Genomic DNA, 72,089 nt, shown 5'->3' on the forward strand with positions numbered 1-72,089 from the left:
GATCAGCTCGGTGCTTTTTGACCACCTAGAGGGTTGGATAGGGAGGGTGGGAGGGAGATGCAAGAGGGACGGGATATGGGGATATATGTATACATATAGCTGATTCACTTTGTTATACAGCAGAAACTAACACACCATTGTAAAGCAATTATACTCCAATAAAGATGTTAAATAAAGGCTACAGCAAGGCACTCAGTGAACCAGCCAACAGCAAGAAAGAGGATTATAATCATGGGGTGGGTTCTTTCTGGACAGATCCTTTTTCTGTCTTTCTGCATGCTTTGGTAAACTGAGCATTTAACTTCCCTTGTTTTGTGTTATGTAATCCCTTGGGAAATTTTAACTCTACCAAAGCAAACTCTCAGCTACCCTGCAATTTACCCTAAGGGAAAAACAGAGTTTTCTAAGCTTCTTTAGGAAAGGTTAGCTGTGGGTCACTGAAAATGGCAGAGTAACACTCTGCCAGTGAATGACATGTCACAAGTGATTATGGAAGAGCTAAAAAAGGAAACTAACTGATGTTCCAATCAGAGTGTATCAAAAAACTATCTGTTTCTAACGCACTCTCTCTCTCTCTCTCTCTCTCTCTCTCTCTCTATATATATATATATATATATATATGTATATATATATATATATATTTCTAACTCAAATTATATTGCAAAGAGCAAGATAGGCACTGAAGCATGTTTGCACCAAAAAAAGGACTATTTTGGGGCTTATACTGTAAAAATGTGTTAATTAATGGAAACTATAGGGATTTACACATTGGGAAATTGCATGAACATTTCTACTTTAGTGTGAGTGACACTGATAAATATTTGTAAAGTGTTAGTAATAACACTGTTTTACAGCTAAGGTTGCAGAACCTGCAAAATAGGAATGCCTGTTTAATACACTGCAAACCCTGTTGCTTAAGCTGCAGGAGAAGAAACCCCATGTCCTTATCCTCCGTAATTGCTATTCATGATTGAATTATGTATATATAGGAAACTCCTTACCTTAAGATGGTTTTGGAGAGACAAATAAACCAGGTATTACAATGAGGAAGTTTTACTATTATTATTTACAACAGAGTTTAATGGAGTGAAAGGTTAGAACTCAGTAAATTTGTTAACAGTCTTAGCCTTACAAGAGAAACATTGGTCAGGCATTGACTCAGGTCAGCAAGCAGCCTAATGTGTTCACCTGCTGTGTCTTTGGGTAGCCTTTAATTTATGCTTTCTTAAATGCAATCTGAGTTGCTTCTTTGAAGGATCCTGACATGTCTTGCAATTGGAAAATATTAGCCAAATGTACACATAAAGCTCTTGTGAGGTTTGTGTATTCTATCCCCCATTAATATAAGGTCATTAAATTGTGATTTTTTTGTGGTTTAGGTGTGACTCTGTATATAGCTTACTATATATTAGTTTGCTGAAGCAAACTACATACTCTACCATGTTACAGTTATTATTAATGTTCCTTATTTGCATAGCACGGATCTTAATTTAATATCTATGTCTAGAAGTAGACTAGACTCTGGATTCTGTTCAGTGAGGAATCTTATATCCTTTTCCATGATTGTATTTATAGCACCTTACTAGTGTTGAGCACATGTAGGCACTCAAAAAATTTTGCTGAGTGAAGGAATAAACCAAGATCCACAAGTTCTACAATTTTGGCTTTTATTCCAATGCTAATCTAATAAACATCTTAGATATAAATATGCTAATCTAGTAAACATCTTGTCAGATATGAGTGTAATACCCTTCTTTTACTGTGACTTTGCTACATCTTTCCAAATAAAGACATCGTAGGGTCAGATTCCTGTGTTTGAATCAGGAGCTCGACCAGCTGAATGATCTGAAAAAGCTTATTTGCTCACCCTTCGTCTCAAATTATGATACTAATAAAACATGTTAAGACTATTGTGAGGATTAAATGCATTCACACATACAAATCCTTGAGCACAGTGGCACAAAGTAAATGACAAATATGAGCCCTTACTAGTGTTACTATTGCTATTATATTTGTATCAGAATTAGTTTTAGGATTAATATTATTTTCATGGAATAAATTTTTGCTCCTCATATCAGTCTTTTCCAAAGTGGGGTCTGAGGACTCCATATTCTTAGAAATCTGCTAAAATGATTTTCCTTTAATAAATACTCACGACTTAGTCAAGATTAAGACTTTAGTAAAAGGTGCAGCAGCTTTTACAATGAGTTAGTTTTTGGTAAACTTATCCCACCTTCCTTGGTTAGACAGAGCTACCTGCTATATAGCAAGATGAAAGCAGTTTTGGTTAGCAGGGCCATGTTTAAATTGTTATGGAAGAAATTGACTTTTTATTATGGAAATTGGAAGTAATATCTGAGTACATGTACTGGCAAAGCCTTTTATTCCTCTGTTATTTTATTTTTTATAACTGGTTCACTCTTCTATTTGAGTATAAACATTATCACAACAGTCCATTTAAGAAGGGGTACAAGGGGTACTTTATAACTTTCAAAATATACTTTGACAGTAATTTCCCCAGCTGTGCAAATAAGAATACACTTATTTCCTCGGGTGATAGAAATAATTTAGGAGAGAGGAATAAGTGAATCATAGGCTGTTAGAGCTGGAAACAACGTTACACATTATCTTGGGCAGAGATGGCAGCTACAGGGCACCATTGCTACATGTAGCACAAACCCTACTCATGACATTCATCCATAGTGAATCTTGAGAATCTGTTCTTGAGCCCAGTTGCATTTGTTCTCAGAATCTTTCTCAGACCAGTGCCTCAGACATCCACAATCAATTAATTAAAGTTGCCACAAAAAATGAAACCTATTTTTCATCCCTGAGTCCCAGTCGATCTCTTTCTGTTTACAAAACGTGACATTGAAAACCTGAGATTCTTATTTGACTCTTTCCATGTCACAAAATTATTTCTAGTAATTTATTATGTATAAATTATTATTTATAGTCTACAGGATTTCTGACTCTGAATTCGTATTCTTTCTATTCCAATACCTGGAAAAATTAATCATGTGTGAACAAAAATGGGATACTAGCAATAGGCAAAAAATGTCCTTAATATACTGTGATTCTTCTAAATTCATTTCCAGGAAACTCAAAGTACTTTACAATAGGCAGATAGGTATATTGGGGTGGGAATGCATTTAGCAGGAGAAAATGATGGAGTAACCACAAGCGTATGAGGAAGCCATTGGTAAATATGGGAAGGGACTATGTCCAATTAATGATCCAAATGGAAAACTGACAGGTCTTATTATTTTTGAAATCTATTTGAAAAACTGCCCCTAGTATCGGGTTTTACTACCAATCCCACATGTAAGGGAGGTTATAAAAAGTTTCACAAATGTTTGGAAAGCATTCGTCAAACTTGGTCCAAACTTAGTTAAGCGTTTCATCAATGTAGGTTTATTTTCATAGTTTAATATGAAACTAGTAGTTTTCAATTATGATTCAAAATGTGCATAGAACAAGTCCAAGTCAACTAAGTTTTGCCTTTAGAGAGTGTTACCACTGTTAAGCTCCAAATATTTGCAAATTTCTGAAACGTTTAATTTCTTTGAAATTATATTTTCCTTATATGCCAAGTAAACATGTTGCACAAAATAGGTTTTTTTCACACACACACACACACACACACACAGAGACATGCAATTTGAGACATGCTTACTGATTTTCCTAGCCAGAGATGTATGAGACATCAGAAAGGCTTGCCCCATCCTCTTGTCAGTCCTGACTTCCTGAATTTAATTCTTCTTGAGAGGGGGAGTCACTATATCAGTTAACGTGTGGAGATCAGTCAGCCTGTGTGTAGCAAGCAAACCAAGTGCTGAAGTGTAGGAGAAATTTTAAGAAAAAAGGAAACCAGATAGCTAGTAGCTAGTGATGTGCATGGTGAAATACCAGAAATTACACTTGAGACCACAAAATAAGAGGGGGTTGGAGTGGTTAAATGTCTGATAATACTGAAATATATAAACATTCCAGGCTTTTGCCAGATTTCAACAAATAATCTGTAAGGTCCATGACATTTTTTAACTTCAGAGGTAAATCCAGGCATCTCTTTTAGTGAACCCAGACGTAAAACATAACTACAGAATGATGTAATAGTCAAAAATATGTAGGTTGCCATTTGTAGATAAGATTGTGAGGATGTGTGTTTAAAATGACTGGGTAGTTGTTCCAGTCAATGCAAATTCTATCTTTCATTGGATTTCAAAACCTATTATAAGCTTTGCCTGTTTTTATTTCTGGATTTTTTTTCTCTTGTCATACCACGTGGAATCCTTTTCTAAGGTACACCTTTTCATGCAATTCTGAACATACTTACTTAGAGATATACTAGATATCTTCTCAGTCATGACATTTGTCAATTTGTATCTTGGAAACAACAAATAAAAATCCATATAATTGCTTCACTGCATATCAACACTATTGTAAAGTTTTCTAAGGCTTCTTTTGAGAAAGTCCAGAAACAATGCAAAGCAGACTTTCAGTAGAACATTCCTCCTGATTTACTTATGGAAAATACACAGTAGATTTAATATATATTGTTTCTTATGTTGCTTATGACATTCTTTCTTGAAAGTCCACATTTTATCATGTATATGTACATTATACACACACACACATGGTCTAAGATACATTAGGATGTATATAAAACACATTATGTAACATATATAAACATATATATGTCTTTCAGCTAATGATGGTTATTGAGATTATTCAGTAATTTTATAAGGTAGACAAATGTAAAATTTTCTTTTTGTCAATTTAAAACAGTTTGGATCCACACTAGAAGCTTTGAATCTACTAGTATTCTAGTTATCTCCTGTGCTATATAATTTCATACTTAATTCTACTTAACTGACTGAATGTCATTTCACTTGTGGAGTTATGTTAAAGGAATTTCAGATCATTGTCATTTGTTCGCTCTTTTTTTTGTTTGCTCAAATTTATTATCCTTTAAAAATATTGCTTTAAATTTTGTAGTTCCAGAAGGTAGCCAAACTTCTTGTAATAATATTTTAGCAGTGTGGAATCAGGTATTCTATTTAGTATGGACTGATCTTAGAGACCACACTTCCATTTTAATAAAACTAGCTGTGAGGAATTCTGAAATCGTATTGACTGTGAACATCTATATATTCTTTAGGGAAACATTTTTCCCCTTGGGGAAACTACCTTGACCTAAACTCTAAATTCTTTGAAGGCAGGGATTCAGCTTTATTGACATATAATTTACATATAACATTGTCATAACATTGTCATAAGTTTAAGGTGTGCAGTGAGTTGACTTGATACGTTTATATATTGCAAAATTATCACCACCATAGCATCTGCAAACACCTCTATCGTGACACATAATTACCATTACTTTTATGTGGCCATAATATTTAAGATCCACTTTCAAGCATATAATACAGTATTATTAGCCATGATCTCTGGAATTTGTTAATCTAACAGCTGGGATTTTTGTACTTTTTGACCATTATCTACCCATTTTCCCCACTCCCCAGCCCCTGGTAAACACCTGTCTACACTGTTTCTCTGAGTTCACTTTTTTAGTTTCCACATGTAAGTGATATCATACAATATTTGTGTTTCTCTGTATGACTTATTTCACTTAGCATATGCTCTCAGGTTTCATCCAAGTTATTGCAAATAGCAGGATGTCCTTCTTTCTCATGGCTGAATAATATTCCACTATATATATATATATATATATATATATATATATATATATATATATATATATATACACATACACATATCACGTCTTTATTCATTTAGCCATGATGAACACCTAGGTTGTTTCAAATCTTGGCTATTGTGAATAATGCTGCAATGAATGTGGGAGTGCCAATATGCCTATAAGATCCTGATTTCAATTTCCTTGGATTTATAGCCAGAAGCGGGATTCCTGTATCATATGGTAGTTCTGTTTTTCTTGTTTTGGGAGGGCAACCTTTATACTGTTGCCTGTAGTGACTATACCAACTTACATTCCCATCAATAGTGTACAAGTGTTCCCTTTTCTTCACACCGTTGCCAACATTTGTTATCTCTTGTCTTTTTGATGATAGCCATTCCAACAAGTGTGAGATGATATCTCATTGTGGTTTTGATTTGCATTCTCTGATGATTAATGATGTTGAGCCCCTTTTCATGTACCTGTTGGCCATTTGTGTGTGTCTTCTTTGGAAGATTGTCTATTTATTTCTTTTGCCTATTTTTGCAAGTCATTTATTCACTTATTTTGCTGTTGAGTTGTATGCATTCTTTATATGTTTTGGACACTAACCCCTTATTAAATATATGGTTTGTAAATATTTTCTCCCATCCTGAAGGGTGCCATTTTATTTTGCTGATTGTTTCTTTTGCTATGCAGAAGCTTTTTAGTCTGATGTAGTCTGACTTATTCATTTTTGCTTTTTTTGTTTGTGCTTTTGGTGTCATATCCAGGAAATCATACAAAGGCTAGTTTCAAAGAGCTTTCTCCTTTGTTCTTCTAGTTTTATGGTTTCAGGTTTTTAGGTCTTTAATACATTTCAAGTTCATTTTTGTGAGTGGTGTAAGAGTTTCCCAATTTCATTCTATGTCATGTGGTTATCCAGTTTTCCCAGCACCATTTTTTGAAGAGACTATCCTCTCCTCATTGAGTAGTTTTGGCTCCCTTGTCAAATATTACTTGAAAATATAAGCAGGGTTTATTTCTGGGCTCTTCAGTCTGTTACATTAGTCTATGTGTCTATTTTTACACCATTACCATACTGTTTTGAATATTATAGCTTTGTAATATAGCTTGAAATCAGGAAGTATGATACTTTTGACTTTATTATTCTTTTTCAGGGTTGCTTTGGCTATTCAGGGTCTTTTGTAGCTCCATATGAACTTTAGGATTGTTTTTGCCAACTCTGAAAAATGCCATTGGAATCTTGATAGGGATTGTATCTATAGATGGCTGTAGGTAATATGGACATTTTAACAATATCAACTTGTCCAAACCATGAACACAAAATATTTTTCCATTTGTTTGTATCTTCTTAAATGTCTTTTATAAAAGTCTTGTAGTACAGCTCTTTCATCTCCTTGGATAAATGTATTCTTAAGTATTTTATTATTTTTGATACTACTGTGAATGGTATAGTTTTCTTTATTTCTAGTTGAGATATTTTTTTGTTAGTATATAGAAACCTAACTGTGTTCTATATGTTTATTTTGTATCCTGAAACTACTAAATTTGTCTATTAGTGCTAGCAGTTTCTCGGTGGAGTCTTTATTATTTTTTTCTATATAAGATCATATCACCTGTAAACAAAGGCCATTTTACTTCTTCCTTTCCTGTTTGGGCCTCTTTATTTCTTTTTCTTTCCTATTCTCTGGCTAGGACATCCAACACAGTGTTTAATTGGAGTGGTGAGAGTCAGCACTCTTGTCTTGTTTCTGATCTTAACACTTTCAGCCTTTCACCATTGCGTATCATGTTGACTGTGGGTTTGTCACATGTGACCTTTATTGTTTTAAGATATGTGCTTTGTATACTCAATTTGTTGAATGTTTTTATCATGAAAGGATATGGTATTTTATCAATTTTTTTTCTGCCTCTATTGAGATGAACATGTGATTCTTTTATCTTTAATTCCATTAATGTTTTGTATTGCTTTTATTGATCTGCTAATATAGAAACATCCTTGAACCCCAGGAACAGATCCCACTTGATGGTGGTGAGTGATCCTTGTAATGTACTGTTGAATTTGGCTTGCTAATATTTTGCTGAGAATTTTTGCATCTATATTTATCAGGGATATTGTTCTATAATTTTCTTTTCTTATAGTATCCTTATCTGGCTTTGATATCAGGGTAATGATAGCCTTGTAAAATGAATTTGGGAGTATCCCCTCCTCTTCAATATTTTAGAAGAGTTTGAAAAAGATTGGCATTAATTCTTCTTTAAAATGTCTGATAGAATTCACCAGTGAACTCATCTGGTCCTGGACCTTTTTGTGTTAGGAGGTTTTTTTTATTACTGATTCAGTCTCCTTACTCATAATTGATCTATTCAGATTTTCTGTTTCTTCATGATTCAGTCTTGGTAGGTGTATGTTTCTAGGACTGTATCCATTTCTTCTAGGTCATCCAGTTTATTGGCATATAATTGTTCATGGTAGTCTCTCGTTATCCTTTGTATCTGTGTGGTATCAGTGGTAATGTCTCCTCTTTCATTTCTGATTTTATTTGAGTCTTCCCTATTTTTCTTAGTCTAGTGAAGTGTTTGTCCATTTTGTTTACCTTTAAAAAAAACAGCTTAGTTTCATTTTTCTTTTCTTTGGATTTCCACTCTGACCTTTTTTATTTCCTTACATCTGCTAAATTTGGGCTTAGTTCATTCTTTTCTAGTTCCTTGAGGTACAATGTGAGGTTGTTTGAGTTCTCTCTTGTTTCTTAATATAGGTGTTTATCACTAAAATCATCCCTCTTAGAACTGCTTTGAAATGTCGTATAGGCTTTGATATATTGTGCTTCCATTTTCATTTGTTTCAAGATATTTCTTGATTTCCCTTTCAATTTCTTCTGTGATCCATTAGTTCTTCAGGATATTGTTTAATCTCCACTATTTGTAAATCTTCCAGCTTTTATTCTGTTCTTGATTTCTACTTTCATACCATTGTGGTCAGAAAAGATATTTGGTATGAATTGAATCTTCTTATATTTGCTAAGACCTATTTTGTAACCTATCTTGTGATCTATCCTGGAGAATTTTTCATGTGCAGTTGAGATGAATGTGTATTCTGCTGCTGTTGGATGGAATTTTTTGATTATGTATGTTACTTACATTTGGTCTAAAATGTGGTTCACATCCATTGTTTCCTTCTTTATTTTATGTCTGGATGATCTATCCAAGTTGAAAGTAGAATACAGGAATTCCCTACAATTATTGTATCATTTTCTATATCCCCTTTCAGATATGTTAGATGTGGGGTGAATATATATTTGATTGTTACATCTTGATAAATTGACCTGCTTATTATATAATGACAATTTTTTCCTCTTGTCACTGTTTTTGGCTTAAAGTCTATTTTATCTGCTGTAAGTATAACTACCTCTGCTCTCTTTTGGTTTCAACTTGTATGGCATGAAATATGTTTTGTCATCCCTTCACTTTGAGCCTATGTCTATAACTTAAAGCAGAAGTGTTTCTCTTGTATGCAGCATACAATTGGGTCTTTTCTTTTTTTAATCGATCCAGTCACTCTATACCTTTTGACTGGAGAAGTCAATCCATTAACATTTAGAGTAATTTTTAATAGGTAAGGATTTACTAATGCCATCTATCAGTTGTCTTCTGGCTCTTTTGTAGTTCCATTTTCTTTCCTTTCTTGCTGCCTTCCTTTGTCAATTGATTTTTTTTTATAGTGGTAGGCTTCATTTCCTTTATCTTTTGTGTGTCTTTTGTAAATTTTTGCATTGTGGTTCCAGTGAGGTTTACATAAAACATATGTATAAAACAGTTTATTTTATGCTGATAACAATTTAACATCTACCACATACACAGCGATACCAAAAAAATCTATCCTTTTACCCCTCCCAGTTTATATTTCTGATGTCACCATTTACATCTTTTTTTTTACATCTTTATTGGAGTACAATTGCTTTACAATGGTGTGTTAGTTTCTGCTTCATAACAAAGTGAATCAGTTATACATATACATATGTTCCCATATCTCTTCTCTCTTGCGTCTCCCTCCCTATCCCACCCCTCCAGGTGGTCACAAACCACCAAGCTGATCTGATCTCCCTGTGCTATGTGGCTGCTTCCCACTAGCTATCTATTTTACGTTTGGTAGTGTATATATGTCCATGCCACTCTCTCACTTTGTCACAGCTTGCCCTTCCTGCTCCCCATATCCTCAAGTCCATTCTCTAGTAGGTCTGTGTCCTTATTCCTGTCTTTCCTCTAGGTTCTTCATGACATGTTTTTTTCTTAAATTCCATATATATGTGTTAGCATATGGTATTTGTCTTTCTCTGTGGCACATATATACAATGGAATATTACTCAGCCTTAAAAAGAAATGAAATTGAGCTATTTGTAATAAGGTGGATGGTAGAGTCTGTCATTTAAATCATTTTTATGTTTTGTATCCTTTAACAAATTGTTGAAGCTACAGCTACTTTTAACACTTTTGTTCTTTAACCTTTATACTAGAGTTAAGCAGTAAATGCATCACCATATTACAGTATTTGGGTATTCACACTGGTAAATTCTGAATTTACCAGTGTGTTGTATATTTTCATATTACTAAATTACATCCTTTTGGTTCAGCTTGAAGACCTCCTTTTAGCATTTCATATAAGGCAGGATTAGTGGTGATGAATTTCCTCAGCTTTTGTTTATTAGGGAACATCGTTATTTGACCTTAAATTCTGAAGGACAACTTTGCTGTGTAAAGTATTCTTGGTTGGCAGTTTCTTTCTTTTAGCATTTTATCTTATCCCATTCTCTCTTGGGCTACATAGTCTCTGCTGAGAAATCCTGATAGCTGATAGCTTTATGGATATTCCCTTGTATGAAAGATTATTCTTCTTGCTGCTTTTAAAATTCTTTCTTTGTCTTTGTTTTTATTCAGTTTATTATTATGTACTTTGGAGATCATTTTGGATTGAAATTTTGAGGTAATCTATTAGCTCCATGAACTCGCATGTCCAAATCTCTTCCCAAATTTGGGAAGTTCTTAGCCATTGTTTCTTTAAATAAGCCTTATGTCCCTTTTTCCCTTTCTTCTCCTCTGGGACTCCAATTATAGGTAAATGATATTTTTTGATGGGCTCCCCTAAGTCCTATAGGCTTTCTTCAGTCCTTTCAATTCTTTTTGCTCCTTTAACTGGATCAGGAGCCAGTTGCAGACACACTCACAGTCATGAGGACTAGGGCAGGTGGCAAGGGCAGGGGCCAACTATGGGGTCATTGGCACCTGCAGAGGCCCTGGCTGTCAGTGTGCTCTCCTGTGGCTGTATACTCTCCACCCACTGTGCACACTGCAGTGATTCGGGCTGGGGACATACAGGTGCACAGCTGGAGGTGTTCACTACAGATTGCTGTAATGATGCTGGCTGTTAACAGAAGGTGGGGTCTGCTCTGACCTGCAAGCAGTTGTGGGGACCCTAGCTATTAACGTGCTCACCCACTGCTTCACTCTCTCCCCTTGCATGTGCGTGCTGCAGTGGATGCCGATGCCAGGCATCAGGCCAGTGGTATGCAGTGGCAGAGCTGGAGGCGTTAGCCACAAATATGAGCACAGTGGTGGGAGTCAGCTGGGATGGCCCAGGCTGGTGTCTTGCACTTGCACGAATGCAGAAGCCTGAGCTGGTGGCAAATGGGGCTCCCTGGCTTTGGAGGGTGGGGGTGGGGAGAGACTCAGGCAGCTGGTGCCAGTGATAGCAAATACCTGTGGGGGGAAAGCTGGCGAGATGTGCAGGGGGTCCATTGGCAGCTGTGCTGGCTGTTGGCTTCAACAGTGGCAAAATCTGCTAAGTTTGTTACAGAGCCAGTCTCTGTGAACTGTGATCACTCCTGCTGCCTGTCTGCTAAGAATAGCCTCTGCTTTTCTTCCCTGTCCCAAGCTGACTCAATACGTCTTGGCTTTCCCAGTCTGTGTGAGGTGAAACCAAAATGGGACCTTGGGCAGTGCCCCACTAGGGTGGAGAAGCTGGTCATTCACCCCATTCTTCCTTTCCTGGCGAGAGGAGCTCCTAGCTGGGAAGTTCCTAAAGGCAAAACGAAGTTGTCTTCCTTCTCTTCTTGTGCAATTATTCTCAGGTTTTTTTTTTTTGTTTGTTTCACAGTGTTGCTAAATCTTTCTAAGTGGGCTCTAGAGGAATTTTGGAGCTGTTTTTGTTATGGATATTGGTCCAGTTTTTGACCTTTGCGGGTGCACATGGAAGCTGGGTTTTCCAATGTTGCTTTTTTTCCACCCTCCAAACTAATCCAAGAGATTAAGTTTTGAAATTCTTTTACGAATCCTTTGAAATGTTATATCTCTTAAATTTCTTATAACCACTCAAGGTTTTAAGTAAAGACTTTAATAAAATGATAATTAAAGCAAAATAAAACAGTTTCGTTAAGTATGCATTCCTTTAGATTTTATTTTGGGGAGAAGTTGATTCATGATCACTGTTAGGGAAATGTGTACTGGATAAAATGGAAGTAAAGAAGCTGAGCTGTGCCTCTGTGGTTCAAATACCCCTGACTTGAACTGTCTGCCTCATGGAACTGATGGGTTTCTTCAGATACTTACTAATAGCACTTATCCTTCAAATTTTTACTTTGTAAACTACTTAAAGCAAAATTGCCATATTTGCCTCTCCAAATATAATGTAAATTTCCTGTAGATTAAAGAACAAGAAAAAAAATAGACCAAAACCTATCTATCTCTGTGCCATGGTGATTAAAATAGTGCCTTGTACTTACTCTCAATATCACTTTCTTTGACAGTGATTAATTTATTTAAATCATTTGACTGAGAACTAGAAAATCAGGTTTAATTAATACCATTCTGGGTCTGATGGAGCCCTGGTTATTATTTAGTATCCTTCATTGACATCAAGATAGTTTAGATTAATTTATCCCATAATTTTTTATTGATTATCTACTATGTGCCAGATGCTCTTCTAGGCAATGTGGAATCAACACAACAACAAACAAGCAAATAAAAATAAAATAAAATACAATAAAAACCCATATATTTCTGCCCTTGTAGATTTTAAGGTAAGTCACATAGCGGGTTAGTGGGCTCCTGTGAAGGTAATTAAACTCTCCTGTGCTTCTATCTTTAAATTTGCCTTTTGAATTTTTCTCACATTCATTCCATTCATTCCTTTTCTACTATTACTAACTTATTTCAGACCTTCATTTTAGTTGTTACCAAAATTATAAAATATTTTAATAGCAATTATTTTGTTTATATGTTCAAATGTTACCACTGTTTTCCAGAATAGTCTTCCTAAATCATGAATTTAATCATGTTTTCCACTTACTCAAATAATCCTTCCCTATCTTTTTAATATTTAATTATCTGAATATGATGAGAGAAGAAGAGAACAGTCCAAAGTGCAAAAGCATGTGCTGTGGTGCCACAGAAGCAAACAGGGAAGGCTTTGCATCTGAGCGAAAGAGCAAGTCACTAGGCAACTCGGCATCTGTCATATCTGAAGGGAGAGGTGACATTCAAAAAGAGTAGGAAAGGACACAACAAGTATTCTTGCCTACTTCACTCTTTCATTCAGGCAGAATAAATAGACATTCAATTACCAATATGTGTTAATGCTTTCTGTAGTTTTTCACTAGATGATTTAACTCTATAACAGCAAGGATGTCAGTCTGCTTTTTGTGAGCCCAGTGGCTCTTCAGTAAACATTTATATGGTGGTAATTACATAAAAATAATATATTTTTTAATCAAGGTGCTTATCTTTTGGTGATTAGATTAGGTTTGGTGATAAAACTCAGCAGTTACCTATTCCACTTGAACAAATTAGATTCTAAAGTTCCTTGTGAGAACTTACTGTCAACTTTAAATGCTAGAGAATTTACATTTTCCAGCATTTAAAACCTCATTTTAATTCACTGTAACGCAGCACACACACACACGCACCGCAACACACTCTTTAGCTTTTCATTAAAAATTCAGTACAAATTCTACCCATATTAAAGTCAGGAAACAGGCCAGATGAAAAGTTTTTAAAAAGTATTTAAAATTTTTAAATTATGAATAATTTTTAGGAATGAACATTTTCCTATCACACCAAAACCTTTGGGATACTGAATCCTAACACACATGTTCCTTTCTTTGAGACACCGATTCAACTTTTCCCCATCAGTGAATGATGATTGGGAAAGAGATAGAAATTACACATACATATTGAACGTACAGGACAGGAGGGAAGGAGAAATGGTGTCCAATAAGAGAAGGAGTTGGCCAAGTGAGAGCCAGGGAGCCCCCGCTGGTATCAGCCAACTTTATAAATGGTGTCATTCTCACATACGTCTGTTCCAGGATTCCTCCAAGGGCCTGATCAGGGTGAAGGCAAACTCTTATGAGCCTCATTTGTTGAAAATGTAATGTTTCCAACCAGCCACCATAGTCTCCAAACATGAGGTTCTGTTATAAATATGACAGACCATAATGATACATTTCTTTCTCCCACTTTCCTGGCTTAAACAATTAAGCAGAAAACCAGCAGTATTTGTATACATGGAAGGACCTCCACATATTTTTGCATATGCCACATCCTTCCTGAGGTGGGCACACTAATATTCCAAAATCTCTCTTGGGTACCAGCCATCAGCATCACATCTCGTTCTGGCAGTTATCTTTATGAGCATATAAATTATCTCAAAAGGCGCTTTTTGCTTTGTTTTGTTTAAGTCAGTGAAAGCTTATTAAAATAAAGCTCTCTATTTTTTAATCTCAAGTATTGATTATTAAGTTGGATCATTTGGACATTTCCTTCACAGTCTGAGGTTTTTCTTCACACGTTTTACATATATAGTCATTACTTTTCTGTCATTTCTCCACCTTCTGTCACTACTGTGGGTTTTCATTCCTTTTCACGTCCTCATCCAACTGTAAATAAAGAGATTTGTTGCTAATCAACAGAATAGATTCTCATTGTTTCTTCTTTTTTGCCTCTGCCCTCTCAAATATTTTTTTAAAGGTTAAATGTTGCATTCTAGAAACATCTTGAGCATATAGAAATATCCATGATGTGTAGTCATTCAGATCTGGTATTGGAACATTAACATTGAGAAATTAAGCATGCGAGAGTCAGGAAATTCCAAAGTTAAAATTCCCATAGCAACATTAATTTATCTACATTAGAAAGATAGAATTAAAAGTCTTCCATAGGTACCTTAACAGAGAACTGTTTATAAGGTATATGTACATTTTTACAATTAAAGATATATTGTGTGACACTCAGCATTTTACACAGTTTACAATTTCACAGTAATTATGCTTTATAAAATAAGGAGTGGAAACATTGAGACATATTTCACTCACTGTCATACACTGACTTGATACTTACATATCATGTACCTGATTTAGAAAAGCTTTTCTACTTTCATTCCAATATTAACCTCTCTTAACTCATCTAATCATTATGTAAAAATTCCTCCACACATAGCGTTTAACTTAGACTGAGATTTGGCTAGTTTTTCAAGCCATCTGCTCGTATTTATTTCAGTAGCATATTTCATAGAGGAACTTGCTATACCTATTTTTCCTTTGAAAAGTTTTCAGACATTCAAAAATGGCCTAATAATTATTTAAACTAAGAATACTCTTCAAAATGCTTTCATTTTAATATTTTATCTTTGAAAATTTGTGCAATAAGATGTTTACTGTTGCTTTATTCTTCCTGAATGGTTTATTAATATAATATATAATATAACATATGCAAGTATTTATGCCTATTTATACATATTTTTAGGTATAAAATTTATTATATATATTATTATACATTATATTTATATATTATATATAATATGTTTATACCTATAAATACATAATATATATACTCCCAAGCCTGTGGTATAGCTAACATATTCTTTTTTTTTTTATAAGGAAGTTCAAAAATATGCACTGAATGGTCTTCAATCAATTATTATCGTTTTACTTGGCTTCATAAAAGAGAAATTTTGTTCAGCAAGGTAAGAAATACTACAATTTCTTTTATTTGTTTGGTCATTTGAGTTTTTAACTTTTAAAAATTCATCACATCCTTATAAGTCTTTATAGTTTAACATGTACGTTTTCCTCCCTCACATCACTATCAGAATTTTCTAATGGAATTTATTAATTTGACTCATCACAATTTATTTATACTTTTTTATTTCAAAATTTACTCATGACTTGGTAAAAAATTATCAAAAAATTGGGTTTGTTTATAAACTCACACCTTTTCATCATTCATTTTATTGCCCTATTGACATGGTATGATTTGGTTTTAAATATTTAAAGTAGATCATGATAACAGGTAGGTCAGTTCATCACTCTTCTCTCCTTTGCTCCAACTTAACAAGTTTATTCATGTTCAGAATATAATTTAATATTCTTGCCTGCTTACATCCTCTTATAAAATTTAGTATTATTTTATGTAATTCCTTTAAAATTCTGTTGGGATTTTAATTTGAAATATGTTAAATTTATGTTATCTTGGTGAGAACACATAATTCTATAATGCATATTTCTAGCTAAGATCAGAGTATGTCTATTCCTTTACTAACAATTTATTTAAATTTTTTCTATTAGAATTTGTAAATTTCTTCATTTGCTCTAACCCAGTTCTTATGAAGTTTATATCTAAATAGAAGACAAATGCTTGCTGATGCTAATGAAAACTTTTTTCAATATTTTCAATCGCTAGTATATAAGGATGATATTTAGCTTCATTTATTAGTCAAATATCCATGCTCCTTTTAAAGCTACTTCATTAATTCATTTAGTTTTTTGTTTAGCTCATCAATCTTCTTGTTATAGAGGCTGTTTCTGAAGGAATTATTATCAGAATACCATGGTATTAATATGGTATTTTTAAAATGAAGCTGTAGAACAGAGGAAATCATTCCATGTGGTTGCTAAAACTCAACACTTAGAGTGAGTCAAAGTGAGCAAATAGCAGAGTGGTATAAGTATTAGGGTGTTGTTATTAATATACTTTCCATTATTAATATGTATCGAATGTTATTTTGTGGTATAGAAAGGAAATTAGAAAATAGTAGATTTCATGCTTTTTTGCATTCCTTTGAACATATTGTACACATTTGTGGAAGTTACAGCAAACCATCTTTAGGGCTGTAGATGGTTTTGGAGTCTATTATAATGGCGCAACATAAATAACACCTAAAATTGAATCTTTGTGAAAAGCATGCAGAGTAGAAAAATTAGAATGCAAGAGCCTATGTTGCTTTCCCTAGAGACTATACATATAGAATATACATGCAGTTATCTTAAAATTGTGGTGGGCATTTTCTCTAAAAGTTAAACTCTCTCAAGTCTTTTTGTTTTGGTTGGTTGAGTTGGGGTTTTTTTGTTTGTTTTTGTTTTGGTAATGATTTATACCTATTTTAATAGTACCTATTATTTAACCTATTACACTGACCAGTTTTTGGTAAATTTTTGTCATAGTTACAAAGTTAAGTTGCTGAGCGACTGATTGGTCTATGGATCTACTTAAGTTGTTTGCTTTTTCTCTTGATTATGATTCACACTTTTTTGCTATTTGACATGTGTATTAAATTTTATTTCATCTACTGGGCATTGTAGATGATACTTTATAGAGACTCTGGAATTTGTTACCTTTCTCCAAATAGTGTTTAGTTTTGCCCAAGTAGGGAATGAAATTACTGGATTACCATGATCTTGTGGAGGTTAGGTTTTCAACTTTTGGGGGGTACGTGTGTCCTTAATCCTAGATCATATCCCTTAGCTAAAAAATATGTGTCTAGTTCCTAAGTCATAGCTATTCTAGAGTTTCAGTGGAAAATGTGTGTTTCCTAAGCCACTCTAACTCAGCAGGACTCCAAATTATGCATTCCCAACACTTCATGGTTGTTTAATTTTCTATTCAAGTGAGTTAACCTTCCAAATATTGCTTTCTGTGAAATTTTTTGGATTTTTGTCTTGTGCACAAGCATTTTGGAAATCACCCAAGGATTTGAGTGATATTTCCATGGGGGTTTGGAGGCTCTTCTCAACAGTGGCTCCCTCTAGCCTTCCAGGCAGTTCAGAAGTCTGACTTCTAAAGCCTTAACTCTGTAAGGCTGCCATTTCTCTGCTTGGGACTTGACCCCTGTGTTCCCTGTAAACTGGGTAATGCCCTTTGTGAGAAATCTGGTTAGATGTTGAGCTCACCTACTGGGCAGTACTTTTTTGAGTTGCTGTATTCCCTTTAATGCCTGTTTGACTTTGGTGACTGTCTAGAGACTTCAGTCATTTTTATCTTTTTGTTTATTTATTTTTCCCTCTCTTCACCACCACTCTAAGTTTATAATGATTATTGGTAAGTAATCTTTTTTCTTTAAAATAGCATTCTACTTTTGTTTGATTGAAAATCTTCTCAGATCTTTTGAAGATTAATAATTAGACTCTTCCATGTTCTCTTTTTTCCTCAATTATTTCTCGTCCAGTCAGCACTGGGTTTAAAATTATTGTCTTGATATTTTTCTTTCATGTTATTGTCAGCAGTAAATGTGATTTGCACCCTATCCAGTCACTCTTCACCAGGCTAATTTTACCATTCTCTAGTTGATGATTATGTTGGCCACTAACAGTTCACAGCTTACAGTTGCCTTCTCTTTGGGAGAATTGTCCTAGCCACCTTACCTGGGAAATCATATTTCTTCTCTGGGCAGACTGCAGATAATGGCTGACTGACGCAAGGGTAACAAAAGGCCCCTTTCATTAATGTGTGGACAATTCTGCAATGTAATTTATTCTCCATAGCCCTCGTGTTATGCTCCCAAAGCTGAACTTTCCTGAGAAAACATATTTACTTAGCTCTTTACCCCTCCTTATCCTATTTTCCTCATTCATTTAGAGGGTTTCTTATCACTCCCTAAAAACCACTTGTGCAAAATCTCTATATCAGGTTTTGTTTCTAGGGAAGCCAAGACACAAGACATTGACTTTCCGTAAATATTTATAATCCTTGTACATTAATTCTTCTTTAAGAGAAAGTCATTGAAGAATGGACTGGGAATTCTGTGCACTTGAAATGGGCTTGTCAGCTAGCAGGATTTAGCTGTAGATATTTCATACCCCAATGTAGAATCTGGAGTGATTACTAAAAGGTGAGAAGGCTTTAGTCATTTGAAAGTTGTTCCACTGTATATAAAGATGTAATGATTTTTTTTTCTGAGTATCTACATTGTGCCTTAGCATGTTTCTTTTTTTTTCTTTTCTTTTTAAAAATTTATTCTATTTGGTGGTCATTGAATATCTTGAATCTGTAAATTTATGTCTTTCTCCAAATTTGAGAAGTTTTTAGTCCTTAATCATTCAATATTTTTTTTCTGTTTCAATCTCTCTCCTCTCTTTCTGAGGCTCCAATACCCAATCAATGAGACTCTGTTCATGTATTTTTTAATAGAAACAGTTGTGCTTGAGGTATCAGTGCCCAGTAGAGATGCTGTATGGAGCCTTTGCCTGACAACTGTATGTCAAATATAGCAAAGCTAATGCCATCCTCTGTAGATACTATTCTCCTTTTGAGAAAAAATAATTTAAAACAAAATATAAAAACAAACAAACAAGCCCACAAACTTCTCTTACTACTGAAATTTAGTAGAAACTAAACACTTAAACATGGGCCACCAAGTGCCTGTGAGGTCTGAGAGACTCATCATGAAATGCATGTGGTTTGACCCACAGAGCCATACAGCTGGGTGTGCCAGTGGGTGACGTATGAGATTGGGTTTGAGCAGAACCTGAAGCCATTATGTCCTGTGAGCAAGTATGTTCCCTACTTTGTTCCCACCATTTCTCCTTCTGCTTTACAGGCTCCTGTCTTTCAATGCAGAACTATAGCTTAATGGCAAGTTTCCCTATGACTAATTGACTGAAAAAGAAAAAATTCAGTTGTGGTTTAGTGGTAGTTCTGCATGATTATGCTGGCTCCACCCTAAATTGGATAAATCTAGCACTATTGCTTCAAGAATGGTCTTGGACGAAGTAGTAAAAGAAATTTCTTAGAATGGCAGAACTTTGCGAAATGCATCTGTTGTTTATTTTATGTGTAATGAGAGAAGGCCAGAGATACAAATTTTCAGTGATTTATTGTCAGTAGATAATGATTTGGCTGGATGTTTAGAGACAAAAAAAAGAGCACAGTTTTGAAAACTGGTGACAAGGTAGTCTGAGAAAGATGACTATCGATGATCTTCTTCAAACAAAAAGTGTAAAAGTATTTTATTCCATTGAACAAAATACTCATCGGAGAGCAAATTCAGCTGAAAAGAGTCTTAGTAATCAGGTGGTTAAAATGACCTGTTCCATGGATGTCAGTCTGCCTCTTTCCTCAGCCTCCCTTATTCTTGCCTAATAAATAGTCTTATTAAGCAAGCTTATTACTTGAGCTTATCACATGGACTCAGGAACATGGATTTTTACCCAAGGCCAAAAAACCCCTGGGCATTATGAGTGCCCATTTGCCCAAGAGAGTCCAACAATGACTCTATGATATAACAGGTTGATGACATTGGGACACCTCAATGATAAAAGAGACAGTGGTTTGTTCTCACTTAAATAGACAATTACTATGAATATGGATATACCCTTCCTTCTAATAGTACTTCTAACAAAATTATCAATTACTTATAAAATGTCTTGTGTATCATCATGGTAATCCACAGAGCATTGCTTCTGACCAGGGAAATTATTTAAAAGCAAATGAATTTTAGAAATGGGCTCATGCTCCTGTAATTCGTTGGTTTATGCTCCTCATTGCTTGAAGCATCTGGACTGATAGAATTGTTTAATGGCTTTTTGAAGACTCATGTATGGCTTCAGGTGAAAAGCAATACTTTGGTTGGGATAATGTCCTTTAAAATGTGGCATATCCTCTGAATGAGTAACCAATATGTGGCACTTTTTTTTCATAACCAGGATTTATGGCTTCAGGGATCATGGTATAGCAAAGGGAGCTCTTCTCTCACAGTTACCCGTAAAGATTCTATAACAAAAATTTTGCTTCCTGGGTCTGTACCCTGGGGCTCCACTAGTTCCTAGGTCTTAGTTTTCAAGGGAGGACTGCATTCACAGGGACAAAGCAATGGTTCCACTCAATTAGACGTTGAAACTGCCACACAGCTAGCTACTTTGGGTTAATTATGCCACTGAACCAATAGACAAAAAAGGAAGTTAGTTTATGGAAGAGGCGGTCCTGACTATCAAGGTTAAAATGAGTTGTTAATGTGCCCAGCTTAATTCTGGTGACAGAGAGGAGTGTATCTGAAATGCAAGGGGTCTTCTAGGGAACCTCCTAGTGCATTCATATCATGTGATAAATTTCAATAGGAAAATAAAACAACTAGATACAGACAAGACTGTTGCTGGCACAGACTCTTCAGGAATGATGGTTTGGATGGATGCACCAAGCAATGAACCATGAATAGATTAGGGGCTTGCTAAGGGTAAAGGGAAGAAGAATGTTTTAAATAGCAGTTATGACCACCTGACTAGCTGTAGTAAAAAATGCTTTATAGTTATATTTTCCTTCACTTTGATATGAATTTGTATGCGTGTATTACCCAGTTCTTTTTTTTTTATTACTCCTCCACTATCTACATAAGATGTGTTAAGAACAATTAACCTTCATCACAATATTTGAGTTATAGAATATGAAAGGAGGAGTGTAACTCAACTAGAAGAAGATGGATAAAGTGAGACTCTATGTAGTCTCTTTTGCCTAAGTGTTAGCATACCTTGTTTGTAAGATGGAGAATTGCATAAATTTAAGTGGAAGCATAATTTTGATGATATCTTTTTTGGATGATTATATGTGCTTAAAAGATGATTATAAGGATACCAAGTTGGCATGGCTAGGTTGTGTGGTATGGATTAGAGTTAGCATGCCTGAAGTTTGGAAGGTAGAAGTAAAGCAGTGGCCATTATTCTCAGCAGGTTGTATGGTCAGATAAGTATCAGACAGACTTCTGTGGGTCCCAGTTTGTCTCTGTTCATTGTCCAATTTGTTTTCCCAAACACTGGCCCTTCTAACACTGACCAAGACCCACCACCAAATGACTGACTGTGGATTCAGAGACAGGAGTTTCCATAAGCTGCTCCGATCTCCCATTTGTGTCTCCAGTCTAGTGCCTGGATATGCTTAGTGTGTTGGGTTTACCTGCAAACTCCTGCCTTACCACCTGTGCTAGCACTTCAGGCAGTTTGATCAGTAATTCTTTCTTTCATTATACGTCAACTTCTCTAGACTTTCACTTTCCTAGGACCTCAATATTTGTATAAGATATACTTCCTATAATAAATCTCTATTCACCATTGTTCATAGTTGCTCTACTTTCCTGATTAGACCTTAACTAATATATTCAGTGACATCACTTTAATCTCTAGTTAATTTTGCTTCATTCATAGAAATAAATCTGATCTCCTTAAAAATTTATCTTATTCCTTCATAATTTGATTTTTAATGTCATTTTTAACCTCATATATTTTACTGTGTATCTGAAATCCTATTATCTAAAGTCATCAGTATGCATGCAATTGCCTTCTAATAGGTTACGTCAAAGGACAGCATTGTACGCCACGCTAACTAAGAAAGTCAGTCTTCAAGGCACCAAGATATATTCCCCATCCCCAGGTCTTTCTGCAGGTGATAGCTCATTGTACTTGCAGGGAATTAGACATGGGCTCTTTGAGAGGTTGCTTTGAATTGTCTTAAATAAAGTTTTAAGCTGGAATTTACTAGAAAATTCTTGGAGTAGATTGAGTTGTCATTGATTTTAAGCTTAATTCTCATTGCTATACAGCAAGGTATGGTGTTTAACAAAAATCTGGTAGCAGTTATTAAAAAAATAAAATTCATTCATATACATGCCATACTTTGTTGAACTCCTTAAACATGGAAAGCTAAACTTAAGAAGTCAAGCTTAAGTCTCATCCTTTTCATCTCAATGGCCTCTACATTAGTTCTCTTTCCTCATATTTTCACAAAACACCAGAAATGATCTTCTCCTTCCAGTGTTCCATCTTTCTACAGAGGCAAATGTGATTTTTCCTGTCCCCTTTAAATGTCTTCCTGCTGTCAGAGAATAACATACAAATCATTAGTATGATTTGTCCCGCACCACCTTAAAATTTATCTCTTGTCATACCATCCTCTCCCATACACACTGAATTAAAAAGCCATAAGAAATTACCTAACTTACTGTGTCAGGCTTTTCCCACCTGTCTGTTTGTGAACCTGCTTTTCTGTTTTGGGCTTCCTAGAAAATCCTACTCATTTTTGGCTAAAACATCACTTCCAAGGGGCTTTTCTTAATCTCCCATATTATAATTTATAAATATCTTGTGACAAGAATTATGATAATTTATATATATTTATAATAAATAATAAAATGTTGCAATTATTTGTGTATAAATCTGTCTCCCCCACTGGAGTGTCTCCCTCACTGGCTTTAAACTCCTTGAGGAGAGGAGCCAGGTCATTGAAACTTATATCTCCAATGGCTGACATGGATGTCTCATGCTTAAGTGCTCCATAAATATTCAGTCAGCAGCACGTGTGCTACAGTTTGGTGATGAATTATTGAAATACTCTGACTATAAAATCTTTACAAATACGTCTGTCCATTAATTATATGGACATTAGTTATATAGTTTAGTAGTGGTACTTAAAGAAATGTTAAAATTGGCCTAGATACTTTATGGAGTTCAGAATCACAATAGGCATGGGATAGAAATTAATCTAGTAAAATTACCTGTATGATAGTTATATACTCTCTTGAGCTTTTTCTTAATTCTTTATTTTTTTCCCAATAATAAAATTGAATATGCACATCAGGATATAAAGGAGCTATAACTAAAGACCTGCATTTGCAAGAAGATGATACATTTTAGTAATTACTAAAGTTAACGGCAATATGAAAGCAGGGCTGCTTTTTCCAGAGAAAAATATTTTACTAATGGTACAAGCATAACAGCTTCTAAAGTTAAAAATGAGCTTGAAACTTTTGAACTCATTATCTTAAAATCTCCTTTTGCTCTGGAATAATATAACTTTCTAAAAGCCATTTCTAGGATAAATTTAGAAGCAGAGCAAGAGATTCAAATAAATATTTTTGTACGTTTGCACAGATCAAGCTTCCACTTCAGTGGAAGAGACATTCTAAAATGACCTCTCCATCTATCATTTATCAGCTATTTAACAACTTGGTGGTTTGTATTTTTAAAACTCCAAATTCCAATAATTTGATAAATTTGGAATCCACATGTTTCTGTCAACAATGAAACATTCTGTTTGAGAACACTCTCCTCACAAAGTAAAGTATAAATTTCCTTAATAGTTGTTTGGGTGCATATTAGTAATCCTGCAAATTCTGCCTAAAGTTTATCCAAACGTGGAGTCATAGAGTTTTTATAACTGAATAGACCTCCCCAAATCATCTTTAAACGAAACTGCAAAAAATATTTTGGCTTCATCTTTAATTAGAGTCAAGGCTTTTCCCCACAGGACAAGCACCTCATTAAAACACATTTCCAAACCACGTATATGATTCTTTGACAATCTGGATCTCCCAGGTGCTTTTCAGCTTGCTGGGGAATCTGCTGATTGGCGATCACTTTGAAGACAGTTCAGATGTAGATTTATTTAGAGGCCTGGAAAAAAACCCTCCCAAATGAAGAGAATTCCTATAGGACTTTATTTAGAGTTTTTGAAGTGCCCTAAGGAGCTGCCCGGACAGGCAGGAGAAGTGAATTCCAATGCAGATGTGCAGCTAATCATTTGTATGATCTTAGACAATTCCCCCAAACTCCATTTGCTTTATTTCATTGGAAAACTAAGTATGTGTGGTAATAGGGATGTGGAAGAGATGACAAGATTATCTCTTAAATAACTTCTAAGAAACTCTTAATACATAATTCTGGTACTGTGTGTTCATGAATTTATTGGTCCCCAGGATTACGTCAAATAAAATACCTGAATTACCATGGGTTTCCATGTCTGTCCTACATTTAGATATTCTCTTTTGAAAAATGGAATCCTACACCTCTCCCTCCCCCCACAAATATACTCCTTAAAAAATAATACCTTGAGAGGATTCTTAATTCTGTCCCACCATGAAGTATATGAAACCTCAGGTCATCTATATACAAGAGCATGGTCTGGAACTGAAAAACAGTGCTACAAACTCATCAATGTGCATTCCTCCTGGTTTCTCTATTTCCTTCTTCCTTTTCTAAGTTGTTTTGTTTCTTTGGCTGTTGGTTTTGGAGGAGAGATGGAGCATTGTTATTAACATTTACTTTGCAACTTTTAGAATTGCTAACGCAGCCAGGTTTTATTTCAGGCTACGCTCAATTTTTTGTTTGAAGAACACTTGCACTCGAGTTCCAAGTGAATACACATTTTCAAAGAAGAAATTCATAAATTCTCTTGGGGGTCCTTTTACTTCAAGACAGTTCTCACCCTTCTGTAACACCTATAATACATAAGTAAGGATATAGAAAATATTTGTAACACTATATCAGAGGAAAATATGTACTACAATGAGGAATTTTGAGACAAATCCTAAACGAGGGAGTTGGCAAATGCATTATTCCTTCCTTTCTTTCACATCCCTCAACTCTTTTAAGAACCAGTGATTGTAGTTTTTATTCTGAGCTGTCCTTTACTGTGTCAGATCATTCCAGGTCTCTCTTTCCAGGCAATACCTAGTGCTGCATTTATATATTTTTGATTGTCCCTACCTCAATTCAAATCCATCTTCTTATATATTATTATTTAGGATCTCTGATTTTTCCACAGAAATCACACTTACAAAAAAATCTTATAAACTATTCTTTATGATGTCTGATTTTTAAAAATCATTTTACAGTATCATCTGAAACACATTTTACACAATATCAACAGTAACAGTCTAATTCTACATATGATGAAGATCACTCAGGTAGGTAAAAACATCTCAAAATTTTCGTTCTTTATAGTTTCTCGTTTTAAGGTGATGTTTGAACATGAGCATTAATAAAATAAAACATTGAATTAGCCAGAAATTTCTGACAATCAAGAAAGCTGTTTGGAGAAGTGAAAAAGAGAGTAACATTTTAGCCAGATTTCAAGGATTTGTATGTAGATCTAATCTTTCATTAGCTGTGTGTCCTTGAGAAAATTGTACATCTTTTCTGTGTATGGCAGTTAACTCATCTTTAAAATGGGATACTAAAATTACCTGTGTCTTAGACTTATTTTGAAAGTAAAATAAGAAATTATGTGATTTACTTAAAGTCTAATAATACATTGTACATACTCAGTAAACAGTAATTGTTATTATTGTATTTTAAAAATTCAGTGTAATATAAATAGTTGGAAATATTTGGAATGTTTGGAAATAATTGGAAAATAATAAATCAGAAAATCTCTAGCAGCTCATTACTCTAGTTAATCATGTATCTGAATAATTTAAAAAATTAAATATCTTCAAAAGCAGTATATATACACCAAGTGATATACTGGGGTTCCTTTCTTTGCCTTGGTTTTTTTTTTGCGGTACGCGGGCCTCTCGCTGCTGTGGCCTCTCCCGTTGTGGAGCACAGGCTCCGGACGCGCAGGCCCAGCGGCCATGGCTCACGGGCCCAGCTGCTCTGCGGCATGTGGGATCTTCCCGGACCGGGGCATGAACCCATGTACCCTGCATCGTCAGGCAGACTCTCAACCACTGTGCCACCAGGGAAGCCCAGTCTTGGTTTTGTTTTGTCTAATTTACAATTACTCAGACCATTTTAAAAAACTCTTTTTCTCTGTATAGATAGATCTGTCCGTCTGTCTGTTCAATGTGAATTGCAAAAGAGAAATAAACATACCTAAAATGATTACAGTAGCCAAATGTAGATTATCTTTGTTATTGTAGCAATGTTGCATTAGATGACAATCAAATTATTATAAACAGTTTATGTAAACTTTGTATATCAACTATTTGGTCTTCAAAGTATGTGCAAGCCAGGATCTTAAGTTGCAAGGTATCTGTGCACCCATATTTTCCCAAACAGAGCTCATGTGTGATCACTCTAAATTGGAATTCTCCTTTTAGGTTTCTTCCTCATTTCCTGAAAACTGACAGAAAAAGATTTATTTTTTTTTATATACTAGATTAGTCAAACAACAGACTCCTTAGAATTCTGAGCAATATTTGAACTCAGGGAAATCACTGCTAAGTCCCAATTAATCCAATTGTGATCAAATACATCAAAGACTTTATGAAGTATTCTGCTTCAAAGCATATTATTCATTGTCATTTTCTTCCTTCAAACTTCTTGACTCAAGTGAATATTATTATGAAGAGATATTCTTATTTCAATTAACCTCTTCACAAAAGGTTAATAGAGATTATGTGAATTAAAAAATGTATCTGAGAAATTACTAGTACCAAAGAAGAAATACTGATTACAAAGCATACAGTAAAGCTCTAAGAAAATATGATGACTAGTTTGCTTAAAAATACATTTACTGAAGATTTTATGTGAAAAGAGAATTTTAATTTCTGATGAAAAGATAAGTGGCTTTTTTTCTTCCCTAGGAAAGAAACTTGAAAGTCTACATGCAAACTGGCTTTAGGAAATTGTACCTTCCTTAGATGCAAGGAGAATGTTTCAATGTTTAAACACTTTTGTATGTTTGAATATAAAATGTCAAGTGACATATAAAAATAGCATATTATAAATAAAACCTAAATGCTGATAGATATGACGTTTGAAGGGTCATTCTGAGACTCTGTTATGGTAATAAACTAAGATTAATTTTGAAGTTGCTTTATAAATTACAATTGACTTTAGAGTGATAATTTTGTTTTCATTTAAAAGAAGAAAGAATACATAACTTTTAAATTGTGATTAAAAATTATAAATGAAGAATTTAGTAAAAGACATACATTAGAGAAGACTTAATGAGGGCCTAGAAGGCTTTGCACCTGCTCTGCCACTTCCTTGTAATGAGACTTTGAACTGAGCACTTAATTTTCTGCTCTCTTAATCTATCAACTAAAACAGTGATTCTAAGTTATCTCTAAATTGAGCTTCAATGTTAATAAAGCAAGAACTAAAAACTTCTATGGAGGAAAAAATTGATAACTCGATTACTTGTTAATACAGTCAATCCAGCAGCACCATTTTCACACAGCCTTCATACAAATAAAAAGACATTTAATACACAGTGCATGCTCTCCATATATTTTTTAATTTGCTGGCAGTTTTGTTTGTTTGTTTTGTACTTCTTTTCTGCCACACTCCCAAGTGGGTCTGTGAAAACCTCTTCAGAATAAACCCCTACGTATTACATAAAGCACATCATTAAAATACGAGTTCATATGGAAGGAACACTAGAGAAAAAAAGGCAGTATGTTGACAATACTTGTCAATATGCTTGCTGTGAATAAGCTTTTAGATATCTGGCAGTCAAGGCAAAGTGGGGTCTGTGATGTTACATTGCTCTCATTATAAAGGAAGAAACAAGCTTATTTCCCAGGGAAGAAAATCTTTTCTTGAGAGTAAGTCCAATAGAAGCTTCCCTTGAGGATACTCAAGAGAGAGCTCTAAGAGACGTATTAGACAGTTTCCCCACAGTTTTATAACCATGTAGAAGTATGTAGCAAATAGCTGGAACTGTAGCATTTTTCAATGGTATTTTAGGACAATGTGTTAGAAAAAGTTTTAGTGAAAATTATGCTACACGAAATTCAGGTAATATGGCCTAAGAATGTAACAAAATTCCTGGTGCCCAAATAATCCTTCAAATAAAACTAGAGTAGTTAAAGGTATAAAAACAAATAATATTCCTTTTGTCATCTCCCTAAATAATTCTCTCGGCCAGATTTTAGATAACTATGTAGCATAGTTTACTGAGGGCCTAAAGAACTGTGCTGATGATTTAAGATTATTTCCTAAGCTTTAGAAAACCAAAGTTGGAACTCTGTCTTGGAAAATTGAGAAGTATAACTTGATTATACGTGGAATGGAAGAGTATTCCATCTTACTTTAGGAGTAGACCTCAGAAAAACTGCAACCAAAGTTATAATTTTGCTGAAGAAATAGATTTCTAACTCTTCTGGCACTTTAAAAATGTTCATCAGAAATTCCCAAAGTCCTCATCATGAAACCTGCAAAGGTTATTTTTTTCTCAAAAAGTACACAGGGAAAATACTTTGAATCTCCTACCATAGCCAAAGGCAAATATGAGTAATTCTCCTGGGGAGTATCTTTCATGTTATCCTCTTCCTTTCTTCTTAACAAGGGTCAATAGTTGACTAATTAGGCTTGAGACCTGATGTGAAGTTTTATACACCAGGATCCAACCTTACATTATGGAAAAAGTTAATGTGAAAATTTTGGGACTGTATTCAAGGGAAAAAAAAAAAAGGCTTTAACTTTCTTTTAGGGCACATGCCTACCTTCTCTACCACCAGAAACCAGAATTAGAATCCGACAAATGGGCAATCATTTCTCAGCTCACTTAGGTATTAATATAATTTAGTCAGTGTAGGTCAAATTTATGAGCATGGCTTAGATATTTATCTGAATCAAAATGAAGAAAAAAGTGAATGGAATAGTAGATTATGAACTTCAGAGTAAACAGATTTCTGTTGCTCTTTCCTCTGCTAACTTTTCTTGATCCCACTAAGGGATCAGCGAAAAATTCCAAATCTTTCCTACAGGATATGAAGACACATTTAGATGAAAATATGAGGTGTCAAGGACTGAGTATGGGTTATGAAGAGTACAGCAATTCAAATACGAAGGAATATATCACATTCAGTATAAATTCTTCCAAATATTATAGCAAGGATTGGCAAACTTTTTCTGTGAAGGTATAAATTGCAAATATTTAGGCTTTGTGGGCCATGAGGTCTCTGATCTAACTGCTCACCTTTGAAATTGTAGGTCAAAAGTAATACTAGATAATACATAAGGGAATGGCCACAACTGTGTTCCAGTAAAACATTACTTGCACAAACAGGTGGCAGCTGGATTTGAGCCATACTTGGCTGACACCTGAGAAACAGTGTCAGCAGATTGCTTTGTTTTGTCAGCTTGCTTTTGGTTTTGCTTTTGGCATCCCTTGTTTCTTATTCTTACTTCTAGGGGGTTACCCTTTCTATCTAGCAAGACCTACTCATATGAGATAGTAACCAACCAACCCAAGGAAATACATTTTCCTTAGGGATTCAAAGGTGACAAAGAGGGGAAATGACACCAGAGGGGTGAAACGATGCAGTTGGACCACTAGACAAGTTGTGATATCCTTACATTAGGTCCCATCATTGAAAACTAACCAGAAACTCAATATGCAGTTGGTGGGTCTCCTTTTCCTCCTTCTTCTGTATAACAGCTTTATTGAAATATAATTCACATATCTTCAAATCTACCCTTTTAAAATGTACAATTTAGTGGTTTTTAGTATATTCACAGAGTTATACAACCATGACCTCTTTCTAATTTTAGAAATCCTCAAAAGAAACCATCGTATTTATCGTTTTACTTTGAAATTTGCATCATACACAGATGATACTTTAATTTTATTAGCACTTATTTTACTTAATCCCCTATTCACCACTGTTTTGAGATTTAGGTTTAACAAGGGCCTGAGACAGTTAATATGTGAGAATTCACATGCTTGCAATTATATTTTTAAAACATAGGTTTTGAATGCACTAATAATAGGTATTTTAAGTCCTGACTGTATATTATTGCATAATTCAGGAACTATTTGCAATCTTGTTCCTGATTTTCACTGACCAATTATGGCAGATTTTTCAGGCATAGCTTTAGAATTGACACTTCAGATTGAAACTCAACCTGAGAATCGACTACATTTTATGGATTATTTTTCTTAATGAGTACATTGATCCCACATTAAAATATTACATAAGCACATGGCTTCTAACACCAGTTTATTTTCATTGAGCTTACTAAAAGTCCTCAGGGAAAGTAGAAGGGAATTAAACATTGTATAATGACAATAAAGGGGAAGGATAGAGTCAGAAAATGAGATATCAAACAGCTACCTTTGCTGTTTACGGATTTAAAGAATAAAATCCATTAAACATCTTGCTTTTAATCTAAGCAGTTAAGTGCTCTTTTCAATTTTACATCACCAAACTCAGTGAATTCTCAGGGTTAAAATAACAAAAACAATTTGAAAAGAAATTCAAGTTTCTTTCTGCTTCTGTAAAGCAGATAAACTCAACAATATATATCAGACATTGACCTGATGAAATGAGACCCTCCTTGAAAAAATTGAGGAGGTCAATTCACACATTTTAAAAAATTAATTAGTTACGGAGTAGTCAATTCAAATAAATGATGTTCAAGTATGTTTTGATTACCATCTTAATGATTGAGCTATTATACAGATCAGTTTCCATTGCTTAATCATTCTAGTCTAAAATCACCCCCCCCTTTTTTAATCTAAGAATAACTGTTCCTTCAGGGCTCACTTCAAAGTGTAAATAGACCTTTTTTTCCTGTCCAACTGAAGCCTCTGCAATATCTACAATATTGTACCCTGTACAATATTCTAGGAATATCTCTATCATTTGTTTTTAAAAATGATCATTAACATGAGGAATAGTTCTCTTAGTGGTTTTACTTTATTTTGGATGTATGCTCAGCTTTCCAAATTAGATCATAAACTTGTTTATAACTTAAAACATTTCTCTGTGTTTTAGTATCCCCAGCCTACAGAAAAGGATGAGTGAATCTTTATTGACTGCTAAAATTTAACTCTAAATAAAATTTGGTACTATTCAGAAATGTTTTAAAAGACTGAAAATATTAATTAATATTGAACCAGAGTCATAACATTATAATTAATCATTTAGATAATCTTCCCTGAGGGTTGACTAATTGTTTTGAATTTTTTTTCCCTCAAGCGAATAAATAAATCTCATATAGCATTGAGGCACACCTCAGAGATATTGCAGGTTTGTTTTCAGACCACTGCAACAAAGCAAATGGCACAATATAGTGAGTCACGTAAAATCTTTGGCTTCCCAGCGCATATAAAAGTTATTTTTAAACTATATTGTTGTCTATTAGGTGTGCAATAGCATTATGTCTAAAAAAACAATGTACATATCTTAAAAAATACTTTATTCCCCCAAAAATGTTAACCATCATCTGACAATGCAAGGTTACCATGGACCTTCAATTTATTAAAAAAAACAAACAAAAGAAAACCCTGCTAAATCTGCAAAGTGTAATAAAAATAAGTGCAATAAAATGAGGAATGCCTATATATGAATTCATTACTTATATCAACATTATCAATGTCCACATTTATGTTGAAAATGTCTGTCATTAAAATAATAGACTTCATGGAAGGTCTAACTTGGACAAGGAAATTAATAAGGATTTGATAAGTCACGTTTGTAGTCACTTATACTTCTCTGATTACTTAGTTGTAAGAGGCATATCCAGTAAATTAAGAACACAGTAATTCCATTCTGAAGGATAAAATGAATCATTTTGGTAGCTGTTGGAGGAGGTCATTGAGAGGACATGACTACCTGTTGACCCATGAGTTGGACCCAAGTGGTCAGAGGCTCCTTATCCTCTCCCCTGTCCTTGGAATGTGTATCCTGCCCACCATTCCCACAGCGGGAATCATTTTCAAGGACACAACCTTGAGAGAATAATATGTTGCTGAGACCATTTGGACCAAATATGTGACTGAACTCACTTAAGGCCTCTATCAATTTTGAAGATTCTGGCCGGTGGGTGCAGAGATCTGCTTGTCTTACGGCTGCCAAAGGCAAGCCTTGTATATAAGTTTCCATGGTTATTAAGCCTGCTGCCTATCAATCTAGTGTGATCTTCCTCTTTCTTCCATCTCTTCTTGACCTCTGAGTATGGAGGTTAATTTCAGATTTCACTTGGGAAACAAACTCCCATGGTTGTGACCCATCGGTATTTTCATCAGTTGTCTGAATCCCTTGCCCTCTTGGGAGCCAATGTTGGCTGGGGAAGGATGTAGACCCTGACTGTGTTTAACCCCAGGGACAGGGATGGGATTAATTTTACTGGTACCATATGGGATGCGAAGATTCAGACAGAAGGAAAAGTAAAATCTATCTGAAAAATTGAATTTTTAAAATTTCAAATTAGTCCACATTCAAAGTAAGTGGCCAGAGGAAAAGATCTGTATCAGAGTCACAGAACCTGAAATGTATAGCCAGGACTAGATAGGGTCAGAATGGAAGCAGTTTTAGTTTAAAAATGTAGGAGGATTCCACAATGATTGGAATGAATGCTATGAGTATTTGGTTTTATTCTAATTCCAAATAGGAATTAGATAGGGAAGACTATCTCTCAAATAAGCTAATTAAATGAATATGATATCTTTTTCCATAATGAATTCAGAAATCCAAATGAAATTTTATGTTGACATAGATCAAAATTCTTGTTTTTTGTGCCAATCTAGAGCAGTTTGCATTTCAGTCTCTGAATTCATTTATGCCTTTCTGCTGTATATTTCAAGTCATGTAACTAATGACCATACATTCAAGGTAATCACTGTATTATACTTTAATTTTTATGACAATTTTGTAAAAATTGGTGAATTGGAATCAAAATCTAAAAAGTAATATATACTGGTGAGGAAATGAAGTACAAATGCTGTATTTATATTTTTATGGTATAGAAACAAGAGTAAAATATTGTAGCCTCTTCTGTTAAGAAAATTTCATACACATATGTACCTTGAAGCAAGCTAAAGGAAAAAACTTCAGTCCGTGGTTATCAAGGGAAAGGTTCTAGGTTTGCAGATTAACTTCAACATACGGAATTGGAGTAAAGTGACAACTGAGGATTTTTTATGATAAACTGATTATCTGGTGAATGGATTGTGAAAGATCTGTAAAAAGAATGAAGTGAACTAGAAAAACTGTCCATGTCAGAGTTTCTTTATGTTACGGAATTAAGAAAAAGTTATATATTTGTATATATGTATATATACAAAATTATACATAACATATATGTATAAATCAACAACATATTTTAAGGTTTAATCTATGACATGAGGACTCAGTAGATAGTAGAAAGCTACAACTTGGCATGTCTTGTTAGCATAATACCCCCTAGATACATCCATGTTATTGCAAATGAAAAGATTTCATTTTTTATGACTGAGTAATATTTCATTATATATATATTGTATGTATGTATATATGTGTATATATATATATATATAAATCTGGTCTAATGTGTCATTTAAGTCCAGTGTTTCCTTATCCTTATTGATTTTCTGACTGGATTATCTGCCCATTGATGTAAGTGGGATATTAAAGTCCCCTACTATGATCATGTTGCTGTCAATTACTCCCTGTTTGTTTGTTAATACTTACTTTATGTATTTAGGTGCTCATATGTTTGGTGCATATATATTTATAATTGTTATATATCCTTGTTGGATTCATCCCTTTATCATTGTGTAATATCCTTCTTTGTGCCTTGTTACAGTCTTTGTTTTAAAGTCTATTTTGTTGATGTAAGTGTTGCTACCCTAGCTTTCTTTTTATTTCCATTTACATGGGATACTTTTTTCCATCCCCTCACTTTCAGTCTGTGCCTTTAGATCCGAAGTGAGTCTATTGTAGTCAGCATATATATGGGACTTGTCCTTTTATGCATTCAGCAACTCTATCTTTTGATTGAAGCCTTTAGTCCACTTACCGTTAAAGAAATTATTGATAGGTATTTACTTACTACCATTTTGTTCATAGTTTTCTGGTTGTTGTTGTTGCTCTTTTTTGTTCCTTTCAATTATTTTGCTCTCTTCCCTTGGGATTTGATGAGCCAAATTAGAATGTTTATAGCTTTGGAATCAGGGAGACTTAAACTTGACTGTTGCCACTGCCTCTTATTCACTGCAAGCTTCATTTTCTCCCTCTATAATGTGGGTGTGTTGATGGTTATTTCATAGGGCTACTGCACAAATTAAATGTTATACTTTATATAAAGAGTTTAGCTTACTACCTTGTGCATGGTGAGCATTCAACAATGATGACTCATATTTTTCAAGGTTGGTAATAAAAAGTGATAATAATAACTTGATTATCTTTTAGTTTCAAGTATAATACTTTAATTTGAGGGGGGCACAGAGGGAAGGATAAAGGATAAGATGGAAAGCTTTCCCAGAACATCTCATTTATATGGTCACTCATTCATTAAGATATCCCTGTTATTATTATAGTATATTACATTATATTATATCTATTATATTATCATGTGTTACAGTGTTATTATGCCAATTATGTGTTATATTCTTATTATATAAAAATTAAATGTAGAATTTTTGTTCATTCCTTTAATCTCCAAGATATCCTTCTAGGGAAAGACGAGACTGAAACACTTTAAATATCCTAAATGGATACTAGTTGTGGATATCCAAACTCCATTCCAGAAAGTTGGGAGACCCACAGGTTTCTGGTTTCTAGCATAGGCTGTGGTTCTCTACTACAGTCCATCAATCTTGAGTTTTGCAGTGCTGGAGAGAATGCTAAGCACCATATTTCCTCTCCTCTAAGAGCATAAAAAAAAAAAAAAAAAAGAAAGAAAGAATAATGAGTAAATGTGTGAGATCACCTATTTGGATGTGAGTGCATATTATGTTTGTTTGGATTGAATGCGTAAAGCCAGGTCATGATGGATCCTTTCTATTTCAATGAATTTTGACTCAGTCTAAAAGTAAAAAGAAAGGGACATATTACTCTTCTTGAAGAGAATAATGCTATGAAGACAACATGGCTTTCAGTTTCAGGCTAATAATATACTTCATTGAGGTTGAAACACTGAAATTCTGAAGTTCATTCTGTAGTTCACAGTTCCACTGATGAGGTTCCCCCAGGTGAGTGGGAGTGGAAAAGAAGACAAGTATTTGAAACAATGAGATAAGTAAAGGAAAAGAATAATGAATCCACTGATGACTAGTATGACATAAGTCTAGGAGCATAGGAGTCAACGTGTAACTCTCTTTTTTAAGTTTATATCTGTTATGATAGAGTGAACAGAGAAATCAGCAAGAGGATTTTTTTTTAAAGAGAAAAAAGAGATTGAATTTAGCTGTATACATGCTAAATTAATGTTAATAGTTTAAAATTCAAGTAAAAATATATCAAGAGGGAGTAAATATTTGAGACATCATCTTGATAAGTAGTTATGTGATAAATGCCTCTTGTACAATCACATTTAGAATCCTGCAGTTAAACTGGTGATTTGGATTAGGTTTGAACTGATAACAAAATATAATCAGCAGTTATCTCAATCTTTATGTAATTCTTTTATATCTTGCGTATTGTAAGTTGTGAAATTCTAAAAATAGGCTAAGTGCAGAATTAGTCTGGTAAATATTTGGTTTGCAAGATAATTTGCTTTTCTTTTTTGTATCTCTCTGCTTCAGTGTGCTTTCTAAGCAAAGAACATTAACATTATAATCACCACTTTAAGCTTTAAGTTGAAAACATTTTATTGGTTGACTGAAATTATCATCCATTAGGAATGTCCACATCTGGTCAGATGGGGCGTTCAGTGTTTGCATTCCCCGGTCCACACTGCTGAGTTCAGATACTTTACTGGCTGGTTTACAAAGCTTTGCTTTTTTATCGCTACTCAATGTACAGGCTTATATAGCATATACCTCCCTGAAGCAGTTTCTTTCTCGTACCATCTGGTAATGAGAGGATCATTTACACTACATAAAACCATGGCATCTGGAAAGGAAAAATAATGTGATAAAATCAGTCAACTACCAGGAATGACAATATTTCTATTTTATTTTGGGGAAATTATTTAATACTAAAATGAGATTTAAAAGAACCAATATTAAGTAAAAAATGTGAATAAGTAACACCAGCAAATCTTTCAATGGTTTCAACGGTTTCAACTATACACACTTTTCTAGGAAAAAGTCCAAATAATTAAAAGCTGTATATTTTAGTGAGATATAAGGCAAACATTTGGAGGGTAAAAGAAATGCGTTTGGAGTGAGTGTCAACATTATTCTTTGACATAAATTTGAAGATTGTGACAAGACTTCCATCCCCACACATGTAGCTCTTTGTCAGATCTGCATGAAAGCCAAGCAGCAGTTCTGGACATTAGAGACAAGTGGAGATCAGTTATAAAGGTATTTGGTGGTTATGTTTTCCAGGGAGGAAGAATACATGCACTCATTCACTTAGGTCCCTGTCACTGTGCTTACTATGTGCCAGGTGGTAGACTAAGTACTGAGGGCACAGTTTTGAACAACATAGGTTATTGTCCTTCTTACATTCTAGTGAGGGAGGAGCAAAATGATGTAGGTGCTACAACAGAAATAAAATGGAGTGATGAGGTAGAGAATGACTATTGGATGGTAGGGGAAGTGACATGGATGAGGTGAGATTGCTTATAAGACAAATAGGTCCAGGACAGGCCTCTATTAGGAAGTATATGTAAGATGACATCTGATTGAATACCAGGAGATAGTCGTGCAAATGGTCTGGTTTTCGGGAGAGAAGATATTGAACCATGATTAAGAAAAAGACTAGAAAGAACCAAGGAAAAGAAATCAAGCAAAGGAAGCCTGGTATGAAATAAGACCCTTGGACAAAGAAAAGGAAGAGTTTAGTGCTAGGACACAGTGGCAATCTTTGGAGAGATTTTCATGTCACTCTAACAAACCCTGTTTCTGTGATATGTAATTTTTTATAGTATATATGTATGTGTATTTAATAAAAAATATTTTTTAATACAAAATCTCCTGTTACTCCAGTGAGTCACCCCAAGCCATGTACTGCCCTATATTTAATCACTTCCTCACTTCCCAGTATCAAATGGAGTAGTGATTCTCCAGGGCAGCACACCCATGGGGGAGAGGGAGTATAGCAAATACTGGTGAAACTTTTGGTATGATTGAGGAGAGGCTTCTTTAGTGGGCCAAGACCAGGGATGCAATGCATACAACAGTCTTACATAACAAATAATTTTCTCACAGACCACACAACTTATAAGTATTCTGTGGCCAAACCTTACATCAAGTGTAAGTGTCTGTACATCTGGACACAATAATACAGAAAGCAAAAATTACAGGAACGTTCACAAAGAATCTAGTGATTTAGGAGAAAATCAGCATGTAGATAGAAGTTTAATTAGAATAAATGTATTCTATTGATACTATTAGACATTTGAATTCACTCAGGACATGTCTACTCAGTCAGTAAATGTATAACTGTGATGCCATAACATTAAATAAACTAGAAAGGGACATCTTCTTACTGATTTGGTTAAGAATTTGCTAAATATTTTGTGCATATTTACCTTTATTAACATGTTAATACTTTTATTGACAACATGATATAGGTGTCTCACATCTTAATATTTTTCACTTTGCAGTTAACCACATGGCATTTTGACTTGACACACTTTTTCTTTTCTTCTTTGTCTTCTATACAAGTAAGATTAGATTATCATTTCTTATCTTAATGAAAGTTTATACTTAATGCCCACCTGACTTTGCCTTTTATTTTCCATTATTTCATATTCAGAATAACTCCTGGGTTTTGTCACTTAAATAAAAATATATTCATAATAAACTGTTGAAACCATTTGACTATTTTGTTACTTATCCTATGAGTCATACCATAAGATTTATAAAGGCTTATTTTATCTCTGAACTGCATAGTAAAGGGGAAAGATAAAATTATTTATTGGTGAAAAGGAGCTTGTGTCTGATGGAATTTGAAAATTAGAAAGGAAACAGAGCCATGCATTTTGGAAAATACACATTTGAAACATACATTTAGAAGATACATTTTGGACTTGTCTTTAGGCAGCTGCACTCAAATTACAAATTAATTGGAAATTTACTCTATTTTAATAAAAATTCTTTAAAAGAGTGCCTGATTCTGGCTGGAAAAAAAGTTCACATTAGATAACAGACTTTTCCCAGGAGTTTATAAATGATACTAGAGATTTAATACCCATAGGATTAATGTAATTTTACTTATTTAAATAGTGACATCAGGGAAAAAAAAGTATTTCTCTTCCTTTATATTTCCTTTTAGATCTTAACTTCACATGGATTTTTTAAAATAAATATTTTAACTTTGAATTATCCAGACACCAAGTTCTAGGTGCAGATTAGAGGTGGAATTTTCTGATTTATTTGCACATAATCCTAAATAACAATTTTCAAAAGTAAGTGATTACTAACACTGACTCCCCTCATGCTTGTATGTGATTTATATTTCTGGTATATGGAAAACTCTGTCTATTTGGGCATGTATAAAGGTAGCCCACACAATGCGAATGAAAATCTGTAATACTACAGATCATTTAATGTAGAATGTTCCATAGAAAAAGTCACATCTCAACAGTGGGGAAATTTTGTAAAATAATATTCAGCTTAGAAATGATAGTTTTCTCCCTCTAAAAAACTCGGTGAATTTGTAAAATCCCTTCTACTGTGGCAGCAAGAAACAGAATGAACAGCTTGTATAGGTACAATTTTACAGGCATCAGGCATTTTGGAGAACACACAGTTTTCTTTCTTATTGCATAAATCTGGAGAGTTGCTATTAAAAATAGCAGCAGCTAAATGTACATTTACATATACTTGATGAACACTCTGTGTTTAGCTTAACATCTATTGTGCAAAGGAATATGCAGGTGGTACAGCATGGCTGCAGGGGGGGTAAAGAAAGGTTGCACAGTCAGAAAATGAACAATGAGAAACTGACTAGTGCTAGAACATAGAGCAGGTGTAAATAAATATGTTGACAATTGCACACTGAGGTTGGATTGGCAGTGTAATAAGCTGTATAGGAGGTACCTATACTGTATCTGACATTAAGCACACTTTATATGATCAACAATTTAACATATACCAACCCCTTTATGTGTACTAATTACTAACTTTTTATCTTTTCATTGACAATTATAGCTATAAAAAAGGACCTGCACATAACTGTTTCATCACTGGGTCACAGACTAAGTGGAATAGTTAAGAGCAAGAAGCCAGACTGAAAAATAAATAAAAGGTTACATAATCATCTTATTGAATGCTTATGGAATATATATATAACTTTCAAACAACCTTGTGGTGTAGATACTAATTTCTCTAATTTACAGTTAATGAGCCTGGTAATTTATTCAATATACTAATGTAATGTTAATGCTAGAATTTGAAATTACCTAATCTGATTCCAAAACTCATAAGCTTAACTACTACAGTATCCTGTTTCCAGAAACCTGAATCAAGTTTCCATTTCATCAGTTCTTGTTGGGGGGTTTTGACTTTTTTTTTTTTTTGACTTATTAATTTATATCTTTATGTGCCAGTTTCCTTTCTCACAAGGATTAAATATTAACTGCAATGATCATGTTTGACATATAGTGTTCAGCAAGTGTCAGCTGTTGTTATTTCTATTCTTCAGCAAAGAATTTTTTAAAGTTCTATTGAATATTTTCAAATGCTTTGGTCATACATTCTTAAGACAGGCATGGCGCCCTATAGAGTCCAGCTAATTCCTATGCATTCACTTAAATAAAATAATAGCAACAGTATCCTTAACAGTGATTGTAGACATTTCTAATGTGGTTCTAACTATATGCCTAACCAGAATATGGTTAGAACCACATTAGAAGCAGTTTAATAATCTTGTTTCTCTGAGATCTTAAGCTGCTCATTAGGACAGGGACAAACAGAAGGTTATGCTGAAAATGCTGTTGGATATTGAAATGAGTTCATTCAGGTTGGCTAATCAGAATATTCTCACAGCATGACTGGTATCTTCATTTCCTAAACTTTGCAGTATATGTAGTGAATTTGTTTCATACTTTCTTTTGGAAATTCATTAGTATTTGTAATGACTTAACATAGGTTAAAGAGATAGACATCAAGTTTAACCTTATTTTAATAGGACATTTTGTAAAATTTGACATAAAATAACTTGAGGTCTGTCAAACCAATCCCCATGGTTTTTTTGGCCTTTACTGGATCACAAGACCCATATGTTGAATTACTCTAATAGTGGAAACCTCATTCCCATTAGAGATTTATAAATATTTAAACAGAGAGAAAATGATGAATATTTGCTGCGAGGCTTTAAATCTTTAACTCCCAGATCTTATTTGGGAATGCATGTAAGTCAAAACCCATGTTACTTTAGGTCAGTGGAATGCTGGATCTCCAAGAGCTGTGAGAAAGGACGAAAACTAGGAATAGGGAAAACTTAGAATTTAAGAACGCTTTTTACTTTGGGGTTACCCACAAGTTCCCAAGTGCAAGTTGAATTAGTGTATATCCCCAAGGATTGGAGCAGGTTAGAGGGCATCAGAGTGGAAGTCTGGTCAAAAGTGAAATAATTAATATGGTGGTTGACAGCATATTTCTTAGTAATCTCATTGGAGAAAGATCCAAGTTAGATTATTCAGGGAAGGATCCAGATCTTGAAGGCAAGGGAATGTGCAGCCTCCTGGGAAACTTTCAGGCTCATGAGAGGCTGGATATTATTCAGAAGAGGAACCCAGCCCTAGTTGGGGGATGGAGGTCAGACTAGGGAGCTGGAATGTATTTCTAGGGAACCATGTGGTGGATCAATCATAAAACTTCAAAAGGATGTGGGAACCCTGAAGAAAACTTTGTTAGAGCTGCGGACCTATTATTGATCTTGGCTCTAGTGTGACCTCCAGAAATGCACTAGGTTCAAGCCTCAGCCACTAAAGAGAACAAGTTTCATGATATATTTCCTTACTGGGTCAGTTACAGAGTGGAGCACAAATTCTTGCCCTTGAGTAGGGATGAAATTGGGTCTGGCGAGAATCAATATTGATTCATCTAATCGTTATGAGCAGAATATTTTATAGTATCACATACATTAGGAATTTAAGTTGGTTTATGTTTTAAATTAATGCAATATATAACCAAAAGAACTTAAAAATATGTTGTGTCTAAGCTGAGGCTCCTGGAAAATAAATCTTGAAGGATAAGCTATTATTTGTCAACTTTCATTTCAATTGAAGGAAGGAAGAGTGAGAGGAAAGAGTCAGACTTGCTATAGTTCCATAACCTCTTATCTGAAACTGTGGAGTCAGATACATTGATGTTCAGAAATTCAGGAGCTTATAGAGATAAAAAGGTGCAATTATTATATTTATTGTAACATCTACAGTGGACTCTGGGGCAGCATAATTTACTTAATCAAACAAAAAGAGCATGAATAATTACAGTAAGGAAGATAAAGAATTGGGTCCTCATGAAGAATTGTGCACCTGTACCTGAATTCCAGAAAACCTCAAGCAAATACTCAGTTAAGGTTGTCTGATACAAATCTCAGAGGCAACAGAGAAACTGTCTAAATGATTGTACTATAAACAGGCCTCAGAAGAACATCAGTTATCTCCCTTAACCTCATTCCTGCACTACCAGTTCCTTTTTCTTTTCCTTTGCTGTTTGGCTTGAAATGACAGAAATTTATTCCCACCCAGTTCTGAATGCTTAGAAGTCTAAAATCCAGGTGCCAACAGGGCCATGCAGCCTCTGAAGGATCTAGGGAAGAATCGTTCCTTTCCTCTTCTAGCTTCTGGTGGCCCCAGGACTTCCTTGGCTTTGGGAGCAGAACTCCCAAAGCAGAGCAGAACTCTGCCTCTTTCTTCACATGGCTGTCTTCTCTGTGTCTTCTCTACTTCTTATAAGGACACCAGTCATTGGATTTAGGGCTCACCCCTAAATCCAGGATGATTTCATCATGAGATCCTTAATTAAATCTGCAAAGACCCTATTACCAAATAAGGTCACATTTTGAATGTCCAGGTGGACATGACTTGTAAGGGAACACTACTCAACCCAACATAAAGGAAACTCACCACCATACTGTTGGCCCCTTTACCCATTTTACCTTTTGCCCACCCCTTACCCCTCTGGTAACCACTACTCTGTTTTCTGTACCTATGTGTTTGCTTTTGTTTGGTTTGGTATACTCATTTAATTTTAATTTTTAAATTTTCTACATATGAGTGAAATAATAATATATTTATCTTTCTTTGTCTGACTTATTTCACTTAGCATAATATCCTCAAGGTCCATCTATGTTTTGCAGATGGCAAGATTTCATCTTTCTTATGGCTGAGTAGTATTCCATTGTGTGTGTGTGTGTGTGTGTGTGTGTAACAATACTGCATCTTCTTTATCCATATGTTGATGGATGCTTAGGTTATTTCCACATCTTGGTTATTTTAAATAATGCCGTGATGGACATAGGGATTTATGCATCTTTTTGAAGTAGTATTTTTGTTTTCTTTGGATAAATACCCAGAAGTAGAATTGCTGGATCATATGTTAGTTCCATTATTGATTTTTTGAGGAGTCTCCATACTATTTTCCATAATGGCTGCACTAATTTACATTCCCACCAACAGTACATGAGGGTTCCCTTTTCTTCACATTCTCTTCAGCACTTCTTGATTTTGCCTTTTGATAATAGCCATCCTAATAAGCATGAGGTGATATATCATTGTGGTTTTGATTTGAATTTCCCTAGGAATTAGTGATGTTGATGGCCATATGTCCATGGACCATCTGTATGTCTACTTTGGAAAAATGTTTATTTAGGTCTTCTGCCCATTTTTTAATTGGGTTGCTTATTTTTTATTGTTGTTGAGTTGTATGAGTTCTTTATATATTTTGGATATTAACCACTTATCAGATATGTGATTTGTGAATATCTTCTCTCGCTCAGTAGGTTGTCTTTTTGTTTTGTTGATGGTCTCCTTTGCTGTGTGGAAGCTTTTTAGTTTGATGCAATCTCATTTGTTTATTTTTGCTTTTGCTTCCCTTGCTTGAGGAGACATATCCAGAAAGATATTGCTAAGACCAAAGTTGAAAAGCGCACTGCCTATGTTTTCTTCTAGGAGTTTTATGGTTTCAGGATTTAAATTTGAGTCTTTAATCCATTTCAAGTTGATTTTTGTGTATGGTGTGAAATAGTGGTTGAGTTTCATTATTTTGCATGTGGCTGTCCAGTTTTTCCAACACTATTTATTGAAGAGACTACCTTTTCTCAATTGTATGTTCTTTGTTCTTTTGTCATAAATTAATTGTCCATATATATGTAGGTTTATTTCTGGGCTCTCAATTCTGTTCCATTGATCTATGTGCCAGTTCATTTTTTGAACTCATCTCCTACTACTCTTACCCTCTAGTTCATTCTTTCCAACTACTCTGTCTTCTGGCAGGTTTTCATAGACTCTAAGCATGTCTCATCTTAGTGTCTATTACTAGCTGCTCTTTCTAGTGAAATACTCTCTTCAGATAACAGTATAGCTGATTTTTCACCAGCCTGAAGTTCTTGCTTAAATGTCACCTGCTTAATGAAATCTTTTTTTACCCACTCTGCTTAAAATTGCAACACAGGTGTGGGATTGCTAGATCACATGGTCATTCTAATTTTAACTTGTTGAGGAACCACCATACTTTTTTCCATATGTCTCAACATTTTACAATCCCACCAACAGTACACAAGGGTTCCAATTTCTCCCCATTCTCACCAACATGTTATTTTCTGGGGGAGGGGGTTGGTATTTTTTGGAATAATGGTCATTTTAATTTGTGTGAGGTGGTATGTCATTGTGTGTTGATTTGTATTTCTCTAATTAGCAATGTTGAGCGTCTTTTCTTATACTTATTGGCCATTTTGTATTTCCTTTTGAGATATGTCTATTCAAGGGTTTTGCCTAATTTTTAACCAAGTTGTTTAGGGTTTTTTGTTGTTGTTGTTGCTGTTGAGTTGTAGGAGTTCTTTATATATTCTGTATATTAACTCATTAGATATTTGCAAATACTTTCTCCCATTACATATATTGCTTTTCACTCTGTTGTCTCCTTGATACACAAAAATTTTTAAGTTTAATGTAGACCCAAAAGAAGGGAAAGCAATATCTCCCAGAGGTATTATACACCCACGTTCATTGCAGCATTATTCACAATAGCCATGAGATAGAAGCAACTCAAATGTACATTGATGGAAGAATGGATAAGCAAAATGTGGTGTGTATATATATATACACAACAAAATGTTATTCAGCCTTAATTAAAGAAATCCTGTCACATGCTACAATAGTGATGAACCTTTAGGACATTATGTTAAATGAAATAAGCCAGCCATAAAAAGACAAATATTGTATGATTCTACTTATACGAGCTATTAAAAGTAGTCAAACTCACAGAAACAGAATAGAATGATGATTGCCAGGGACTGGGTCAGGGGAGAATGGGGAGTTGTTCAATGGGTGTAAAGTTTCAACTTTGTAAAATGAAAAAGTTCTAGAGATCTATTGCACAACAATGTGGACATACTTAATGCTACTAAACTATACACTTAAAACAGTTAAGATGGTAAATTTTATATTATGTGCTTTTTACCATAATTTAAAAAATCTTAACCCATTTCCTCCTTTGGACTTTTGCAATTCTGATTATCCTTACCCTGTTCTTTGTTTTTTTCTGGAGAATGTATTGCATTTAATATAGCATAGAATTTTCTTACATTTTACTGTCTGTCTCCCCACCACTCCCACTCATTATAAGTTCCAGACAGACATGGCTTTTTGTTTTGTTTTGTTTACTGTTGTGTTCTGGAACAATGCTGGTCTCAAAATGGATATTTAATGAACAGTTGTTCAGTGCAAGAATGAAACCCAAAATTGCAATTAAAAATTACTAAATACTAAAGACAGGAGGAAACAAGCCAAATTAAGTGAGAGTAAGTATATATTGCAGAATTCTATTTTCACAAAGACTTCAATTATTGTAATTATCATTGTCCTTTGTGACTCAAATGCTAAATCAGAATTAGACATACCAGAGATTTATGGGAGGAAATGCTAATAATGGATAAAGGAGAGTAATTTGGAGGGCATATCTGATACCTATGAAAGAGAAAGGGAAGGAGGAATTGGATAGGAAGAGCCTTGGGTTACAGCAAATTGTAAGGAAATGTCTGCCATTTCACTGGGAAGTCCACCATTGGAAGAGTCCTACATAAAACAGTAATGGACTGTCTCTCTAGCAACCCCACCATGCCTTATCATTTGTGAGAGCAAATAAGGAAACACGTCTTTAATGTGAATGCTCTAGAGAATCCAGAGGGGCAGCAGCAATACTGCTTCCCATAATGGATTCTCTTCAACAATATCTGTGTGGTACACATCAACAGCCACTTCAAGAATTATAAAAAAGTAAAAAATAATAGAGAGGATGAAAAGTATTAAAATTAGGCATATTTGAAAAGGAACCAGTTAAAGTTCCAGAAATGAATTATATATAGTAATTGATAAGAGTACAGATGAGAAGTTCCTGTATATACTAATCTAAATTTCAGAAGAGATTAAAGAAAATGGGGTAGAGGTACTATTGGAAAAATAATGATTAAGCAATTTCTAGAGTAACTGAATGACTCCAATCCATATAACCAGCAAGTACAACATACCCTAAACTGTGTTAATTAAAGTAAACCATCAATAAAATACAAAATATTAAAATGTATCAATATTATAAAAAGCTAAAGATAAAAAATATTAAGACAGCTAGAGAGATCAGGCAGATTATCTGCATATTATTTACAGCAACAAAAGAACATGTAAGGTAATGCAATAGTATCTTCAAAGAACAAAGTGTCAATCTAGACATTATATATTTAAAAAAGGTCAAAAAGACAAAAAGCTCACATTAACAAACTCTCACTAAAGGGATTTCTAAATGAAAAATTTAAAAATTAGAAGTACTTGTGGATAAATCTAACAAATATTAAATGTGTATATAAATACATTTTATTGATGTAAAAATCAAAGTAAACCTAAAAATCTTGTACAACAGGTAAAAAAACAAGGTAAACATAAAATCTTGTACAGCAATTAGTCCCTTCATTGTACAAGAGGATAATGGGATTAAAGTTTCTAATATCTTTTCTTATGAAAATGAAATCTCTAGATGAGCTTTAGTCTTTGTTAAGTTAAATGTGCATATTAAAATTAATTTGGCACCATTAAATAATACATCAATTCTTAAATTACATTCATATAGTAATGTATCTTCAACATATATAGGGCAAAAAACTGACAAAACTCCAAGGAGAAAATGTGAAACCTACTTGATAAAAGACTTTAACACAACTTTTTCAATAATATATTCAAGATGACAGAATCAGTAAGTTAAATGGAATGTTTTTCTTGCTCTCTGGGTTCATAGTTTCATTTAGCTTAGGGCAGAAGGCCTAAAAAAATTTTTTATCAGGCTTTGAATATCAGCTTCCAGTTTGGCCAACTTCTGACCGTGGAGCTTAAAAAAAGAAAGAAAGAAAAATCTTTCAAATATCCTGTCAGGTTTCAGCTGGGACAAACAGTAAATATTCCTGGCAGTATTGAATGACCCCACGGACCCAAGAGGTGCCCCAAGGAGTGTGGAGAAGATACTACTCTCCCAGGATCCACAGCCACTCCCAAAGATAACCAAAAGAAAGAAAGATTTAGACAATTCATCTGAGAGCTGACAGCAGTCTGTGGGATCCTAGTGGCAAAGGAAGTGAAACCTACATTTCTGTCCAGCCATATCCAGCTGGAAATGGGTGCAGATCATACTTCTGTCTGGCCATAAGTTTGGGCCCCCAACCTGATAGTTAAGTTGTCTGCAAATGCAAGAACCAACAACCTGCCTGTCCCAGGCTGGCAGAAAGCCAAGCCAAGTTGTCACAAAATGAGACAAGCCAGAAGGCAATAGCTGTCCCTGGGAGAGAAAAGGATTGATAACCAATGAGGAACAACATGAAATTTGACCTTACTGTCTCTTGACTGGGCGCTGTAGAGATCTGGGGGAGCTGATTCTGGTAAGAACTCTCAGCCTTCACTGGCTTCTGCCAGTTTCCCCAGGATCCTATCATCAAGCTCCAGAGCAAGTGAGTTTAAAGTAGAGAGTGTAGCCCTGATATCTCCTAGAATTTGTCAAGGTTTTTCATTCGTTTTAATTTTAGTTTTTCCTTGGCTATTTAAGGGAATAACTGGGAGCAGTTCACCAGAGAATCCGTCAGAATCCCATCAACCCTGGGAAGGACCCATATTGAGGGGCACTATCTTGAGGGTAGAGAGGGGTCATTTGAGTCGGTGTGGGGAGATTTGGCTTTTGTTTAAGGCCTTGTAGTCTTTTCAGAGTGGAAAGGCAATTCAGACAGAGAATTAGTAGACTGAGTACTCAGTTAAAGTAGGATAGAAAGGAGTAGTAAGGGTCATGACTTCAGTCTTACAGTCTTTTGTTTTAGGTACACCTTGTGTCTTTAATTTTTCATAAGATTTTGCAATGAATCTTTCAATAAAGGTATTTTGGAATTTTGGAGCCTTCTGGGGACTTCTGCATGTCAAATAAAATAGGTGTCCCATTCTGTTTGTTTGATTTGGGAATCCTTGCTTTCAAGTACACAACTTAAGTGAATGATCTTGTCTAATTGGAACACACCCCATAATGTCCATTTTAAGTCTAAGTTGTCTTAGTAAGATTTTGCCATTTTTGTGGATTTCTACAGCTTCCTGGACCACAGTTCTTAGACATAACATAAATTGGTGTGAAGGAGGATGATGGGCTCAATTCTTTGAAACATGAGGATCCCATTTCTTTAGCTAAGCCTTGGTTCTCTTGGAGCCAAATTAATATTGAAGAGTGATATGCCACTAGGTTGGGGATTTTGTGGTGTTTTACAGTGTGCCTCATTAGATGGAAATTTTCTTGAGGTTGGCAGGTGATCTCGTGTCGGTCTAACTCCTTCCATGACCACCTTATCCTAGCACAGGAGTCTTAGATTTAGGTGTCCTGCACTCTAACAGCTTTTGAGTGTTCGACCTATGCCCACCAATTTTGTAGCTTTGGCTTCTGAGATTCCTGTTAACATCAGATCTATTATTCCTTTCACAAGATTTCTTTATAGTGGCAGATGCACTATGGCTTTTAATAGTCTGACATTCCTACTGAGATTTTTATTTATTTATTTATTTATTTAAAAACATGAACAGATGCATGATATATGCAACTTACTTTCAAACAGTTCAGAAAAAAATAGACATACGTAGAGTGGAAAAGTAGATTTTTATTTTGATGGTCAAAACAGTCCAAGTTTCTTGGACTATTTATGCTATGGACTTTTACCACAAGGCTTTGTGAGTCCCCTAAAGGCTGCTACCTGTTGCAGACTGCCTGTATAAATATCCCAGAATTTTTCTGTGACCCCCAGAACATTTCTGGGAACTTTAACAAACCCTGGAACTTTTCTAGGGTCCAAGAACCTTTCTGGGAAATAAGTATATATATATGTATATATATATATACTTATTTATAATAATATATAATATTATTATAATATAATAATAATAAATATAATATATATAATAAATATATTATATATACTATAAAAATATATAATAAATAATAATATAGTATTATAATAATATATGACAATTCCAGCACTCATAATTAATAATTATTTCTTATATTTGTATCTCTTAGATGGTACTGGTAATACTATTACTAAAAGCTAAAATTTTCAGCCCAGCATTGATCTAAAACACTTTGTATGTATTGTTATTTAATTTTCTCAACTACCAAAATGATGTTGTACATACCTTTATGATTCACATATTCACATATTATGAATATGAGGAAAAGTGAGGAAAGGAAAGTGAGGCAGAAAGTTTAAGTAACACAAAGTAATACAAAGGTTAGTTCATACATGGTGGAGCCAGGATTGTAAACTCCAAGAGAGTAGGCCCACGTGTCTCTAGGGTCTTGTCCAGTAAGGTGCTTATGATACTCAATTAATATTTGGTAAATGAACAAATGAATGAATGTAAGTTTAAGAAATACAATTTAGAGGTTTGTACAACATGTTTCCTTGCTTAGTCTGATCTAAATAATGATGCAAGATCCGAAAAAAGATTTGACAAGGTTTCTGATTAGTCTGATTTGTCAATCAAGTCTTGGGTCATGTCTGTATGGACACAGTAAGTGCACTGCACAATATTGAGTCTTCCCTTTATGCTCTCTTCAGATAAATTCATACTATTGTATAATTGGTTGACCTCAGAGATAAGAGGAAAATTGGCTTTCACATTTGCTCAGAACTTAACCCTGAGGATACCCATACTCAATTAATATATAAAATCATTGAGTATGCTGTAATAAATACAGTTCACTTACATTTGAAGAATGAGTGAACATCAGGTTTTGTATAAACAGTCAAAGAAGTAAAATGGATAATATGAGGTCATTTAGAAACATTTTCACTTGAGAGAAATCAAAGAAGAAGAAAGAGAAACAGTTCAGCATTTTGTAGTAATAAAGTAGAGAAAAACCAATGAAAATGACTATTATGGGGATTAGAAAAAGTGATATAGGAGTCTTTTAGTATTCTTCAAACATTTAAAATGTACACTACTTTTTAAACTTTTCTGTGAAATTTATTTTATAAGTTGAAATTAACTAATTCTATATCTCTAATTTTTCTTTCACCCAGACAAAACAATATTCTATTGTAGGAATATATACTTTGATCGCTTAGGTAAACCTTTGGCACTAAATGAGATTAAAAGCTCTGTATGAGTCTCAGATAATTCTATGTTTTAAGGCAAGTCTGAAGTTCATTTCAACATCAAAGCTACCAAAGGAGTGAAATAAAGCAATTTACTTTATTTCTAATCCTGTGGCCAAACAACTCATATTAGTTGTAAAACACTTAATCAAAATAACCTAAACGATAGCGTACCATTCCACATTCATATACTTTCTTCATAGTGCTCAGTGTTATTAGCCAAAAGAGAAGAGGGAGAAGATGAGGATATGTAAGATGTGCAGATGCAATTTGTTTTTAAGTAAACATTCTGAAATTGCACTCTTCTTTTCAAATGTGAAGCAGTTTTACAGAGTAACACTGTTTTAATTTAAGATATTTACTCTGGGTGTTGGGTATTGCATATAAAATTTATCATTGTTGGTAAAGTTTTATATGAGTAAATAAACAGTGTGAATAATCAGATGTGAGATTAGTCACATAGTCTTTGACACATTTTCTTCATTATCGTGTATCAGTGCAGACTGAAGATTGCATTCAACCTGTCCTCAAAAGATCTTCAAAATGGAAGATCTTGAAAAGGGGTCTCTTAAGTCCCCTGATAGAACTTATTCAAATTCCATTATCTCAAATTCATGAAAACGAAAGACCCATCTCACAGGAAAGATCCCCTTAGGTGAATTAAGTGCAGTTTGACAGTCTGGACAAATGCAGAAACATTAGGCTGTTAAGTGGCCACATGTGTATACACATGTTTAGTGTTAAGGCCATAAAGCAAACATTAGCAATCAATAACATCAAATTGATTTTGGAGCATATGTTTTCCAAGACCCCACGAAATCTGGACAACAGCTTGAGAAAGATTCAGACAAGTTCTTATACCGTATGCCTCATCCTCAATTGCAAGAGATTGTGCTCATGTGCTGAACGTACTCAGAAACTACCTAAAAATTCATCTCTACCTTTGATAGGACCAAGAAGTGAAAATTATAAAATCTGTATGTCATCACTGATCTCCATCATAATTTACCAGAAGACAGTAACCAGTAAGCTCTATCAAACCCTACTGGCTCTGCTGACACACTTAGAAATGTTAGTGCATAATTTGCTATTACGCATTATTTTATGTGCAGACTCTCATTATCATAGTCGTATGAGGCATTCGCACATATGTATGCAGCGTGTTCCCACCAGGCGTAGTCGGTCATCTTTGGCAACTTAGAGACAACAGTGCTGTCTTGCTTTGTTGTTATGGTTTCAGGCAAATCTTTCCAACCTTATCATTTATGTATAAAATGAGGTCTGCAAAATTGTGATTATCCAAATAATTTATAACAAAATACTATTTTAGTTGATTAAATAGAACAGTAATTTTTCACTTCTGCTTTCCTTTTTTAGTAATCAATGAGATCTTTTCTTCAAACAAATCTTGCACAGATAAAGCACAGAAAAAAACAATCTTGTAGCTGAAGTGTGTGGGATGGAGAAGGCAGGAACTTCACCTGCTTCCATGGCTGTTTTATTTTCATAGCAGCCCCTGAGGCATCTTTTAATTACTTGAGGGCTCTGTACAACATTTTGAATACTACTGAGGCCCAGGATAAAAGAAAAAGAATTTCTCTCTTTCTGTGTTAGACTAACTTTCAAACAGTAACTTAGGTAATTACTGTAACAACATAGTACTTGACAAAGGTTACTTGATGACATTCAGGCATAGGAAATCTGTCCCCAAGGAGTAACTAACACTCATCTTCTGCATGAGACCCATGTTGGAGTGGCTATTGGCAATTTTTAACAAAAAGACCTGAGCTGGTCATTACAAGTCATGACCATGAGGCAGTACTTACCCTCTGTAGTGAGAATTGGCTAAATTACAACTTGAGGACAACTGTCCCACAGACTGGAATTAGGAAGTGACATCACTAAGGAAGTGACACAGGGCATTGTTGCTAACAGCAGCATTTGGCTTTCAGCCTTTATTCACTAAATTGAGCCACCAAGGTAGCTATGGAAACAGAATTTGAATTCTAGCTCTGGTCCTTGGATTATCATATGGGCATGCCATTCTTAGAAGCAAGACATACCTGATCCTGGACTTTTAAGATAACAAACCTATCTGCCTCAGACCCATCCTATCCTTGGTGTCTGAGTTCCTCTTTTCTAGTTATATAGGTCAAGATTCATAAAATAAATAAAATCCTCTCAACCTCATTTTGCAAATGAAAATGGGTTTATTACATGCATTCCTAATGAAACAATACACTTGCCATCTCTATGACCTAGAGCAAGGCTGTTTCTCTCCTAAGGCTTAAAGAGCTGCTATCAATTCCCTGGCAGTCCAGTGGTTAGGACTTGGCACTTTCACTGCTGGGGCCTGGGTTCAATCCCTGGTCAGGGAACTAAGATCCTGCAAGCTGAGCTGTGCAGCCAAAAATAAATAAAGAGCTGCTCTCTTCTTATTCTGCTTTGAGCTCCATTACTGGGAGAATCAAAGACATTCTGAACTGTTACATATAATTCTTCACACCAGTGTTCTAGTTTGGGAACCTAGTTGGATAATGAATACTGGAGTCTCTGGCTGTGGAGAATTGCAGTGTGATGCAGTTCAGTTAGTCCAATGACATGACATGTCTAGTAAATCTAGCTTATATAAACTAAGCTGCGATTTTAAAAGATTATTGAAGCTAATGTCATTGCTTCCCAGAATGCCAGGTGAGGAACTTGTCATTTGTCAGTCTAAAGCACAATGCCAATGATAGGCTACAGTTTGCTATTGGTTAATACTGAAGCCAAATCCAGCCTCTGTATCCTAACACCGAATTAAATCTCAGAGACAGAGTTTTGGGTAAAGTAGAAAAGAATAGCTTTATTGCTTTGCCAGGCAAAGGGGGCCACAATGGGATAATGCCCTCAAAACTGTTGTGTCCCCACCTGGAGGGGGTAGTGAGGAGTTTTATGGTAATAGTTCAAAGAGGGCGTGATCAGCTTGTGGACATTCTTCTGATTGGTTGGTGTTGAGGTAAGTGGGAGTCAGCATCATCAACTTTCTAGTTCCTACTGGTCTGGGGTCTGTGTGCTTGAGGGCAGCTTACCATTAACTTCTCCCACCTGGTGGGGTTTCAGCATCCGCAGAATAGCTCAAAGATGTTGTTCTGTGTATCCCTTGACTGGGAGCCAGGGCCCTGCCCCAAGGCTGCACTATTGTTTCTTGACTGTTCCTCCCTTATCTCACATCCCCTCCTTCCCTAATTAGCTACCTTTTGAACCTGCCCATTGGAACGCAGGGAAGGTCCTGGAGGCTGAATGAAGCCTATTTCCTGTAATTAAGAAATGGGGCACACAGAAAGGCTTTTGTGCCCAGGAGCCCCACAGGGTCCTGCTCGGTTTCAATACCTTGGATCTTGGTTAGCACCAGATCTGGGGAAGAGATAAAGGGAAAAAAAAAGCTACCAGGATTGAGAATGAAGTATTCATTTAATTGGTCCAGTGGTGTCATATTAAAGAATAGGTATCAGGAATGCAAAGTGGGGACAAGGATGGATAGTATACCCCCTTAAAATATTCTGAAAAGGTGGAATTCTACCCTCTTTATTTATGGAGAGAGATGTAAGCAGAATGGACATAGTCAGTTTTCTATCTAGAGTCTCTCTCCTTACCCAGAGATTCTGAAACAGGAGGGAAGGGGGCAGGGCACGACCTTTAAAAGAATGACATAGCCTGAGGACATGGCATAAACTGATTAGAACTAAATAGGTCCAAGATGGCAGACTAGTCAACTTCCACTAGACCTTGAGCCTCAGTATAAGCTCATTGTAACACAGCAGCAAGATAAATGACACACCCACAAGCACCATGACAGTTCCAAGGCCGACCATAAAGGTCAAAAAAGTGGGCAGTGACCCAATTTCTGGAAATCCTCACCCCTTCCCCCAAATACTTGGAACACTCCTCTCACTCATTAGCCTATGAAATTACCCACGGCTATAAAAACTGACAACCCCATACCCTGGGGCTGCCCTCCCCTTCTGAGATGGCCCACACTCTGCCTGTGGAGTGTGTTTCTCTCTAAATAAATCCACTTCTTACCTATCACTTTTGTCTCTCACTGAATTCTTTCTGTGATGAAACATCAAGAATCTGAGTTTCATTAAGTCCTGAGACCAGGTGTGTGATCTCAGTTAAAAGACTGTGGGTTCAAATCCCAATCTGAGTTTCACGGTTTCAGTTACAGGAGAGCAGTAGGCTAACTTTATGCCATAGAAAAGAAGATATGTTCACATTAGTTTTCAAAGTTAAATGATCCATATTTCTTATTTAAAATGCTTGATTCACTTTGATTTTAATGCATATATTTTCCTTCCCAACTATGTGATAGCTTCCTGGGGATTGACTCCTCAACAAAGTGCCTAGAAATCAGTATCACTGTATGCTCAGGACCAAGTACAGCTAGTGCCCTGAATGTGGTGTGTGGCCAAAAACGTTTTGCAATTGCTAACGTGTAACCTGAATCTAAGGATCCAAAGAAGCTATTATTAGGGTCAACTATGAGGATGATCCTGTTCTGTAAGTGAGAAAAACAAAATGTGTAATTATTTTTTTATTCATGTTTTAAAAACTTGACTGTGTGTTGTTTCTGTTGGTTGTCTAATGGACACTCATTTCCTCATGTATTATGCCACTTTACACATTCTTGGAATTGGGTGTGTGGGGCTTCCTTGAAGGTAATAGTGACTGTGGCTTTCTTGAGAGAGGCCTGGGAGTACAAACTGAGACCATTTTAAACTAAATTATCAGCTTGAAATGTCCAGGGAAATATAAAATTCAGCTGTAAACACATATGACTGCCATCCTGGGAAGACAAATTCTTAAGGGAGAGATTTTTTTTTTTCTCTTCCATCTAATTCTGTGGCAAGGTCTAAGACAAACAATTTCCCGTGCTGTCTTTTTGGTGAGAGTCAGGTCTTATTTCTAGTTTACCCTGCACACTAAGGAAGTTAATGTGGGGTTTCCTCTTGTGTCCCCAAATTTGGACAAGCCCTGAATCTTTTTTCTTTCTATCCCATGTGCTGTGCAAAGACAACTTGCCAGAGTTCAGCAAATCCTGCAAAGGAAAAGTCACCTTTGATGCTCTTTCCATTTCTCAACCACATTTATTTTTGCCTCTTAGTATTCCTTGCCAGATTATCAATTTGTTTTAGAAGACTTTATACATCTTCTATTATATTTTAATTCTTTTCATCAGGGGTGTATTTCTAAGCCCAAATTAAAACATGTCCATCACTACTGCTAATAATACTAACTTCCTGGGATACTGTTGCCATTGTGATATTTAGTCATTCTATACCAAAAGTGTCCATTAAATTTACACATCAGCTCATATTCTGAGAAAAAAGTGCTTCTTCTTGACAAATAAAAGAATTGAATGAATCTTCTATCTTTACAGTCTGAATATTGGCAGAGGGAAATGAGTTAAGGAGATGAATTGAAAGGAGTTGAGAATGTCAATAAGAAGAAAGCCGTAGTTCAAGAAAAGATGCAAAATCCTCCAACGCAAAACGCTTGTTAAAACCTCAAATGTCACTATCCCACCCTCTGACCACAGCAGTCCATTTCTCTTGCTCTAATTGTCATCAATATCAGTCTTTTCTCTCTTTTATTTGTTGTTCACTTTATTGTCTGTCCAGGCTATGCCCCATATTCTTCCACTTTCCCCTGCCAATACCTCCAAATTCCTTACTCCTTACTAGCCCTACCATGACCAGTACTTCGTCCACACTTAGTGGTGAAATACCAAACCAGAATCCTATACTCGTAATGCAGAGGATCCTATGGCCTATGGATTTGTCCCATGATAAGCTCATTGTTCCATCTGTCCCATGATAAAACTCATCCAGCTTTCAGGTGGATTTTCAAAAATGTGTACACTACTTTCTGTTGCCTCTCTCAAATCCTTCTTTCATCTCTCACATATATTTAAATCTTTATCAATTTTCTTAAACGCTTTTCCCTAATATCTACACTTTCATTCCTGCATACCATCTCCATCATAATATACATGGGAAATGTATGTCTTTATTTGGATGCAAATCAAATTTCTACCCTCTTTTTTGCCCCCAGTTTATGTGCATTTGCTTCCTCTACCCTTAATGCTTTATATCAGTGAAAGTGGTTCTTTTTCCACACCACAGGTGTAAACCCTGCCTCCATAGCTCTGGTTTCACCTTTTCCTACTTCTCCATATTTTCTTGTACCCTTTTCATCTGGTATTCTGCATCAGTCAAGGATGTCCTGGTTACTGTGCTCTCTTAAACTTTTTATCCTCCAGATAAGTATTCATACCCTGCTGAAGATCTAAACCTAATATTATTATAATGTTATACTAAACATTGTAAAACTTTTGAATGGATGACAGAATTATGTAGATTCACTTGTCACTTATTGGTACACACAAACCATACTCTATTACATATTTTGTAAACAATTTGATTAAATTATGCACACCTGTTTTTACAATTTCCCTACGTTACCACGGCACATTTCTTCCCAGTTTTCCTACCAGCAGCTGATTCTAGAAAATTACAAAATTGCACAGCCTTGAAAATTTCCTCTCTAAGTTTTTAGTTTTACCATATCTCTGCCAATTTTATTCTCCACTCACACGTTCAGTCTCCCATCCATCTAATTGTTTCTTATATATTTTAACCCAATAAAGGGATTGGATGTTGGGACCAAAGCTTTTTGTGTCTAACTAGTTTAGGAAAATGGGATTCTCCAGTGAACTTCACTGATGATGGAAAAAAAGTCATCTTTTAATAAAGCACACTTAGATTTCCATTTGCAATTTTTACTTTTAAGGAACCATCTGTGTCTTCTTTGGAGGAGATCCTCTTTAAACTTTGGGCCTTTAAATATGGTTAGATTAAGAAAAAACCTTGATAATGTAGTGGAAGCATAAAAGTTTATATCAAGTTATGAGAAGAAACATAAGTCCTTAGCACTGCTGTTAATATCAGGAGATATAAAAACTGTTTTTATGGTGGTCATTTAAGCAGTTATTTTAATCTTAAAGAACAAAATGACTTCATCAGGCTACAGAACTAGGGAATCCTGGATGAGGACATTTGTGAGAAAGCAAGAATATGGAAAATGACAAACTAGTGAGATGAAATACTAAAGAGCCTTAGGCAAGGTGTCAAGAGCTTAAAAGCAAAACTGCCCCTCTCTGAAGGAGAGGACATATCCAAGTCTTTATTTCTTTGAATATCAGCCTATCAGCTGCCCATGGGCCCAGCAGTGTGATGAGGAAAAGAGGAGAAATAATGATAATCAAGGGATTGCACCTTTAAAAGAGAAGGTGTTACCATTTTTCTGCCCTCTACCAATTCCTCTTATGTCTGATATCCACCCCTTAGACGTAAAGTGCTGTAGTGTTTTTGGATTCTAGGGAGCACTGAGAATTAAAAAGCCAGAGCACATAAATTTGTCTTCTCTTTCTGTCTGATTCACTTATGGCAGGAGTTGTAAAAATATCAAACTTTCTTTCTACTTTTTTTTTGGTGGTCAGTATGTGGTAAAATTGTAAACTACATTTGTTTAAACAAAGTTATATGAGGTTTAGCTGGGAAAAGAGTAGTCCTCAGGCCTCAGAGTCTGCCTTGATTAGATTTTATTTTGTTTTAATTGTTTAGGAAATGGGGTCGCTCCATAAAACCTAATCTGATTTATCAGAGTTCTCTCCATAGAGGTTTTTGTTTATCCAACAGACGTGATAGTTTGGTTTCCATTTGCCATTGATTCTCATACCTATGTCATATATAGGGAAATTTGAGTAAAGATAAGGGCTTGGGGCTAAATTTAGACATTTCTGGGCTTCCTTAAAATAAAAGTTATCTGAATATCACGTGATAGCACTCCAGGAATATTTTTTAAACCTACTTTTGTATATTTACTAACCAGGAGGAGAAATTTCACTTTCAAATCAACACTAATGATAATAATTAAAGCAACAATGGGCAGTGACCAAGATAGTCTTAAAGCTTCCTTCAGCCTGACTGAACTTTAAATATCTTCTTCCTAACTCAAGGCCCTGACTTGCCTTTACCTTAGAAAACTTGGAATTGTAAATTATTTATCCCTTTAAGATGTAAATCTTTTTAAAGGCCTCTTGCCAGTTTTACAGCCGAGGAATATCTTACTCAAGGACCTGGGAGCCATCCCATTCAAATGGAATCACCAAGGAGGATAGAATTCCTATATCTCAGTCTGTGATAGAACGCTTACATCTCAGTTTCTGTGTGAGCACAGGAGCCCAGCTTCGATGAAAGCCACTTAGCAAACAAAGATGGTCTAATCACAGTGCGAAAAATAAATTGCAAACTCAGGAATAACTCTACAGCTCACCATGCTCAACACATTGACCAATCTCTTACCTAATGTCCTCCAGTACTATTTCAGTTGCTCACCTCAGCGCTTAAAAACCCTCTCACCTTTTATTTCAGTGGAGTTGAGTTCAGACTGAGTTCTTGACCTTCCTCCTATTGCAGTAGCCTTGAATAAATGATCCCTATCGGTTTAACCCTGTCCAATACAGTTTCTGCTTTGACAGCACTTGCATAGCACTCACAACTTGCCGTGATTGAAAGCCAGAACTTTATACAAGTTCTTTTTGCTTTTGCTTTTTATGGAAGAGAAACTGAAGCCCAGAGTGATTAAGCCAATTGCTCAAAGTTAGCCCTGGATGGAAGGGGCAGAGCTGAGGTCAAGTCCAGATTGCCAGGCTCTACAATCTATGCTCTTAACCCAGTGCAATACCTTCAGTCAGATAAGTTCTGAGTTCATACATGTTGATGCAGAATAAAGAAAATAAAAACAGCAGAGCCACAAGTCAAGAAACTTGTGTGGGATGTTGGAAAAAAAAGAGTTGGTGGTATTTCTGAATGAGAGGTCTAGTTCTACTGGGCAAGAAGAGGTGTCCATATGGCTTTGAAAACAGATTTTACTTAAATTTGAGTGGTAGACACAGATTGTTAGGACACAGTTTCAGGACTCTTTGACACAGATCAGGAGCTGTTTACATCTTTTGTCTATGCTCTAATTATATTTTTTGAAGCAGTGAGCAAATATTCAGATCTTAAAGATAATAGATTCTCTTTTAAACCAAATCAGTGCTTCTCAGAAGAGAAGGCCAAAGACTTGCATGGTGGTCTTTAGCAGATCTGTGGTGTTCGGTATGCCGACCTGTAGCATGACCTATAATCCCAGCTGTATCTGCTAAATAGAGTTCAAGTAGACCTTCTTTGCAGGTAATGAACTCTATTCTTTACTATGAACTCTGAATCCTTAGATGATTAATATCAGTAAACACTCTTACTTGAGTCTGAGAAAAATCATTTTTTATTACCAGTATCATCCTCTTCTCAATATTTTACTTGTAGTCATTTTTCTAATACCTTAGAACTTTGATCAGAGTTCTGGAGGTCACAGACCTCCATTTGGAGTGCTTCTTCTTGCATTCTGAACGGGAGCAGGATAACATTAGACTATGGGTCTTTAGGCTAAAGATCTTTACTAGTGAACACAACAGAAATGGAAATTTCCCAGCTTTATGCTTCTTAATTAATGCCTACTGATTGGATCAGACTCTAATCAGCTTATCTTAAATAGCAATGTATAAATAAATGTCAAAAGGAAACTATAAAACCAAAATGAGGGCTTCCCTGGTGGCACAGTGGTTGAGAGTCCGCCTGCCAGTGCAGGAGACACGGGTTCGTGTCCCGGTCCGGGAAGATCCCACATGCCGTGGAGCGGCTGGGCCCATGAGCCATGGCCGCTGAGCCTGCGAGTCCGGAGCCTGTGCTCCGCAACGGGAGAGGCCACAACAGTGAGAGGCCCGTGTATCACAAAAAAAAAAAAAAAAAAAAAAAACCAAAAAAAACCTGAAAAAGGAGATTGTGTGATTTTAGTAATACTTGTATACACTGGTCCCTTTACTGCTCTCAGTTCATTAGCACTGTCTATTCTTTTTTTGTGTGGTATGCGGGCCTCTCACTGCCGTGGCCTCTTCCGTTGCTCTAACTACCCTTGCTCTCCTCCTTCCAGTTGTTTGATGACCATTTCTAATTAATAGAAAGTTATGGCCAGATGCTGGGAGCGCCTCATTTCTCAGCATCAAACATAGAAACATGGCCTTGCTACTCCATATATGCTCCACTTACCGGCAGCATGGGCATCACCTGGAAATGTGTTAGAAATGTAGACCTACTGAATCTAAATCTACATTTAACAAGTTCCCTGGTGGTTTTGTGTGTATTAAAGTTAGGGTAGCACTGAAATGAGGAAGACACAGATTCTTTCTTTCTCTCCTTTGAAAAGCAGTTTCTTTTCCTGTAGAAGGCATATGTCTTTTCTTTCTCCTCCTAATTTCTCAGAAATTTACACTGAGATTATTCCTTCTCTTCCCAGTGTATTCAGTTTCACTTTCTCAACTCCGATTCCCTGCATTCACCTTTTAGGTCTCAAATTTCTCCATTAAACACTTGCATTTATCAAATTAAAAGAAAATAAACACACCAGTTACTGCCTTGGTTTCTTCTTGTCTTCAGAGCCAGCTTCTCAAGTGAAATGTCCATACTTAGTGTCCATTTCTTCATCTAACATTCTGTTCAACCCACTGCAAATTGGCCTCTCGGCAGTCACTACACTAAGTACTATTCCCAGCAAATTTGCATATTTCATTCCTCATCATAATCTCTCAGCAACATCTGACACTGTGAGAAGCACATATAAATGAATGAAGGGCAGTATAAATACCGGCAGCTCAGGACTCTTAACTTTCTACTTTCTTCTCCCAAGTATAATCTTTCTAGTCATTTCATCTTTCACCTCTGATTTCTAAGGAAAATAAGCAGATATTAAGGCACATGCAAAAACTGCTTCAGTTTTCATAATTGCTCTATATCTAGCACCTAGTCTAACACTGGGCCCTCAGATTTTATCAAAAGAATGAATATATGCTTTAGGTTACATGTTCTTCCCCCAATCATCTACTAAAAGTTTTATTTTCTTCCCTTAGTTCATGTAGTAATTACCCTTTACTGAAATAAAACATCCAGCCTTTCCTTTCTCCCCTCCCCCTGCCCCGGGATAGACTTGTGCTTATATCAAAGGATGTTCATATATGATGAATGAACAGGATGGAGATAAGGAGCTTTTCTACTTTTATTATCCTTGGGATTTTATCCAGTATTTGACCCTGAACTCTCTTCAGGATTATAAGCAAGAAATTGGGCTTGCACCACTTTCATTATTTGAATATCTGTTAGAAATGACTCTATGAATTAATGGAAAGAAAGAGAGAATTTCCTAAGCCTCTACTCTATTATAGAATTCAAAAGTTTGAAAGCTAAACCCAATTTTATTCTCAGAGACTACTGGGAGTCTTCTAGGTCAGTGTAAGTCTTTCAAGGACCTGTGTCTTTGCCCTATTTTCCGCCAGTGTGTATATGTATTCAATTTATGATTGTTCTGTAGGTTACTGCAGAAAGACACAGGGCACTTAGAGTTCAATCAATACCATGCAGGAAAAATAAAAAGATACCATGATTTAAAGTAATTTGGGGAATGCTTATATTAGTATACTCCCTTTTAAGTAAACTCACAGTTTACATTATTATATAATCTTTATTTTAAAGGCTCCCTGTGTTTTTATCTTATAAATCTAATGTTTTGAGAAATAATTTTGAGGCAGCACTGCTACAGAGGAGACCCAAAACAATCACTAACAATAGCTATAAGGCTAAGGCTTCAGTTGCCTTAGTAATAATAGTTACTAGTTTTGGAGCTCCTACCCTCTCAGACATTATATTTAACAATTTTTGATATTGTGTATACTTCTTTTATAGATAAGGACACTAAAGTTTAGACAGATTAAATAACATCCTACCTAAGATCTCTCAGTTATTACTGAGAGAACTGCAAACCAAGACGATCTAAAGTTTACCTTCTTTCCACCTCATCTTCATTTCTTCCCTTCCACTGTCAAGTTAGCCGTTAGAGTAGAAGCACCATCTGCTTTATTGGAAGTTCCACACTGTTTTTATTCAGTATTGAGTTTTGGGTAGGAACTTCTCCTTAAATTGATGTAATCTATGTATACTTATTTACTTGGCTTTTCTAAAGAAATAGTAATAACATGATGGCTTGTTTGAGTGTACTGACAGATATACCTGCCAAGAGTGTAAGATAAACCCTGCAATTTTCTCAAAATTCAAAATTATTTTCCACTGACCCTGGTCAAAATCCGTCCCTGTAAAGAGAGAAATTTCCCATATAAGGCATTAGCCAGCATCATGGTAAACCTTTCCAGCTTCTTTTGTTTCCTTTCTCCTCTGTAACTTCCACCATTGGAAATAACAATCCCCTGATCACTCCTACAGCCTTTCTGATGTGAACTGACTCAGGAGTTGCCGAGCATAAATGAACCATCTCTTTTTAAAAATCTGTCGAATGTGCCTCCTTATAGTTTTAGCTGTGTGATGAGAGATTTGTCTCAACATGGTTATTTACACACCATTAGAGGAAATTAAATTCTACTGGTAGTCTTTTTTTTGTAAAAATTAATAATATAAAATGTCCTTTCAGAAATGCTCTGAAGTGTATTCTTAATGAAGTATAAATTATCAACATTTGTATGTGTTTTTATTTTTAAAATATTTATTTATTTATTTGGCTGGGCTGGGTCTTAGTTGCTGTGTGTGGGATCTTTGTTGTGACACATGCAATCTTTTAGTTGTGGCATGCAGGCAAGATCTAGTTCCCCAACCAGGGATCGAACCCAGGCCCCTGCATTGGGAGCATGGAGTCTTAACCACTGGACCACCAGGGAAGTCCCTGTATGTGTTTTCAAATGTCACCCTTAGATGACAATTTTTGAGCCCTTCATGTCCTGGCTCAATCACTTAGTCAGTTAGACGTGGGGGAGTTACTTATTCTTCTAAGATTCCGTTTCTTCATTAGTAAAAAGGGGCCATCCATAGTTCCTATGGTTTAGGGTTGTTCTAGGAATAAATAAAATATAATCTTCTTAGCACAAAGCCTGGTACACGGTGTATGCACATTAAAGATTAGGAATTTGGTGTATCATGTTTCCTCCCCAACATAAGGACTGAAAATAGATAATGAGCTTATTTTCAACCTTAAAATGCTAATCAATTTAAGTTACTATTTTTGTCTTTTCTTATGTTACACACTTGAAAGTAGTCTTGTGTTTTATTGTTGTTTTAGTCTTTTATGAGAGAGTAGAATCCACCAACACTCTTGCTAAAAGTTACTCTTTGGAGGAACTTTTTCTTCCCCTAATAGTACTCTCACTTCCCCCTGCACCATAGGATCCATGAAGCAGCCTTATTTCCAGCAGGAGATGGAAACTTCATCTGAAGTCTTTTTCAGTCATATTTGTAACATGCTTTATGCTATATTACACTCTTCTTTTAACCTAAAATGAAAATCCCCATACTTAGGGATTATAGTTCCTTTTTTTACATTCTTAAGGACATCCTGATACCAATGACCCAAGCCTTCAGAACTCCAGTTAATGAATAAGAGATAATGTTTTGAAAGATGAAGTCCTATTTTTAACCTAAGCACCATGTTATTAGTGTTTATGGTGTTTATGCTTTGAGTTAGAGATATTAATGCTGATATTATTAGAGATAATATTTGTTTTTGCATAGTGACTATAAGCTGCTAGCACCTTTCAGTTCTCTTTGGAAGTTTGATTTGATGCAAACATCATAAAATTTGGCTATAAAAATTGTTGACAAACATTTAAGATGGGGCAAGAATTTCATTTTTAAAATGAGAAAAAGTTTTCTTCTATTCATTTTATTCCTCTACTGTCCCTGAATATCCACAATATTTATAAACAACAAAAACAACAAAAATCTCATGAAGAATAGCACCATGCTATAGGAGAATTAGAAAGCTATACTAAAATGTGCTGAATTTCACCTTAGCTCAAGCAAATCCTGAAATCCAGTACCTGTATGCCAGGTGGTTCTACATTCCTAATAGCACTTGTTTCTCAGTGATATAACTTAGACCTAAATTCTATATTTAATTATATATATAAAATTGACAGTACACATGCTTAGCTATTTTATGACATGTAACCCAGCAGACAGCATACCTTTAACTAACATTTTGGCTACTTCTGCTAAATTGCCCCCAACTAATGCAATCAAGGAGAATTACCATACCAGTTGCTTGTGCTTATGCCACATGAGAAAGCCTTGGACATAAGCTGTGCAATTCATTCTGTTTGCTACCAAGTAATTCTTTGCAGACCTGTAAATCAAAACTGTGGCTGACTTTCAGCAGTATGATTGTCATGTTTTAGAAATTTGGCTAATTAAAACTTTACGAGTAGACAATGAAGCGTAAAGGTCTCATATTTGAGAATTAAAAGTGTCTAGACAAGAGCAGTTTGTTTTTTGGTTTTTTTGTACCATAGTGCATATGTATTTTTAAATACAATTAGTTTTTTAATTTGGAAGAGGGGATAAGATTAGTAATATATTCAAATGATTATTTATATTTGACCTTTAAATCTTCTAAAGTGTCATTTGGGCTTGCATCCTATAAACAAATCTCCTTTGTTCTTTCAATTATGCTATGATAGGGTGTGAAACACTTTTCTGCACTGATTCTTTAAATTTAAATGAAATAAGTATGGAAATAGTGGGCAGAAAAATTTCAATTGTATTTCTGTAGCTATTAACTCTTACAAAGAGTTTAGGGGAAAAGATTTTTTTATTTTTTGTTTTTTGAGTTTTTTTATTTGTTTTGTTTTGTTTTTAATGTGTTCCCTAACAAAAAAGGAAAGATAACAAACATTTCAAGAGAAGAAAAGGGTTAGAAACTTGGGGAAATTTTTTGGTTTTCTTAAGTTTTTTTGTTTGACTAATATCATTGAGACAACTTAAAACATTTGCTTGATGGTTAACTAATGATAAGCCTAGTATTATTGCCAGCATATTTATTTGAGAATGCTGGTTTGCATTTGGTTTAGATTTTCATTTACAAAGCTGTTCCAAATATCAACAAGAAGAGTCATGAAATAAACAAAGCAACAGGGCAATATTTGTAGTGTGCTTTACACTCTGATCACTACTCCCCTACTTATTAGTTTTGGAAACACAGAGTAGGATAATCTCACTCCCAGGTGGTGAGAGGAGCTTCTGGAAGAACCTTCTATATGACATGTATTTAACATACATCTATGATGAGGCCTGCCTATATGTTCTTATTTTCTGGGGATGGTAATATTTTAATATGTCAGTCATTTAAACATTAAAGTAAAAGCCTTTAAGGGTAGATGTTGAAGTATAGAAAACAAGGAGGGTGTGTTAAGTATATCTTTTTATTCTTATGTTTTGATATCTGGGCCTTATGGACCCTGGCGAGACTGCCCCTTCCAGGGCTGGCTGATACCTATGGATAGTAAAGGACTGGACATAAGTGCACATTTATAGGCAAACTAACCAATTCAGAGCCTCCCCACACCTCTTCTACAGGACTTTTACACTCTGGGCCAATATTCCCCTGCCCTAATCATCCCAGGATCAGGTAACAGGCAACTAAGGCCAGCTCCCATGCCCTAGAGCCTGCTAAGATTATTCAAACTACTCAATCCTAAAACAGCCTACTTTGCCTCACTCATTCCTTCCCTCCAAAACTTCAACACATCGTCCCCTGGTTCCTCTGCCTGCTGACAAACCTGGTACTTCTCCAGGGAAGAAGAGAAGAGAGAATAAAGCTATTAATATATTCAAATGAAAATTTTATTATTTTTTAAAATCTTCTTAAAGTTTCATCTGGCCTTCTATAAGCACGTCTAAATGGCCCTGACCCCTCCTCTTGGAGACTATGAAGAATAAACTATCTTTGCAATGGCAGTCCTTTCCTGATCTGGCCTCACCATTTTAAAACAGAAGAATACTTGACTGATACTATGGCAAAAGGAAGAAAAGCCCGATACAGTAGTCCCCCCTTATCCATGGGGTATACATTCCAAGACCCCCAGTGGATGCCTGAAAACATGGATAGTACCGAAGCTTATATAAACTATGTTTCCTCCTATTCATACATACATAAATTTTAATTTATAAATGAGGCACAGTAGGCAATTACCAACAATAACCAATAAAAAAATAGAATGATTATAACAATACACTGTATTAAAAGTTACATGAATGAGGTATCTTTCTTTCTCTCTCAAAACATCTTATTGTACTAATTGAATGTCTTTTCCACCTTAACTAAGCATTTATCAGGCGTTGTGACCATAACTTTTGTAGTTTGAGTTGTGACAGCAAAAGTAGTACACACTTCTTTTTCCTTCTTCACAATTCATGGATAGAAGAGTTGGTCTTAGCATAGATCGTGGCAACCTCAGTACGCTATTTTTTTTCTTTCCATATTGAGAATGTTTAACTTTTCACTTAGAGGAAGCACTTTATGGCTTCCCTTTGGCAATTTAAATTGCCAGCATCACTACTTTTGTGCTTTGGGACCATTATTAAGTAAAATGTGGGTTACTGTGATATCACAATAGTCAATCTGCTAGCCTAGATGGCTACTAAGTGGCTAACCAGCAGGATGATTCACATCCAGAGAGGGACAGTGTACTAGATCTCATCACACTCCACAGAATGGTGCTCAATTTAAAACTTTATGAATTGTTTATTTCTGGAATTTTCCATTTAATATTTCAGACTGCTTTTGACAGTTGACCCCAGGTGACTGAAACCGTGGAGAGTGAAACCATGGGTCAGAGGGACTACTGTACCTGAAAGTAACTCAAGAGATTTTTTTAATCTATGGATTCTCCATTTTAAGATACAAGATGAAAAACTACATAACAATATATGCTTTGCAACAAGTAAACACAATTGAAGTTGAGAATTCATGAGAGAAAATTCTTCTGTCATTCCCATATGTTTGATGAAAATAACATTAGACTTGGAGACCATAGTCCTGGACTTAGCTCAAAACAAATGCATGACCATGGATAAATCACCCTTGCTGAGTCTCGGGTTAGATAACAGAGGGTAGAGGAAGAGAGGGTGACAAGAGAGGGTGCATTCTAATGCTCATAAATGTGCTTTCAAGAGTATAAAGTACTAAACACACTAGAGATAGTTGTACGTTTGCTAGTATTCTAATTCTTTAAATTAGACATCAGTGTTGTTTTCCATACAACATCCCTTATTGTGAGTGTGTATATATACATATACAATTGACCCTTGAACAACTCGGGGGTTAGGGGCGCCGACCCCTGCACAGCCTAAAATCTACATAAAACTTTACAGTCCCTACTCTGTATATGCCGTTTCATATCCAAGGATTCAACGAACTTCGGATCATGTAATACTGTTGTACATATTTAGCGGGAAAAAAATCCATTTGTAAGTGAATCTGTGTAGTTCAAACCTGTGTTGTTCAAGGGCCAACTGCATATCTATATGTAAGATGTATCTATATCTGTATCAGGATTCTGACCATGAAAACAAGTAGCAAGTTGTGGGCATTGCGGGGGAGTGGGGGCGGTGTTGGTGCAGTTTGTTCCGCAGGCAGAGTGTTTGTAAAAATCAGACAATATCCTTTGCTGTGTTGCAAGAGTGGCCAGCAGCATGCTTGTGATGAATGACTACTAAAGGCCATAGTCTCTCAAATTAAAGCCATTTAACCTAATTCTATCACTTTCTATTGTCTCTTCTTTCCTCTCTCTATTTTCAAAAAGGTGAGGGAACACTTTAGGGAAAAGAGGTAGGCTGAAGCAAGCAACAGAAACCATTACCTAGCCCCAAAGCATGAACATTTACACATAGTTATTCTTTCAAGAGTTTTAGAGTTATAGCTCTTAAATTTAGACCTTTGATCGATTTTTAGTTAACTTTTTTGTGAATATTAAGGTAGGGTCCAAGTTCATTCTTCTGCAGGGGGCTCTCCCATTGTATTGTACCATCATCCATTGTTTTTTTTTTTTTCCCTGAGAACATCCTTCTTATTTATTTACTTTTTAAGTTTATTTATTTATTTTCCTATTAGTCATCCATTTTATAAACATCAGTGTGTACAGGTCAACATGAATCTCCCAATTCATCATACCACCATCCCCACCCCCCACCACTTTCCCCCCTTGGTGTCCATACATATGTTCTCTACATCTGTGTCTCAATTTCTGCTCTGCAAACCGGTTCATCTGTACCATTTTCTAGGTGCCACATATATGTGTTAATATATGATGTTTTTCTCTTTCTGACTTACTTCACTCTGTATGATAGTCTGTAGATCCATCCACATCACTACAAATGACCCAATTTCATTCCTTTTCATGGCTGAGTGATATTCCATTGTATATATGTACCACATCTTCTTTATCCATTTGTCTGTCGATGGGCATTTAGGTTGCTTCCATGACCTGGCTATTGTAAATAGTGCTGCAATGAACATTGGGGTGCATGTGTCTTTATGAATTATGGTTTTCTCTGGGTATATGCCCAGTAGTGAGATTTCTGGGTCATACAGTAATTCTATTTTTAGTTCTTTAAGGAACCTCCATACGGCTCTCCATAGTGGCTGTATCAATTTACATTCCCACCAACAGTGCAAGAGGGTTCCCTTTTCTCCACACCCTCTCCAGCATTTGTTGTTTGTAGATTTTCTGATGATGCCCATTCTAACTGGTGTGAGGTGATACCTCATTGTAGTTTTGATTTGCATTTCTCTCATAATTAGTGATGTTGAGCAGCTTTTCATGTGCTTCATGGCCATCTGTATGTCTTTTTTGGGGAAATGTCTATTTAGGTCTTCTGCCCACTTTTGGATTGGGTTGTTTGTTTTATTAATATTGAGCTCCATGAGCTGTTTATATATTTTGGAGATTAATCCTTTGTCTGACGATTCATTTGCAAATATTTTCTCCCATTCTGAGGGTTGTCTTTTTGTCTTATTTATGGTTTGCTTTGCTATGCAAAAGCTTTGAAGTTTCATTAGGTCCCATTTGTTTATTTTTGTTTTTATTTCCATTACTCTAGGAGGTGGATCAAAACAGATCTTGCCGTGATTTATGTCAAGGAGTGTTCTTCCTATGTTTTCCTCTAAGAGTTTTATAGTATCCAGTCTTACTTTTAGGTCTCTAATCCATTTTGGGTTTGTATTTGTGTATGGTGTCAGGGACTGTTCTAATTTCATTCTTTTACATGTAGCTGTCCAGTTTTCCCAGCACCACTTATTGAAGAGACCGTCTTTTGTCCATTGTATATGCTTGCCTCCTTTGTCATAGATTAGTTGACCATAGGTGTGTTGGTTTATCTCTGGGCTTTCTATCCTGTTCCATTGATCTATATTTCTGTTTTTGTGCCAGTACCATATTGTCTGGATTACTGTAGCTTTATATTATAGTGTGAAGTCAGGGAGTCTGATTCCTCCAGCTCCGTTTTTTCCCTCAAGATTGCTTTAGCTATTCGGGGTCTTTTGTGTCTCCATACAAGTTTTAAGATTTTTTGTTCTAGTTCTGTAAAAAATGCCATTGGTAATTCGATAGGGATTGCATTGAATCTGTAGATTGCTTTGGGTAATATAGTCATTTTCACAATATTGATTCTTCCAATCCAAGAACATGGTATATCTCTCCATCTGTTGGTATCATTTTTAATTTCTTTCATCAGTCTCTTACAGATTTCTGCATACAGGTCTTTTGTCTCCCTAGGTAGGTTTATTCCTAGGTATTTTATTCTTTTTGTTGCAGTGGAAAATGGGAGTGTTTCCTTAATTTCTCTTTCAGATTTTTCATCATTAGTGTATAGGAAAGCGAGAGATTTCTGTGCATTAATTTTGTATCCTGCAACTTTACCAAATTCATTGATTAGCTCTAGTAGTTTTCTGGTAGCAACTTTAGGGTTCTCTATGTATAGTATCATATCATCTGCAAACAGTGACTGCTTTATATCTTCTTTTCCAATTTGTATTCCTTTTATTTCTTTTTCTTCCCTGATTGTCGTGGCTAAGACTTCCAAAACTATGTTGAATAATAGTGGTGAGAGTGGACATCCTTGTCTTGTTCCTGATCTTAGAGGAAATACTTTCAATTTTTCACCATTGAGAATGATGTTTGCTGTCTGTTTGTCATATATGGCCTTTATTATGTTGAGGTAGGTTCCCTCTATGCCCACTTTCTGGAGAGTTTTTATCATAAATTGGTGTTGAATTTTGTCAAAAGCTTTTTCTGCGTCTACTGAGATGATTATATGGTGTTTCTTCTTCAATTTGTTAATATGGTGTATCACATTGATTGATTTGCATATATTGAAGAATCCTTGCATCCCTGGGATAAATCCCACTTGATCATGATGTATGATCCTTTTAATGTGTTGTTGGATTCTGTTTGCTAGTATTTTGTCGAGGATTTTTGCATCTATATTCATCAGTGATACCGGTCTATAATTTTCTTTTTTTGTAGTATCTTTGTCTGGTTTTGGCATCAGGGTGATGGTGGCCTCATAGAATGAGTTTGGGAGTTTTCCTTCCTCTGCAATTTTTTGGAAGAATTTGAGAAGGATGGGTGTTGGCTCTTCTCTAAATGTTTGATAGAATTCACCTGTGAAGCCATCTGGTCCTGGACTTTGGTTTGCTGGAAATTTTTGATCGCAGTTTCAATTTTATTACTTGTGATTTGTCTGTTCATGTTTTCTGTTTCTTACTGGTTCAGTCTTGGAAGGTTATACCTTTTTAAGAATTTGTTCATTTCTTCCAGGTTGTCAGCTTTATTGGCATAGAGTTGCTTATAGTAGTCTCTTAGGATGCTTTGTATTTCTGCAGTATCTGTTGTAACTTCTATTTCATTTCTATTTGTATTGATTTGAGTCCTCTCCCTCTTTTTCTTGATGAGTCTGGCTAATGGTTTATCAATTTTGGCTAATGGTTTATCAATTTTGTTTATCTTCTCAAAGAACCAGCCTTTAGTTTTATTGATCTTTGCTATTGTTTTCTTTGTTTCTATTTCATTTAATTCTGCTCTGATCTTTATGATTTCTTTCCTTCTGCTAACTTTGGGTTTTGTTTGTTCTTCGTTCTCTAGTTCCTTTAGGTGTAATGTTAGATTTTTCATTTGAGATTTTTCTTGTTTCTTGAGGTACGCTTTTATAGATATAGACTTCCCTCTTTGAACTGCTTTTGCTGCATCCCATAGGTTTGGATCATCGTGTTTTCATTGTCATTTGTCTCTAGGTATTTTTTGATTTCCTCTTTGATTTCTTCAGTGAGTTCTTGGTTATTTAGCAACGTATTGTTTAGCCTCCATGTTTTTGTGTCTTTTACATTTTTTTCCCTGTAATTGATTTCTAATCTCATAGCATTATAGTCAGAAAAGTTGTTTGATATGATTTCAATTTTCTTAAATTTACTGAGGCTTGATTTGTGTCCCACGATGTGATCTTTACTGGAGAATGTTCTGTGTGCATTTGAGAAGAAAGTGTAATCTGCTGTTTTTGAATGGAATGTCCTATAAATATCAATTAAATCTATCTGGCCTGTTGTGTCATTTAAAGCTTGTGTTTCCTTATTAATTTTCTGTTTGGATGATCTGTCAATTGGTGTAAGTGAGGTGTTAAAGTCCCCCACTATTATTGTGTTACTGTTGATTTCCTCTTTTAGAGC

Source organism: Delphinapterus leucas, chromosome 5 (genome assembly GCF_059928025.1).
Source record: "Delphinapterus leucas isolate spDelLeu-1000000601 "Yukka" chromosome 5, BTC_Dleu_Yukka2, whole genome shotgun sequence".
NCBI lineage: Eukaryota > Metazoa > Chordata > Mammalia > Artiodactyla > Monodontidae > Delphinapterus > Delphinapterus leucas.